Source organism: Euphorbia lathyris, chromosome 9, assembly GCF_963576675.1.
Source record: "Euphorbia lathyris chromosome 9, ddEupLath1.1, whole genome shotgun sequence".
NCBI classification, from domain to species: Eukaryota; Viridiplantae; Streptophyta; class Magnoliopsida; order Malpighiales; family Euphorbiaceae; genus Euphorbia; species Euphorbia lathyris.
Genome location: NC_088918.1, coordinates 46963763 through 47035851, shown reverse-complemented (window position 1 = coordinate 47035851; position 72089 = coordinate 46963763). Strand labels below are relative to the sequence as shown.

At 38.3% G+C, this 72089-nt stretch overlaps 1 protein-coding gene across 1 annotated transcript; it reads right to left on the bottom strand.

Annotated features, from left to right (window-relative positions):
* Window positions 1–49310: 49310 nt before the first annotated feature.
* On the bottom strand, window positions 49311–51933 carry LOC136205134 (uncharacterized). The gene is made up of 2 exons (XM_065995619.1): window positions 51788–51933; window positions 49311–51290 (listed from the first exon to the last, which is right to left on the bottom strand). The coding sequence occupies exon 2, from the start codon at window positions 51076–51078 to the stop codon at window positions 49444–49446; it is 1635 nt and encodes a 544-aa protein (XP_065851691.1). The 5' UTR covers window positions 51079–51290; window positions 51788–51933; the 3' UTR covers window positions 49311–49443.
* Window positions 51934–72089: the final 20156 nt, after the last annotated feature.

The window sequence follows — 72089 nt, the reverse complement described above, 5'->3', positions numbered from 1 at the left end:
GAAATCTCCATACTTAAAGCTGTATGGCAAGGAACCGGTGTATGACAGGTTCAAAGTTTTTGGCAGTGAGTGTCATATAGCCAATACTAATCCTCATAAGGATAAATTTGAAGTTAGAGCATATAAGTCTGTGTATGTGGGTAACTCGTTAGGCCAGAAGGGTTATAAGGTATATAATCTTGAAACTAAGAAAATTTGTGTATCTAGGGATATTGTGTTTCATGAGGACAAATTCCTTTTTAAACATGTTGTTTCAAGTACAGATGTTATCGTCGTAATTTATAGCATTTTTAGTATTTAATTACTCCCTCCATTCTTTTTTATATGTCGTTTAAGGTTTTTCATCAAGACCAATGCAATATTAATGAGACTATTAAAATGACTAATGTACCCTTAATACTTTTCTCCTGGATCTCTACTTTCTATGCAAAATTTCTCTCTCTTATTAATTTTTATGACTTAATTAAGATAATTTGCATTAATAACTATATCTCTCTCCTACAATAAATAGGGGCAAATTAGAGAAAGTATTGTAAAAAGTGCATTGGTAATACAAAACGACATATAAAAATGAACAAATTCAAAAGTCCAAAACGTCATATAATAAAAAACGGAGGGAGTACTAGTTATTTTGTACCATTTTAATAAATTTTAATAATAGTTTTGTATATTTTCTTCATTTTATGTATCTAAGCCACTTTGTGTGTTTTTTAGGCACTTTCGCAAGGTTTTCGACACAAATAACCAAGTCAGGACTTAAGGCAACAACTTGAGATTAAAAGGGACCATAAAAAAGGAGTTGTAGTGACATCAACATACACTTCATTGCGGATGTGTGCTGTAAGATAAAAGTCCAATTGTTCACACTAGGACAGATTTGGCACATTTTCGTATTTTCAACGTATCTCCCTCATACAGACTCGGATGGAGGCGATTCAAAATGTGTTAGAAAGCTAAGAGAAAGATGAAAAAGTGAATAATAACAACTTCTCCAAATTCAAAGTGTATCAAGCCCAAAAAATTATCCAAAATTGATGAACATGTTGAAGCCTATGATTCCTTTCCCACCTTTACACATTTCAACTCCTAAATTGTCAAAGTCTTCCACCATCCTTTCTTAAATGCAAAATTCAGAAGATTAGGGAGTGGAAGGCCATAAGGAGACTTGGTCTTTGAAAGTATGTGTGCCATTTTACTATAAAAGGAGACTTTGGGTGCTATTTGAGGACACACCAAACTTAGGCTTAATTCCTCCTTCTATAATGTTATTTTGCTGATTTTTCTCCTTAAAAATCCATTGTTTGTGTTGTTGTCATTGTTGTTAAAGTGTTGTTTGTGCAAAAGTTCATCTAATAAAAGTAAGTTTCAAGTTATCGAAGAAGTTCGTTCAGCAATCGTCATCACGATTTTTTCTAAACTTTAATCTCTTTTATTAATATGAATTCTATTATCTATATTTCTAAGGCGTGTTTTAATCTAATCATGGGCTAAAACCACCTTAACTAAGGCTAAAACCGGATCTTAACCTTAATTATGTGGTAATTACGTTTAACCTATTTAAGTTATCTTTATCTTTTTTAAGAACTAACTTATGATTCTTAATGCTTGTAGGAGATGAGCCAACTCTCTACTTGAATATAATTAATCATTTATATTGACCGTAATTAAATTGATTAATCGAAATTCATAAGTTGGAGCTAATGACCATTTAGTGTGGCTTATTGGTTTTCCAAGGTTTTTCATGAATCTTATTACAAATCTTAGATTTATTACTTGAGTCGGACCAAGGGAAAGTAATAAATCGAAGGTTTGGAAATAAGAAAACTTAATGCTTCTTTGGATTAATTACTTAAGCCGGACCAAGGAAAAGTAATTAATCGAAAGTTTAGAACTAATTACTCGAGCGGTTTTTCTTGAATCTTAAGTAATCACTTTAGCCGGACCAAGGTAAAGTAGGTTGAAAAGGTTTAGATTAAATCTTATTACAAATCTTAGATTTATTACTTGAGCCGGACCAAGGGAAAGTAATAAATCGAAGGTTTGGAACTAAGAAAACATCATGCTTCTCTTGATTAATTACTTGAGTCGGACCAAGGGAAAGTAATTAGTTGAGAGTTTAGAACCAATCTCAAGAACTATTGGTTGCTTGGGATCATTGGAGCCTGAACAACGATGCTTCATGGATAATTTGACAAAGCAACTCATATACCACATGGGTTATGTTCCAGAATCTATGAATATTTTGAGGACAAAGCATGCTTCTCAAATGGAGGCAGTACGATTGGAGTTGTTGGAGGCAAGAAGGGGAGGTAGGAATGAGGACGGAGGAAGTTATTTGTATGTCCTACATAACATCACACTGTGAAAACATGTCCTAGAAAGAAGGATCGTTCAACAGAGCCTCAGTCAGAAAAGAGAAGAGGAAGATCGAGGGAAAGATCCGATAGTCCTCAATATAATAGATATTCACCTTCTCCTGACAAACCTCGACCTTCGGTTAGGAGGAGAAATCCAAGATCCCCCAAGAGAAGAAGATATGATCGGAGACCTGAAGAATCTAAATCTCCAAAGCCTCATAACTTGGAGCCTTCAAAGCAAAAGGATCTTTCTTTCAAGGAGGAAATGCTAAATCGTATTAAGCGTGAGCTTCGGTAAGTCATGAAAGAAGATGGTTTCCAAGCTAAAGGCTCAGCGGGTATTGAAACTGAAACTTTGTTGAGTGCAGAGATCATGAGCCAAAAGATGCTAAGAGGATTTACGTATCCAGTGTTGAAAGATTACAATGGGATGACAGATCCAACTCTTCATGTTAAGAATTTTCAAAGGGCTTTGCAGACTACTACGGCCACTAATGCGGCCATGTGTAGGTTATTCGCAACAATATTGAGGGATTTCCAGGATCTATTTGGTCATTCAAGCGAATGTCTCAGGAATTTTGTGATCATTTCATAACTTCCATTCTAGAAAGAAAAACGATGCATGATTTGAACTATTTGGTTCAAGATCCAAATGAATCGTTAAAAGAATGGGTAGAAAGATTTTAAAAGGGTGGAAATCCAAATAAAGAATTTGAATGTTGAGGCATCGGTGGAAGCTATGGCAGGCAATTGCCGAAGTAAGGATCTTTCCAAAGAGCTAACAATTAGGAGGCCTCATACATTTCCAGATTTAATAAAGAGAGCTAGAGATTTTGTAAAATGGGATGGCCATCACTTAAATCCTTTGTTGAAAGAAAGCTTGAGTTCGGTGCATCAACCTAAGGAGGGGAAGAGCGACAGGGGCAAGGAAGAGCAGAGAAAGTTCAAAGAAAATGTAGAACGTAATTACATACCTTTAAATGCCCTTAGAAAGGAAGTTCTGCATTGTGAATTTCACAAAAGCGAAGGGCATGACACCGAAAATAGCTGAGCTCAATAAGATGGCCAAAACTGGAAAGTTAGACAAATTTTTGAAGAACACTGTCAAGGTTAAAGAACCAAGAGATAAGCAGCGTGAGGAGAGAGAGCTCCGAAGGGCGTTATTAACATAATTGCTGGTGGGCCAAGAGAGGATCATTTGGCCAAGCGGAGAAGAGTGGAGAAGGGTAGGGAGAGAATTGCTAGCTTTTCGGTAAGTTTTTCCTTCGGAAATTTTAAGCAACAGGCACAAAACGATGCCTTAGTTATTGAAATCAATGTGGAGGATTACAAGGTCCGAATAGTATTCATTGACATTGGGAGTTTGGTAAACATAATAGCCAAGAAGGCTCATGAAGCATTAAAACTGGATTATGATAGGTTGGTCCCTACTATGTCACCACTAGTGGGGATTTCTGGACATTATGTACCTTTGTTAGGCAGTGTTCATTTGCAGGTCACTATTGGAGCCAATTAAGTGGAATTCAAAGGCTGAATTTTTGGTGATAGATTCGGTGCTTCCCTATAATGTCATAATAGGACGACCACTTTTATCTGAGTCTGCTGGTGCTCTATCAATTCATCACTTGGCATGATAAATTCCAACAAAGGAAGGTACGGCCGTGGCTCAAAGAAATCAAGTCATCGCTCAAGAGACCTACTTGGCTTCATTAAAAATGAAGCCAACACAGGACCCTGTTGAAGAGGAGAGGGAGCGAACCCAGCCTATGGGAGATTTAGAAACAGTCTGGTTTCCAGAGGGGAAATCTGTTAAAGTTGCTTCGGACATTCTAGAGCAGTTGAAGGCAGATATTATCTAAACCTTAAAAACAAACGTCCATGCCTTCGCATGGTCTCTAAATGATATTACATGAGTATCACCGAAACTTATGATGCACTCATTAAATGTTCAAATGGATGCTACTAATATTAAACAAAAGTTGAGAAATCAAGGTGAGGACAAACAGAGGGTCATTAGAGACGAAGTTAAGAAGCTACTTGATTGCTGGCATATCAAGGTAGTAGTCTATGCAGATTGGATTGCCAACATTGTGCTCGTTAAAAAGGCTAATGGGAAGTGGAGAATGTGCGTAGAATTTAGTGATTTGCATAGGGCATTGTGAGCACAGACGTTTTCCGACCCTGATAATGAAATTCAGGTTACCCGTGCTTGGTATGTTGCAAGTGGGTCCCATATCGCTCCGAATGGGATCAAAGGCCAAAACCCAAAATTATTTCTCTCAATATTAGAGCTTGAAGTAATATATATCCCATTTTGAGCCTAACGCATTTTTCTAGGCTCAATTCAGAGGTCAAACGAAGAAGTTATGACCATTTGAAGTTTTCCGAACGGAAGCTCTAGACAGTCGTGGAGCCATCCTAATCTTTCACTTATCTTTTGTGCCTAGCAGTTATGGTCGGCACTTATCGGATCCCACACCTTGCTCGTTTTCCATTTCAACGTGTTAGAATGAAATGAATGGAGAGGAAAATAAAAAGGTGTCGCTTAGATAAACATATCATCTAGAATAACGTGGAAGCGATTACACGTCACTTGGAGTCATTGCATACTCAGATGTAAGAGTGCATTTGGGAAGATGGTTTATCTAGAGGGTATGATGAGTATGCCCTATTCATGCGACTCCGCGAATCGTTGTAGTATATGAAACTTAAGACAATCTTAGATGCAACATGGGTAACTCATGAGAACAACTACATAAATGTTGTGCAGTTGCTCATGAACATGCTGGGAGAGAAGGGTGTTAGATTTCCTCGAAACAGTTCGATGATAACTCTGCGATCGGGAAAGATAATACCTACCCGTGCATACTGATAAGGGTCGAAAACCCCTATCTTTAGGTACGATTTTTTAGGATGGTTTTGTCTAGTTTTCATTCAATAAGCGAGCAATTCTCGCATTTTTATGCATGTGTGCGTATTGGTTAGTTTTAGTGTATGTTTTATTTACTTTTGTAGTTTGTAGCCGTTTTCTGATTGTTTTCAAGCAAATATTGCCGAAATAGCACACACGTGAACTGCCACTTATTTGATTTGGATAATTGATCCACCAAAGATCGCACCAAATGGAGTTTTTACTCAAATATGACGACTGGTGGGTCAATTTAACCTTTGGACTAATGTCGTTTGGAGTTTATGTGCATATGCAGGTCAAAACAGGATCAATTTCGAGCGAAAATCGCGTCTCGAGGACACCCGGCAATCGCTCGATGTATTTGGGCATGTTCAGCCCGTCGAACTGGCCTTTGTAGGCCAGCTCGACGATCTGGCCTGCGGGAATTAGTCTTATGACTAATTCCCGATCCCATGACTCCATGTTTCGCTCCCAACTTCTCCACCTGCAACAGGAAACAAATCAGATTCGGTTTAGGCTTTAAACGACAACTATAAATAGAACATTGTAATTGTAAATTAGATATCCTTTTATTTTGTAAAAAAACCCTAGCCTCCATCCTTGAAGAATCCTCTTCTCCCTTCCGTCCACCATTGAAGAACCTTCAAGCTCCACGTTCCCCGAGGATTGTTCAAGGCTCCATCCCTCAAGTCCTAGGAAGATATTTGCATTGGTCGATAGGTTCCCTGAAAGGGATTTCTTCTCTTTTATATTCTGTTTGCCTCTGATCCATTCTATGAATCCTAGGCTAGTTGTATCATCGTGACAAACACTTTCTTCATCTTTAATATTAATTCAAGTTCTTATTTTCTTCAATTGATTGCTTTATTTAATCTTTGTCTTACGCTTTGCCTTTTTGGTTTAACTCATTCATAAGTCCAAACAATTACTCGGCACATATTGCGAGCTGAATCTGACCTAGTGAGAGCCTATAAGATTGACGACCTTATAGAAGATTAAGCCCAAATTTCTGAGTCTTAGAGCCAGTTTCGGCCTTATAAGGGAATCACACGATAGGAACCATAGAAGGATAAGTAGGGTTAATCACCTTAGGCACAAGTGACTCAGATTAGGTTAACAATTGATTGATAAAATAGATTGAATTTGTTATTATCGTATCACCACGCTTCACCTCAGGTTAATTACATTATTTAAGGATCACTTAGGAGTAGAATATTTTAATTAGGAGTAACTTTAATCTAATTAGGAGTAGTTTAACTAAAACAACCTTCAATCTCAAACCCCCCATAGCCTAGATAACATTAGAAACCTAGTAGTTCGGTACTTGTGGAGTAAATCTGAATAGCTGGACTTGTCCAGATTATTACTTGGTAGCAACGGGGTACACTTATCCCTTAGTGAGTCTCGTTGGGTGTTAGCTCCGAGGCGCATCAAGTTTTTGGCGCCGTTGCCGAGGATTTATTTTCCTGTAATATCAAACCAAAGGTCGAATTTGTTAGTTTAGGCATTGTATTTGTGCATAATTATTCATACCTTTTTTCTCATTTTTTTATAGTTGTTTACATTTTATCCCTGATACTTGTTTATATGTTTGATACTTTTGTTTATACCTTTTTACATTGTAAAAATCTATATTGTTTGTTTCTGTACTATTGCAAATAGTTGTAGATATCAGTAATAACTCTTTGTAATTGTATAAAGTGTATATCATATACCATCCTTGTAAATTAGATGACAATTATACATGTAACCATTGATTGTTGTAGTTATATTATTTTTCTGAAATTCTGTTTCTTCATCCTTTTTCAGCTTATGCATACTCGATCAGCTGGTTTCCTTATGTCCCTCTTAACCTTGAACTTGAACGTACTCTTCGCAGGAGCAGGCAGATTGAGAATATGTAGCCAATCACGATGTCAAACACCGAATCCGAAGTTAGGACTGGGCCTGATACCCGCACAATGAGTGAGATTCTGGCACCACACCAACACCAGCACCTGTCTGGAATCGCGACCCCTAACATTCCAGCCAACTCCTATTAGATCAAGTCAAGGATAATACACTTGATCCAACAGATGGGACTGTTCGGGAGTGAGGTGTAGGAAAGCTCAAATGATCATCTGGACCGTTTCTTGATGTGTGCAGACACTGCAAGAATGAATAGAGTTCCTCAGGATGCTATCCGGCTGAAGATGTTCCCATTTTCATTAACTGGACAAGCTTTGGAATGGCTAAGGTCACTAGAGCCCGGGTCGATTACTACGTGGGCGGGATTAGAAAAGGAGTTCCTCTCTTACTACCTCCCTCCTTAAAAAACGGTGATGCTGAGGAGTGAGATCACTTCATTCCACCAACCCGAGCACGAGGCCCTCCATGCATCCTGGACCAGATTTAAAAAATGTTGCGCATGTGTCCTCATCATGATATTCCTAGACACCAGTTGGTAAGCATCTTCTATCATGGTTTGACACCTGCTAACCGAGCTACTGTAGACTCTGCTGCAGGTGGAGATTTGTTTAGGAAAATAGCGACTGAGGCATATGAGATGATCAATGAGCTGGCCAGAAAGAGTGTGCGATGGTAGGAGGAGAAACTTGCTGATCCCTCAAGACAGCGGGTGTTTGCTGTGGAAGATCAGGAGCAGAACCTGGTTGTAACGGAGCTGAGCAAGAATATGGACGATCTGTTGGCTAAGTTTAGCCAACCTCCCACTTGTGTGCATTGTGGCAGCGACCACCATGGTAAGGACTGTCAAGCTAGCAACCCTTTTTTTAGAGATGGGATGGAGAATGTCAATTATATTGGGGGACAGCAGAGGTATAATAAAAACTCAAACAACTACAATCCCAACAACTACAACTCCTACAACAACAACAACTAGAGGAGACCTCAACACCCGAACCTATCATACGGGAGCTCGAATCAAAATGTGTTGAGGCCTCCCAACGTGTTCGTCATGAGCACAAAGAGCAGGGGCTTAACATGCCCCCATATCAACAGCAACCTCAAGGTCCTATGCCACCTTCCAAGGAACCTGACCCTCCTAAAAGAAATTTCAGCCAGGCTTGCCAACAACGAAGCCTTTTGCAAGGACTTGAGCAATCAGGTGGCTCAGATAAACAGGGATAGGCAGGAAAGGACGCAGGGTTCTCTCCCAAGCACAACGGAGAAGAACCCAAAGATCTAGAGAAAGGAATATGCGGCATGGAAGGAAGTCGGGTTATTCTAGCTTTTTGATTCAATAATGAACAATTTATTTTCAGTTTTTTTTTTTGTTTGTTTTATTATTTTATTGTTTTGATTTTTGTTTCAATTGAACTTCTCGTTAGTTTTCCCATTTCTCTCTTAAAAAAAATATTTTTTCTTCGAAGTTTGGTGGCAACCGAGCGAGGGGGGGAAGAATTCCACCCCCTGGTGCCCAGCTTGACAAGCTGGGCTCTGCCACCCAGCTCACCGAGCTGCTCGGCCGAGCAAGTTCGAGAATTATTTCCCGAACCGAAAAAAATATAAAAGGAAAATAGAAAGTGGGGGATGAAATTCATCCCCCTTGTCCTTCTTCTTCATTCTTTTCTCTTTTCGTCTTCTCTCTTTCCTTCCTTCTCTCTTTCTCTCTCTAACAACCCAAACCCCTAAATCCTTATTTCTCACCCGAAATCAACAAACGAGGTATGGATTCTTACCTATTTTCGATTTTGAGCATGATTTTCTAACCTTAGTTTTCTAGTTTAGGAGCTTTAAATTCGTTTTTAGCTAACCCTAGGTTTTTAGGTTTTATAATTTAGAGTTTATTTGCATGTTTTTCTTGCTTCTTTGGTGAAGTAACTACTTATTGGTGATTTTTACATGCTTTGGTTGTGATTTGAACTTCTAATTTTGGATATTTGGGAAAATTCTTCAATTTGGGTGTTTTCTCCATTTTGGCTTCAAAGATCGACTATGTTAGTTATAGCCGAAAACTTGTCAATAGGCTTTCATTTTGCTCCCATAACATGTTTCGGTCACTAGGGCTCGTTAATTTTACGCTAATTAGGGTCTAGGAGCTAATTATGTCAACATTTAGGGACCAAACCTTGGAATTCAGTCCCTAATTGTCTAAACCTTAGGATTAATCATGCTTTGTGAGTTAATGGTTTGGGCAATTTAACATTACTAACTAGTTCTGTATATATGTTTGGGTTCTAACTTGTCCAATTTGGTTACTCTTCTTAATTTCAGGAACCAAGGGACAAAAAGGAAAGGATAAGGTCATTGTACAAGAGGAGGAAGAAGAATCTGAGGTCGAGTTCATCGACGCCCTCCAAGTTAAGTATGGTTCCCCTTTTTGTTTAACTTGTAAGGCGGAGGGGGATAAATATGCTTATTTTGAAGAACAATACCACTCCCCCCGAGTCATTCTTGATATGCGTCACTTAGCAACTCTAGGATTAGACAAGGATTTTCGAAAAATCCTTGCAGGTCCAAGGCTGGCTCGATCTAGCCACTAAGAAAACTGTCGCTTATGACAGTCTTACACTGGAGTTTTGTGTACGCTGACAAGAGAGTGACCGCTAAATAGCGACCTCTATTCTTTCCGGCTCCGGGGACACCCCTTTCGCCTAAGAGAGTCAGCCATAACATCCTTTATGGGTGTGGAGAACCAGAGTGGGGCTCTTTTGGGTTTTGAAAAACCCATGGATTCCGAAAAGGCTTGGCTTGAAATTACTAGGTTAAATTATTACGACTATAGTACTGCTACCCCTAATCGTTACGAGACCCGATTCTCAATCTTGTCCACAAGTTTATTGCCCATAACTTGTTGGGCAAGAGATAGAGCAACAAGGTGGCTAGCACCGAGGTCTTTATGCTTTGGTGTGTGCCCAAAGGCAAACCAGTTAATAATGTGAATGCTATTTTTTCTTGCTTTCGGAGTATGCTTAGCCGTAAATGTGGGTCTATTGGGTTAGGATATTTGGTGACTAACTTTGTCAAGGATTACTAGAAAGGTGTATCCTTTGATGAGGTTGGTCACCCACCATCTGTTATTGGATCAGATTTTCTTGGCAGGTTCACTTTTCAAGAGGTACTAACCCGGGACCAAAATCCCAAAGTAGGTCCAAGTAGACAGCCAAGAAAACGAGCAAGGAGACCACCATGCCAGAGGGATGTAGAGGAAGAGCGAGAGGAAGAAGAAGCTGGAGATGCAGCTGCAGCAGAAGAGTACCAAGAGGACTATCAAGAGCCCGGGGTTCAGGCTCAACTGCAATCGATGAGCAATATGATGAATGAGATGCGAAATCTCAATCTCTAGACCTATGCTACTGTTCAACAGATGGACCAGCGCTTCACGGCATTCGAGCATAGCATGGATTGTAGATTATCTAGACTTGAGTATGTGGAGGAGGATTACTACACCCGCTATGGCATGACGTGGCCATACCCCCCCAGCCGATCAGTATGTTGTCTTCTCCACCCTAACTCCTTACACATGAACTTTACTATTTGATATGCAATGTTGGAACTTATTGCATGATTTAAGTGTGAGGTGCAGGGGTAAACAAACTTACAAAAATTGTACAAATTTTTAAATTTTTGTTGCGTCGTATCTAGTTTAGTTTTTGGTGTTTTAAGTTTTATTTCTGTGTGTTTTGCATGTTTTAGGACCTAAAAACCAACTTCCTTCAAAGCTAAACTTCGTTATTTGTCTCTAGGGATTGAGAACCGAATCTAAAATTGCATGCTAACTAGTTTAGGTGTAGGACACAATCCTTGTATCTGTAAACGCATGAGCTAAGATTGCATCTAGACCCTACTTTTGAAGAAATGCTAAAATTAGGTAGATAACTTAAGGCTTGAAGGCATGTGATATTGAGCTTGAGCTTGGGGAGAACTAATAAACACAAAAATAAAACCCAATGAATTGTGAGCTGAATTTGAGCCCAAGAGCGAACATCAAAAAGCTCATTTTCTTGATATTTTGTGTGTATGGTTTGACTTGTGAGGGATTACAGATTTTGCACCTAATACTGAGTTAAGCCTGCACACACTGATTTGAGACAGTAGACGATGAATTAGCCTCATTAGAATTAACCCTTTTCCTTTACCTATTTTATCTTTTTCATTAACTTTAGGAAGCCCCTTTGAGCCTTAATTTTTGTAGTTTATAGTTTTTCTTTCTTTCCTAACTATTATTTTTGCAAACTATCACTTAGTTTGTTCCCTAACCCAAATTTTTGCAAAACACTACTCGAGTTTTTGTTTCATTTCAACACTTTTTCTTTGTTTATGGCATTATAAGAGCAAGCCGAAAGGGGTAAGAGGTGAACGAGCACAATTGCTTGAAAAGGACTAATCAAACGGTCCACAACAGAAAAAACAAGAAAAGAGACGAACAAAATGGAAAAACATCATTCCCCGGTTCTTAAAATCAAACGTCTCAAAAAAAGGGAGAAATAAAAAGCTCGTTCCCTTCATATTTACTAAAAGCCATATAGCCTTTTTTTTTCTAGTGCTGAAATTCCTAACCTTTGTTGTACCTATAACCTTTCTAACCACATTACAACCCCATTTCAAGAGTATTTTTGATATTGTCGGAGTCATGTAGCAAATCAGAGGCACTTGGATGAACGTGCAAATTCACCGTAATCCCAAGTAAGAACATAAGCCGAGAGTAAACACTTAAGCCACTAAATATTGTGTGAATGAGTGAACTACCAATGGTGAGGTGTTTTACTTAGCTATCCCCTAAAGCTCGTTTAATTGAGAATGTATCCTTTTCTTAAGCATATAACCTGTGATAATTGAAATGCGGCTTTTGGATATCGTACCTCTATTTTGTACTTCCAAATACATGTAATTACAGATGCTCGAAATTGTGTCAGGCACCTAGTAAAACCAGGAGGTTTTTCTAGCTTGGCTAGTGATTGCGGGTTTAGTTTTTAGTTTACTTGGGGACAAGTAAAGTTTTAAGTGTGAGGAGGTTTGATAAGGGTCGAAAACCCCTATCTTTAGGTACGGTTTTTAGGATGGTTTTGTCTAGTTTTCATTCAATAAGTGAGCAATTCTCGCATTTTTATGCAAGTGTGTATTAGTTAGTTTTAGTGTATGTTTTATTTACTTTCGTAGTTTGTATCCGTTTTCTTATTGTTTTCAGGCAAATATGCGTCTGAATGCAAAGTCTTTAAGGTACACGTTTCTAAAATGCTTGTCAGTCAAGTTTATATATCGTCTACTGTTCTTTTGACTGAATTAGATCCTTTGTGGATAATTGATTCAAGTGCCACATACCACGTAATGAAGAATCGTGAAGCCTTCGTAGATTTCTGGCGTTTGCCAGAGGGATCGAAGTGGTTGTATGTAGGAAACAACTCGAAAGTTCAAGTATGATGGATTGGTACTTGTAGGTTGGTTCTACGAGAAGGTCGAACTCTCTTCCTACATGATGTTCTTTATGCCCTTGAGATTCATCGAAATCTCATTTATGTTTCTCAGTTGATGAACATGGGTTTTAATTTGTATTTTAACAATAACAGGTTGAAGTTGTGTCTGCTAGATACCTTTTATGGATCTGGTTATTTTACGAATGGTTTAATAGCAATAGAGGTTGAGTTGAGTACTTATAATAATTCTATTTCCTTTAATATTGTTTTTTCTTCTTCTGTTGATAAAGATACACTATTATGGCATACTCGTTTGAATCACATAGGCCAAGATCGAATGAATCGATTAGCTAAACAAGGCCTATTAGGTAGTTTGAACAAAGTCGAATTACCACCATGTGAGACTTGCCTCATAGGAAAGATGTCTAGAAAATCATTCGGAAAGGCTATTAGAGTCGACTACCCTTTACAGTTAATCCATTCAGATGTTTGTCGTCCAATGAATGTGAGGGCAAGGCTCGGGGCCTACTATTTCATCACTTTTATTGACGAATATACTAGATATGGTCATGTCTATCTCATGTCTCATAAATCTAAGGCATTAAGCCGTTTAAAAAAGTTCATGAGCTTAGCTGAGAATCAGTTAGATAGAAAAGTCAAAGCTTTGAGAAGCAACCGAGGTTAGGAATATCTTTCAGATGAATTCAATGCTTTATGTGATGAAAAAAGAATTGAACATCAGTTGACAATTTGATACATTGTGTAACAAAATGGTGTTGCCGATAGGAGGAATAGAACTCTTCTCGATATGGTTAGGTCGATGATGGTTGAGGCCAACTTGCCCATTTCATTTTGGGGAGATGCGTTGCTCATGGCAACCTATGTCCTAAACAGAGTGCTCTCCAAATCTGTAACTTCCACTCTATATGAGCTATGGCCGGTCGTAAGCCCATTTTAAACTATTTAAAAACCTTAGGGTTGCACCGCCTTCGCCCACAACACCTCGAGCAAGTTTGGGAAACTAGGCCCGAGGGGTAAGAAATGTATCTTTATAAGGTCCTTAGTAAGAGCAACAACTCTAGTGTTAATCTTATTAACAATGTCAGATACCACGTCTAGGTCATTAATGAACTTCCATTCCAAAATTCCTTTTAGCTGCTTTCGAAGCTGCTATATACTCTAATTTGATCTTGGCTCGGCTACGTTTTCCTGCTTAGAACTTTTCCAACTAACCGTACCTCTTTCAGAATAAACTTGTATTCTGTGAAATCGTCTTTATCTATTTGATGACTTGTATCTAAAACTCTCCAACTTTCAAAATATCATCTCAATATACTTGAAACATACCTATAGTCATTTTAAGTACTTAAGAATGTTCTTGACAACAATCCAATGACCATCACTCGGATTGACCTATAATCGACTTTGTCATGCTTAAAGCAAAAGTGATGTTAGGTCAACACGCTTTGAGCACTTTGTCAATGTATGTAGATCTTAATCTATCTTCATAGATCTTAATCCTTAAGATATAAGCTGCTTCTCCTATGTCTATTATAGAGAATTTTATCTGATAACCAAAATTTTCACCTATTGCAGCATAGCTACGTCGTTTGCATTATTATAATATCATCGATATATAATACTAAGTAAACAACTGAGCTCCCACTAGTTCTCATGCACATGCTTATACGAGCTCCCACTAGTTTACATGTGCAGACTTACAAGAGCCCCCTCATAAGTTGTAGGTTCATCATCTAACACGGGACAGGAGGTGGCTCGGCGAGACGAGTGGACGTCTCCACAAGATAGTTGGTGTCTCGGTGAGACGAGTGGACGTCTCCACGAGACAGTTGGTGTCTCGTCAAGATGCCATGCGATGGTTCCCTTTGGAAACCATCGACACTGCATCGTCTCATCGAGACAGGGGGTGTCTCGACGAGACGAGGGCCTGTCTCGACGAGACAGGTCCCATATGGGGCAATATTACTCCGACTTTTGTTTGTTTAGGTCCCTAGGCTTTCGAAATATGCTCTAATGGTCCCTGACAAATCCCGAGAGTGCTCCAAAGGTCCTTTATAGTCCGAAAATGCTCCAATTGGCTCGGGTCTGGTTCGGAAATGCTTGAATAGCAACTGGAAATCCCTTAAAACACCGAAACTACTAGAATTAAAGAAAAATACGCAATTTAAGTAAAAAGGTAAGAAAATTGTACTAGATTCGAATGGAAACAAAGCGAAAACAATCTAAAACAATCCTAAAAACTCTATAAAATAGGGAGCTATCAAGTACTTGAAATTATTAGGGGTAGAAAATATTCAACAAGAACCCTCACTTACCTGATAAAATGAGAGAGAGAGAGAAACTTAGAGAGAGAGAGAGCTGTTAGATAGAGAAATATGAGAGAGAGATGAGTTACAAGGAGAGAGGATTTAAAGAGAGAAAGGAAAAGAGTGAGAGAAAGGAGTTACAAAGGAAGTTGACAATGCTATTTTAGTAATTTCATAATGGGTGTCAACTTTTGACTTTTAGAATGATCAAATTGCTGATGTGGCAGCATTGACCTGCGTTGACCGGTCACAAAAACCGATTGTGCACTTTAGTGGGAGGTCATCTGAAGGTTGTACACTTTAGTGTGCAAAATTGAAGGTTGTACACCAAAGTGTGAAAATGGGCAAAGGTTGTACACCACGTATGTAGTTTACCCCAATAATCAATTATGAGTATCAAATCAAGTAATAAATATTGAAACACCTTTCCACATGATTTTGATTTGACAAAATTATTTAAGTGATGATAAAAATATCCTAACACATTAAATTTAAATGCTTTGATTTATTACACTAATGTGTTTGTTCAATGTTGAGTTTAATTGTTTATAAGACATTGAGATTAAAAAGCCCAAAGTCCCATAAAGTGGAAGTCAAGCCCAAATCAACACATCAAGACCATTCGGCTCAAAAGTTCAAAACGAAGCCGTATCAAGTAAAACGACGACTCAGCAAGAGAAGGATCGAGAAGCCTTCGAGGCAAAAGCTTCAAGTGGAAGCTGCTGAGTTGGACGACAATGCAGTCTGGACAGCGATAGATAATGTTCAACTTCTAGACAAAGTATTTCTACTTTGGGAAAAGTTCAGAAGGCGCAGGAAGCTGTCTCGTGGACTTTTCCTTAAATTTCGAAACATTCTATCGAAGACTGACGAAGACAGAAGATGCAAGAATCCAATTGGCCAACGACGCTGAGCACGCCCAGAGTGACAACGATAGGAAGCCGTTTCCCTCCAACGGTTATTTCGAAATTCGAAATAACCAGGTGCCTCTAGTGTCACTATATAAAGGCCATCCATTTGCTTCAATCCATGCAGATCTTCAATTAGTCGAAACGCTGACCAAATTCATACTTGAAGTTTCTGTGAGAAAAGCAAAGCAAATACCTTACACTAATTCTTAATCTTTGTGTAAAAGTCTAGAGTGATTTTCAATCATCTAAAGTGTCTTAGCAATCGTTGTTTAGGACAAACACTTTATCATTTCTAGAAGAATAGAAAGGAGAGGCTGAGTACTCGGTTATAGTACTCAGCGTAGATATAGGAGTGAGTAGAGGTATAGAGGAAGGTACTCTTGTTATACTCAGCTTCTATCTATAAAAGGTTTCGTGCTCTACCTTTAAAGAGCTCAGTAGAGAATTCAAAAAGCTCGGAACGAGTTCCGGGGACTGGACGTAGGCAGAGAGGCCGAACCAGGATAAGTCTGCTGAGTAACATCCTTCTAACCCTTAAACTCCTTTAATATATATTGCTTGCTATAAAACTGACTAAGTAAAGAACTCATGCTGAGTTAAGTTTACTAAGAAGCTGAGTTCAGGAATAGACTCTAAGTGCTATTTCCTGACTCAAGTAAAGAAGCAGACTTAGTCACAAGTTGACTAAGCTTGTGTCTTGAATCTACTTAGTGACGCTGTGTAAACCTTTTCATAAGAAAAGAAGTCAGCCTCAACGGACAAATTTTTAAATAGTTCCTATCCCCCCCTTTGGAACTAACTTGTCACGTTATAAGGGACCAACAATAAACATCAATACGTATAGTGAAATTGAAATTGTAAATCATATATTATAAATGTGGAATGAGTAAATATGGAATACAACTAAGCCTAGTACATAGGAAGAGTACAAGCTAATTAACAAGTAGGAAGGGAAGAAGAATCGACCCTTAGAACTAGCTAACTGGACTCAAAGCCATCTCGTAGGACTTGGAGGTGGAACTCTCGGGCTTAGGGAATGAGGATGGAACAAAACTTCGACGGAGTAACGGAATGAATACACGAGCTCTCAAGGTGATAGAGTTTTATCACACAAAATCTGAATGTTTAAATGAGTGCCAAGCACTCATATTTATACAAATCAAGCTCGGGGGTGCAATCGTAATTATAGGGATCTTTGGGATAGTTCACATTTTCCAGTTGATTTTCAGGCCACGCTCCGCGTGAGAGAGGTCTTTCTTATTCGTTGCAGATTTCACACCTTTGAAGATTGGATCCCAAAGTGTTGACCGGTCCATGCTCTATGTAGATGAGGGTACGCTCCGCGTGAATGGAGTCCTAGAACTTATCAACTGATCCACACTGCCTCAAACTCTGCATGATGAAGGTTACGCTCCGCGTGAATGGAGTCCTGGAACTTATCAACTGATTCACACTGCCTTAAGCTCCACATGGTGAAGGTTACGCTCCGAGTGGACTGAGTTGACTTGGGATGAAGATAAGGTTGACTGTCGTAATTGAGTGGGCACTGTATGATGACGTGGCATGCTCCGATTTAGGCGAAGCACGCTCCGTGTGGACTGATGTAGATTTCGGCCATTTTCCTTTGTCCTTTCGTCTCGTGTGTTTATCCCGAACCTGCAAAACACGACTATAAACACCGATATTACTTGATGCTTTATTTCTTTAAAATTTATCAAAAAGTAATGAAAATTATCAAAAGTACAATTTTTACTATTATTTTATTATTTATTCGAAACACGCTTATTTTTGTAATTAAACTTTAATTATTAGCTCAAAATAAACCGTAAATCACGCTAAAAAGATAGGGACAAAACATCCCTATCACGTTCCTTGCTCATATGGTATAGGTGACATTACCACAAGTAAGTTGAATTATCTATCCTTCTTGACCCTTCTTCTCAAGAGAGTCTAAGTACTTCTTACAGTTCCTCTTCCAATTCCCTTCTTTACCATATTGGTGGCATTCCCTGTCAGCTTCTTGCGTTTATTGACTTGGCATAATGCTTTTGTTCTTCTTGAAATCTTTAGAATTGGGAAACTTCCCTTTTCTTTTATGAGATCCCTCTATAAACAAGTGCAAACATCACTTTCTCTTTCTTTAGATTGGGCTCAACTGACTTGAGCATATTCAAGAGCTTTTCTAGAGAGGACTCTAAGTTATTCATCTTACAGATCATGATGAACTATGAATAACTTTTTAGGAGGGACTGTAGAACTAAGTCGACACTTAATTCATTGTCCATCATAAATCCAATACTAGAAAGTTTGGTGATGTAACCAATCATCTTGACACAACGTGCCACAACAGAAGAATCTTCTTCCATCTTGGAGCGAAACAACAACTTCGCCTATCTCACACCTTTTGCATTGAGTATGTTTCTCAAACACCTCCTTCAAGCGCATCACTACAGAATACACATCCATGTTCTCATGTTGCCTTTGTAGCTCTAGTGCCTAGAGCTGTAAGTATGATGCATCCTGCATGTTCATCATCTGATTGGTGCTTCCGGTAAAAATCAATCTTCTTAACATGAGAATCATCAACAGGGACATTGGGTATCAGTGTATCTTAATACAGACCCAATTTTGAACTTCAAAATAATATTGATGGTGGGCATCGGTGTACCTAATACATACCCAATCATTTCGAAACTTCAAAACAGTTTTGAGGTTGCCAAGATAGTCGGTGAACTTTAAACTATTTAATTTGTTATCGGTTAAAATATTGTGTAGATCTATTTTAGATATGATGATTCAGAGTATTTACTTTAACTTGAGAGTGAGATAGATTGGCAGATGTTATTCATGTGTTTTAAGTATACAATTTAAACATAGGACTTTAGGTTTTTTAAGTGCTCCACTATTTTTGCCAGATTAATAACCCTCTATATTAATTCGAAGAATTTCACAAACTCCTTAGTGAGCTAGGATCCTATTCAGTGAAGTTTCCCCCATAATGACTCAAAACAGAATAACTCCATCCAATAGGTAGATTCATATAATCGATCACATTTACCATGTGATTCCTAGGTTATTGGGTTACTAACCACATTAGTAACTAATATGTTTTAATATTAATCACAACCATTTTGCCCACCAGTTTCAAATAATTTGGATGATTGTCAATTATTTTAGACTAGTTTAAGTCGTTTTACCTTATATTCGTGAAAACATTTTTTGAATAATTCAGGTGTTATCCATTAAACCCCGAGCCCTGAGACTCTCAGTCACCCAAAGGCCCCCAGATAAGTCGTGCTGAATTATAATATTAAGAGGGGCAGTGATTTATAATTTATTTATAGACTTAACGTTTGTTTAGTGAAGGATTTATTTTAAGTCTCATAATGTAACTTAGTGATAACATCCAGATATTATCAAGGGACTGAATGAGCAATTAACCAAATAGCTACGGCCAAGGGATACGCCAGAAGTGTGGCGTACGAGGCAAGTTGTATGCCACGACGGATCCTTAGATTCATCGATACGCCACAGATGATCAGACGTCATAAAGAGGCTCGTAACCGCTATGTCTCGGGAGACCCGCATTCAAGCATCGATACACCCAAAGGATGTCAATGTCGTCTTCCTATGAGAAAACCGACATCATTAAAGGCAAGTAATAGCCTCATAAATGAGCTAACAGTCATACTTGAATGAACTCATTAATGATACATTAATGGAGACTTTCTAGTTACAAAATCGAGGGTTACAGCTAACCTAGTATAAATAGTCTTGCACCCCCAAGCTATTAAGGTACACATTCCAATACCATTCTTCGTGCTTTTGTTTTATCATTCTATACACTTTACTAACTTTAGCATCAGAGTCCCCCTGGCCGAACCCAACGGTGCCCTCCCAAGGTGGAGCTCCGACGAGATTTTAACCGGGTAATATCATTTGGTGCGGTGAAGGTGGAGGCTATAATCACAAAAGAGCTTACACCACGAACATAAGATGGGAAACGAAGGGCAGAATCCTTCATCCTGAATGTTCTTGACTACGTTGAAGGGATCCGTGTATGACTGGTTTCAATCCCTCCCACCGGGATCCATAGATAGTTGGGATCAATTAAGCAGAGAGTTCTGCGCCAAATTTGCATGCAGTATCCCCCCAGTCGTATCATCTCGTAAGATTTTTTAGCTCAAGCAGAAAGAGGGCGAACCCCTCAGAGATTACATCACCAAGTTTAATAAACTGTGCATTCAAGTAATCGATGTGGACGTTCCCACGGCTGTTGAAGCAGTGATAAAAAATACCATATGTAAAAGCTTACAAGAAAAGTTGGTGAGGCACAAACCTAGAAGTATTGTTGAGCGTATGGAAAAAAGCAAGGGGTTCATGGAGATTGATGACATTCGGAGGGAATCTATATCTCCTCCTAAACGCGAGAAAGGCGAATACATGACAAAAGACAAAGAAAAGAAGCAAGATAAAGCTTTTGAACCATCCGCTAGAGGTAGACGCAGGAGTTCGAGGAATAGGCCGACGTAGACTCCGTTGAACGCCCCTAAAAGTGAGGTATTGATGTGGCTGGAGAATAGACAACACAAGCAGCACATTACATATCTCGAACCAAAGGGGGGGGAGTACACCAATGTTGGAAAAAACCCCAAGAATTATTACAGATACCATAAAAGGAATGGTCACAATACAGATGCATGTTGGGAGCTAGCTAAAGAAATTGAAAGGTTAATCGAAAAGGGCAAGTTGGATAGATTCATCCAAGATGATAAAAAGCAAAGTGATGACAAACAGAAAAATGATCCAAAGAAGAAGGCGAAAGGCATTATAAACGTCATCGTTGGCGGACAAGGCTATTAACCACCTGCTAAAAAATCAAAGACATCCGCCCTTGACCGGTCATCGCTCAATCGTCCGTTTGCTGAGATAGGCCTAGTGATCCCCCCCACATGCAGATGCCCTAGTTATTACTATGGTGGTAGAAAGTTGGGAAATGAAGCGAGTAATGGTAGATATAGGCAGTTCTTGCAACGTCATTGCCAGAGGTGCATTCGCCAAACTAAAAGTTGATCCGATCCAAATAGAAACAACTATAGTTGACATCCTCGGAGTGATGGGTCACACTACCCAGACCAAAGGCCAGGTGACTTTGGAATGTGAGCTAGCGGATGATGATCAAACATGGATTGGTGATCTAGAGTTCTCTACTATGGATGGACAATTAGCTTACAACATCATTCTTGGGCGGCCGTTCATCTCAGAGGTAGCAGCCCTAATTTCCATCCGCCATCTGGCAATGTACATTCCCACCAGTAAAGGAGGGGTAATGATTAGTGAAAACCAAAAGGTGGCTCAAGAAACCTATTCGGCATCCTAATCCATTCGCCCACAGTCCAAAGATGATGAAGGTGAGGAAGATGAACTTGTCACTACACCTTTGGGCGACACAGAAATGTTCCTTATAGCTGATGGAAAGTGAGTACAGATCGCCAAAAGAGGATGAGATCCTAACAGGAGTAAGCCCGGATGTGAACAAATTAAACATTACTGAAGATGCCATTCCAGTGGCTCAGAAATGACAGAACCATGGGCCAGAGAGACAAATGTACTTTCGGACCAACGTACGAAAAATTTCTCGGTTATATAATCAGTCGGAGGGGAGTAGGCGCCAGTCCAGATAAAATCAAAGTTGTATTAGACATGAAAGCTCCCTAGAATATTAGAGAAGTACAATGCCTCAACGGGCGGATCATTGCCCTCATGAGATTCATTTCATACTCCACTCGAAGATGCCTTCTGTTCTATGAAGTGATAAAAAAGCAGAAGGCGTTTGAATGGAATGAAAATTGTAAGCTTGCCTTCGAAGGAATCAAACATTTCCTTACGGAACTGCCTCTAATGAGCATACCTCTCAAAGGGGAAGATTTGTACATGTATGTTTCTGTTACCGATAAAGCTATATATACAGTGATGATCAGAGAAGAAGAAGGTCAGCAATATCCAATTACTATATCAGTAAAGTTCTGAAAGATGCCGAAACTCGTTATTCAAGATTGGATAAGATGGCATTGGCTGTCGTTACTACTTCCATCTGCCTCAGTCCCTACTTCTAGGCGCACACGATCATTGTCAGAACCAACATACCAATGAGAAAAGTATTGCAGAAGCCTGAGAGTTCCGATCGGTTGATGGAATGGTATATCCGCCTTGGCGAGTTCGATGTCCTTTATGAAGGCAGATCCACTCTTAAGAGCCAAGTATTGGCGGATTTTATAAACGAATTCACTGAGGAAGACATTAACCCCCTCTAAGGCGAAGCAAGAAGAATGGACTATGTACACTGATGGGGCATCATCAGCTAAAGGTGCTAGGATTAGAGTTGTGATCAAGGTCCCTAAGTATATCAAGATACATTATGCGGCCAAACAAGATTTCCCAGTAACTAATAACGCCGCCGAGTATGAAGCTCTGATTCTTGGGCTTCGCTTGTTGAAAGAAATTATACCAGAACGAGTTGTGATTTATAGTGATTCCAAGCTGATGGTCAACCAGATGATCAAAAACTTCAGTGTCAAAGATGAAACTCTGGTCAAGTACGTAGAGGAAGCCAAGCGGATCCTAAATCACTTGGAAAGCAAGGAAGTGAAGTGGGAGATGATCCATATGCTCAAGGGATCCAATACAGAAGCGGACCATCTAGCCAAATTGGCTTCGACCATGGACCAGTGGACGGATCTTGAGTTTCCCTTCGAAGTAAAAGCTAAACCAGTTATGACGCTTGCTCCCGACGATTGTTGAATCCCAATTCGCTACTACCTTACTGATGGATCCTTGCCTCAAGACAAGGAGGAAGCTAGAAGGATGGTGAGAAAGGCAGCATATTTTTCGCTAATTAATGATCACTTGTACCGCAGGTCTTTTAGTCAACCTTGGCTAAAATGTGTCACGTTGGAAGAAGGTCAGGAGGTTCTAAGAGAATTACATGAAGGCGCATGCGGAGCCCATGAAGCATCCACCACCATTCTAAAAAATACTAGGCTATCGGGGTTCTATTGGCCTATCGAAGAACAAAATGCTCAGAAACTTATAGGATCCTGCCATAACTGCTAGGTCCATGCCAATGAAAGTCACACAGCAAAAGCTCTGGAAAAGCCCATCATTGAAGGTTGGCTGTTTTCCACATGGGGCATCGACATAGTTAGTCCCTTTCCGCCAACCAGGAAACAAAGAAAGTATGTGGTAGCAGCTGTAGATCACCTTACAAAATGGGTAGAAGCGGAAGCTGTCTCAACCATCACTACCAAACGAATGGTAGATTTTGTAAGAGAGAACATCATTGGAAGATTTAGGATCCCTCACACAATCATCATAGATAACGGAACACAATTTAATTGCAAAGAATTCATGTTTTTCTGCAAAGATTGGGGAATCCAGAACAAATTCGTTTCGGTGTATTATCCGCAATTTAATGGCATAACAGAAATCACCAATAGAACCATTGTGAAGGGAATAAAAAAGAGGTTATGTGAATATGACAAGAAATGGGTGGATCAACTGATGAATGTCTTATGGGCGTACATAACCACTCCTCGAACCGCCACTGGCGAAACACCATTCGCTCTTACTTACGAGGTGGAGGCTGCGATCCTAGTAGAAATTCAAACCCCAAGTGACCGTGTTTCCTTTTACTGTGAAGATCAAAATGAAAGGAAACTCAGAGAAAGTTTGGATCGCTTAGAGGAGAGAAGAGAAAGGGCATATGTTCGGATCGCCGCTTATAAGCAGCAGATCACTGCATATCATGATAGAAGTGCCAAGCTAGTGGAGCTAAATGAAGGAGATTTGGTACTAAGAAAGGCTGATAAGATCCAATCCGCTAATGGAAAAGGCAAGCTCGGGATTACATGGATAGGGCCGTATAAAATAAGTACCAAAATCGGACCTGCCACTTTCAAAATCCAAGACATGGACAGAAACACTCTACCGCGGACATGGAATATTCAGAATCTCCATAAATACTTCCTTAAAGAGTAGAATGTAATAAGGTCTTGAGTACTCTTTTTAATTTAGTAAGGTTTTTTCCACTGGGTTGTTTTTATTAAAGGTTTTAATGAGTCTCACATAAAATACCATTATCCGTTGTAATAAGGTGAATTACCATTAATAAAGAGTTATTTTGATCTTGAATTTTTTCTAAGTGTCTTTTGTGGAACATAAATATTTTCAATACAAAAATCGGGGGGGAGGGGGGGGACAAACGCCACCCGCCAAAATTCGCAAACCCCCATCGTGGCGCATCTGCTCTCTCCTCAAAGATAGGAGACTGAAAAATCCCACCGGCAGACCAATTTACCTCAAAGATAGGAAAAAGATTGGTCGCCACTAAGGGCGGGTTAAAATTATCTCAAACATGAAGATAATTACACCCTAAAGCACTCCTCAAAGATAGGAGAAAGAAAAGCCTCAGCGAGGGATCAATTTACCTCAAAGATAGGAAAAAGATTGATCGCCATCAAGAGCAGTCTTATTTCCCTTTAGGACTTAAAACTAAAAAAACCTCTCAAGGTTTATTCGTTGGGGTATGGCTGGCCACCTACCCCAAATCTCTAAGCTTCTATAAAAAAAATCTGTGATATAAAGCATGAAATTTTATAAAAGATTGTACGGAATGAAGTATGAATGTAATTAGTTAATTACAAATAAAAACTAAACTACGGTGGTTGTCTCCTCAGCTTGGGCAGAAGGCGCATCTTTTTCATGAAGATCACTCACCTTCCCAACACTCCACCATGGAACCATCGGCATCCGCCCCCTCAGGACCCGTCTGTGCATACTTCTCCCCCGACATCTCATCTGGGCGGTCAGCCTCTTCCTCCAGATTGATGGACTTAACATCTTCACCAGCATTCCTCTTCATTTCGGTCAGGACCTACCCATAGATGAATTCGCGAGGATTCTCCATCGCATCATATCTTTTAGCCTCATTCGCACTAGGGACGCGCAGCTCCGGGTCAACAAAGCCCAATTCCGGATGGCAGATCTTGACGACGGCCATTATCCGCTCGCCATAATAAAATGCACGACTACCGCATACGGTGTCCGAGTTCTTCAGTTCAGCTTAAGAGGCTTTTAGATCATTTGAGGCCACCATCAACTTATCTTCCAGCTCCTTTATCTTAGCATCTTTGTTCTTGTTGAGAGCCGTCACTGCAGCAATGTTAGAGTTGGCCTTGGAAACTTCAGCCTCAAGACTCTTTATTGTTGCCTAGTCGGCAACGCTCTGGACGGCATCCGCCTCCAAGGCACAGATTTGACTATACGCCTGCCAAGTAAAAGAAACTAAGTGTTAAAAGGATGAAGTGAAAAAGAATTAAAGTCAAAACATAAAAGCTTACCGCGAGGAGCTTCCTCTTCCCCATTTTAGCGTAACTGGTCCCTAGGTACTTTGCCTTCATCTCTTGGACGGTGCAGAGCTTCCCAAAGGCCTCATCGAGGTCATTCATGATGGCCTCACTCTCAACAACGGCTCTGTCCCTGTGCTTGGCGAGCCAATACCCGTCAAGATCCGGCATCTCCCACCCCTCTAGAAGTAGGCGAAAACCAGTCCACCTTTGGCTTCCCAGCATTGGCGGCAACCGCCATTAACTTAACTCCATCGGCGGGAGCAGTTTTTGCCTTCTTATCGGCTTTAAGGGCACACTCCTCATGAGGGCGTTTCCCCTCCTTCTTCTCAGCAGCCGCCATTTCAGCTTTTTTCTTGGCTTCCAATTCACTCATTCGCCTACGACGCTCTGCAATAGCAATTTCAGCGTCAGACATCTCCCAGCCAAGAGAACAAAAAGAAAGTCAAAATTACAAAAAAGTCAAAATTAAGTACCTTAAATAAACTTAGCATAAGTCTTGTACACGATCAAAGCCCCTAGAAGACGGACCAATGGAACACCATCCGCCACGAATTCGAGGGCTTGGCCATACGACCAAGAGTCCGTCTTAACAGCCCTCAGAATTCCGGCAACCCTCTCCTTAGTGGACGTAAGAGTAATAGATTCGCCAGCCATATGGCGATGGTTATAGAACCAGGCGGAAAGAAAGCTTCAAGATACGCCCTCCGGCAGCTTTACAAAAAATATTTGTAGCTCCAGTTGTGGACATTTGACATTTTTTCACAAAAGGCGAATAGCCTTTCAGCTTGGAAACGTCAAATGGTCCTCAATCTTTCACTTAGTGGGCGTATGAAGGGACCTAAAGACGCGAGGAGTCAGGACCACTCCTAGATTCGCTGCTAGATAGGCATCGAGCATCAAATATAGCCAGCCATTGGGGTGGACTTGGCAGATAGGAATGTCAAAGTAATCAAGAACTTCCCCGATTACCTTGGGGACAAGAAAGACAAATCCCCTTTCTACATGACTTTTATATACGGTAAAATATCCCTTAGGTCGCTGACTAGGACGGTGTGTCTCATCTGCCAGCAACAGTTCTACCTTCTTCATCCAGGGATAAAGACCCGTCAGGATGGTCAAATCCCCAAAACTCATTCGGGATGGAGTGATTTCCATCCGGGGACCCTTCCTCTTCCTCTTGTAAGGAATCGAGGAAGAGACCTCCTTGCCAGAGGCCGACCTGAGTGATGTCGCCATCGCAACCGGGGCAACAATAGCGATAGGACCCTAAGTTTCCAAAAACCTAGGTTGACAGACTTCTCGATTCTCCCCAAAAATTCCCCAAATTCGAAAATTCACAGCTCAAAGTCCTCCCAAAGGAGCTTGCGCTGGAAGAATTCTCCATCAAGGAACTCTCACTCGAATTCAGTCTAAGAACTCGAGCCTAAGAGTTCAGAACTCGAACCCATGGAAATAAGGAAGAAAGGGAAAATGAGAAGAGTTAGACGAACTTACACGGAAAATGGAGCGAAAGACAAGGATGAACGACGGACAAATCAACGGTGGGATTGGAGGATTCCGGAAAAGAAAAAACTCCAAAGCTTGAAGAGTAAGATGAGTTCGAGAAGATGAACCAAGAAGAACAAGTGAAAAGCCGAAGAGAGAGAAAAAAAAAGGTTTAAAAAGGGGACCCTGACGTCATCTTTCTCGGTACCATAGCCTTCAAGTGATACCTGACAACCTACCTATGGCATGGGACAGAGTACCCATCAATAGGCCGCCTATTGACAGCATGCGAAGAAGCTTAAAAGCCCTAAAGGGCTTTATTGTCACTTTTCGGGGGGCTTTTGATAACATCCAGATATTATCAAGGGACTGAAGGAGCAATTAACCAAATAGCTACGGATAAGGGATACACCACAAGTGTGGCGTACGAGGCAAGTTGTATGCCATGACGGGTCATTAGATTCATCGATACACCACAGATGATCAGACGTCATAAAGAGGATCGTAATCGCTATGTCTCGGGAGACCCGCCATCAGGCATCGATACGCCCAAAGGATGTCGGTGTCATCTTCCTATGAGAAAACCGACATCATTAAAGGCAAGTAATAACCTCATAAATGAGCTAACAGTCATACTTGAATGAACTCAGTAACCACCATTAATGAGACATTAATGGAGACTTTCTAATTACAAAATCGGGGTTACAACTAACCTAGTATAAATAGCCTTGCACCCCAAGCTATTGAGGTACACATTCCAATACCATTCTTTGTGCTTTTGTTTTATCATTCTATACACTTTACTGACTTTAGCATCGGAGTCCCCCCGGCTGAACCCAATGGTGCCCCCCCCCCACAGGTGGAGCTCCGACGAGAATTCAACCTGGTAATATCACCTAGTCTTGATTTGTTTTAGCATACATCAGACCATACATTCAACATTGACGGTTATGGACATATTATCTAAATTATTCCGTTGAGTAAAATACGGAATAAAAGGTCAACCCTAGGATAAATACTAACTATTACATATTTATCCTTCATGTCCTCCGTCTTTTCCTTGGTGTCTTGAATTTACAACAATATTAATTTCTATACTACTTAGAATAATTTCAACTAATTTGAAGGGATTTAGGTGTGAAGAGAAATACAATAGAGAGTAGATAAGACAGGACACGCATGACCTATTTTCCAAAAAAATACCAAAAGGCAACATAACAATTATAAATGGGTCTAATAATATCCATAACACCAACCATACCAAGACTCAATTAAATAAATTTAATTGTTGATTATATAAACTATTTATGTAATATTTTAGTTAATCAAAGTAACCCTTAAATTGATTTTACTATCAATTTAGTCCTTTAATTAACTTTAGTATCAAATTAACCCTTTAATTAATTTTGTATCTCTTATACTTTATTCTAATTAAAATATATCAAATATAAACTTAATTATAGACACTCAAAATATTAATTATTTGTGTTCAATTATTTTACCAAAATTATTTAACGTGTTTAGTTCAACCGTATCACATACAATCATTTAAACATCAAATAACTTTGCAAAATCAATTCCAAAACACAAAACTTTATAAATTGTTGTGTTTAATTATTTTACCAAAACTGTTTAACGTGATTAACTAGTATATCGAATATAATTATTAAGCACAAAAACAGTTTGCAAAATCAAATTAAAACACACATAATTACCATATCCCTTTTGGAACCCGAGTTGATGCCAGTACGTGCGAATCTGTTTCTGCAAAACTGGCGAAGTGCACATCAACTTCTGAACCGCGACAATATCACAACAACGGTGGATGTGCAAACGAACTAGATGCCTCTTGAAATGGGGGTGAAACTAAATTTTGATGCTGCAGTAAGTCCGAGACAGAATAAAGCTGGATTCGGGGCGGTAATCAGAGACGTACATGAACACGCTTCATTGCAGCTCATTATGAATCATTCCAAGGCGAATTTTCACCAATACTGGCGGAGGCTATATCCTGACACGAAGCCCTCAGCTGGCTAAAGGAAAGGGGAGAAAAAAAGGTGTGTGTGGAGGGGGATGCTCAATTGATAATAAATGCTATAAGTCTAGATGAGGATGAGGACCTATCAAGCTTCAGTATGGTAATTGCTGATTGTCGATCGATGAAAGAGTCAATCAACAGTTGTTAGTTTCATTTTTATAGGAGAAGTGCAAATCGGGTAGCTGATGAATTAGCAAAACTAGGATTGGTTTCTCCCTCTTTAAGTGTAACTATATTTATCCATCCATCTATTGTAAGTCTATTGGCAAATGAGTGATTTGATATATAAATTTTTCAGTAAAATAAAAACCATATCCCTTTTATTAATAATTACAATTATAATTTTAAATCTAATATGGGCTGATTCATTGTTCCAAAATTTTAATTTTGTATCAATGAAATAGTTCGCCTAATTAACTGTATCAAATATCTTTAATTAGACAACTCAATTCAATCTATACAATTTAAAATAGACAACGATAAAAAAACATATGGATCAATTAATTTTATATATATTAATTTTAATTTTCAGAAACCAAAATATTTAGGAAAAATTAAAATCGCCAAATAAATATTACGGGACGAAAACCGGGTTCGATCCGCGACGCTGGGTAGTAGGGGTGCACATGATCGGTTAACTAGTCCATTAAGGTTAATGCGGTCTGTTAACCATTTAATCGGTTTTTAAAAAAATACTAACCATATACTAGTCCACTAAATTCAGTTAACCACTAATCGATTAACCAATTATTTCGGTCGGTTAACCTTTTATTTCGGTTTCTAACTATTAGTAAATAAAAATAAAAATAATAAGAGAATTCTAATTTTTATTGTGAGTAGAATGATGGGTCAATGACGAATTGAAGATATTAACAGGTAGACCTGTTCTAAAGTCCGCTGACCCGCTGTTAGACGAGGTGCCGCGGCCTAATCTCCCGGGCGGACCGGGGGGTGGACAACCTCATGGCGACATAAGCGGTGATTGGCGCCGAAAGCAACCAATCGCGGAATCAAGCTGCTCGGCAGGACCGGAGCTCGGAGATATGGAAGAGTCGCCACCCACGAATGGGAAAATGAACACCGATCCCTTGCGGGAGACCGGTGTGGGTTCGGGAAACTTAGGTATGAGCCGAGAAGGCTAGCTCCTTTCCGGAGAAAGGCTACTAGGCACCCCGACATCGCCCGGTTATGAACCACCGGCCTCCTACTCAGCATGTTAGGCGATAACGGACTAATCGTATACTTCTTTAAGTTTAAAATTCATTTGAAACCCTTTTCTTTCTCTTTTTGGAAACCATTTTGAGCATATGATATTGAAAAGCCACATCAGTAAAGAATCACCCATTTATGTTTATACATACACAGAGAGGGGGAAGAAAGAAGTGATTTATTTACAACCGTATTTAAATGTTATGTTGTGTGTCTATTCTACATTAACTTATTTCCCCAAAACGATGTTTATTACATGGTTCGCACCTTAATCGCCGTTGGAACGATTTAGGTGCGTTTTAAAACCCCGTTTGATGAAGCTTACCCGAATCGCCGTTGGAACGACTCGAGTAATTGAAAACGTTAAAGTAAAAGCCTTTTAATAAGAAAACGTGGTTAAACATACAAGTCAATTTTATTTTGTACAATTCATTAAGAAAGCGATTCAAAATCTCCATTATTAACAAAGAAAACGATTTTGATTACAATGTTCGTTTAATCCGTCGTTGGAACGGACTAAGGTTTTAAAACGTGGTGTTTTGAAGACGATTTGAAATATCAACCAAAATGACTCTATTTATCTACATTAGAGATTTAAGAAAGCTCATTAGCTTAAATAATTTAATTGAAAACTCTCTTTTTGTGACTTATTTTCCCCACTTATTTAATGGACTCTCTAACTATTATAATTACATCAATAAACACATTTAGGCCCAAAAATTAATTTTTCCAAGTGAAGCCCATTTGAAACATGGACTTATAAATGACCAAAAGAAATAAAGAAAATAGTATAGATATATATTTACACATTTTAGCCCAAAAGACATAAAATAAGAGTAAAAGAAAATATACTATCTAATACATATATAAGAAAGAATAATGAAAATAATATATTTATACTTTAAACATAAGAAAATAGTGAATGAAATTCATAAATAGGAAAATAGCATTTATCACTCAAAATAATTTTATTTAACAATAATTAAGATAACCCAAATATACCCCAAAACTATATATATACATAACTAATATAATCCTTATATAAGAAAGAATAATAAAAATAATATATTTATACTTTAAACATAAGAAAATAGTGAATGAAATTCATAAATAGGAAAATAGCATTTATCACTCAAAATAATTTTATTTAACAATAATTAAGATAACCCAAATATACCCCAAAACTATATATATACATAACTAATATAATCCTAATGTCAAAAAGACTATATGTTCATCCCCCAATATCTACTAATTATCTCCCAAAATGCCCAAGTAAATAACATTTAAAATAGAATTTAATGTAATTTAAATGAATAATAATAAAAAAGAAAGTAATATGTACATATACAAAAAATTAGAATAAAAATGGAATACCAATCTCCTAAAATAATTATATATGTTAAAGTTTTAAAACAATTTGAAAAGAATATATTACATAATTATATATATATATACTAAGGATTAAAAGTCTAAAAGTTAAGAAAAAGGGACTGAAATGACATTTTTTACATTTTGGCAGATTTACCGACGGAAAATCCGTCGGTAAACAGCATTTAGTGACAGAATTGGCAAATTACAGCAGCACTCCAATATTTTCCAGATTTATTCAAAAGCTTTAAATTAAATCTAATTCAATCGTTTTGGACTTCCGAACTACCAAAGATGGATCATAGTCGAACACGGAAGTTCCTAAAACGATGTTTTTATTTTAAAACGTTATTTGGAAACCTCTTTTAAATAAAAAAACTTATAATTACAACATTTTCGATACCCGAACTACCTTTTTATCGGATCACGGTTCGTATTGGGATATCCAAAACGAGGTTTTTATTTTAAAACAAAACCGAATTTTATTTAACACGAAACGAAAATTAAATAAATACGTTAATTAAATAAAACGTGACAAAATAAATAAATAACTAAAGGAATAAAAACTATAGCATAAAAAAAATAAATAAATAGAAGGAGAGAATAAATTAAATAAAATAAAGAGTCTAGTCCTCGGATAATACCTTTAATTCGGTACTAACAGTCGAAGCCGATTGATTCCACAAACCGCGAGCTCCCGTTTTTTATGAAAAATTTAGTAAAAATTGAACTTAGGAAATTTAGAGATTTTCAATTTTAGGAAAAAAAAATGTTTTTTTCCCAAAAAATCCACTTCCTCTCTCTAGAAAAATATCTAGTGTGAGAAAGCTCTCCAAAAAAATCCTCCCTTTTCACCTTGGGATCCGTGCCCTTATATAGGGAAACGGATCCCGGAACAATGGGCGACGCCCAAAAAAAATTGGGCGTCGCCCATTTTGGTTGGGCGGCCACCCAACCTAGTGTTGGACGGCGGCCCAACATGAGTTGGGCGGCCGCCCAACAATGTTGGGCGATCGCCCAACTTTCGTTGGGCGAGCGCCCAACGTGAGGTTGGGCGCCCGCGCCCAACCCTCGTCGGGCGTCCGCCCGACGCGTTGGGCGTTCGCCCGACGTGGTTGGGTGCCCGCCCGGCGACCCTCGCGGCGTGCCCCGCGCCGTCGGACGCGTGCACTCCGTGGCCGCCGAGCGCGCGTTCCGTGCAGCTAGACGCTCGCACGTCGCGGCCGCCGAACGCGCGCCTCGCGCTGCCAGGCACGTGTGCTCAACGGCCCACGAGGGCGCGCACCGCCAGCGGTCCCAGGCATTGCTCGGACGTCGAGAGCGTGCCACTCGCGGTGCGTCCGACAGACGCCGCGCGCACGTCTCGAGCCGTCAAGCGGGCGTTCGACCATCGTCGTCCGCGTGCGGGATGCCGCTGTGTGCCCGCGCCGTGCCGTTAATTTTCCTCAGCTTATTATTCTTTATATATTTTTCAAAACTTCCGGAATCAATCGCTTCGACCGTGTTGTTTCAGGTTTTCGTCACAGGTCCTCCGACTCGGTGTCTACACCCGCCCAACCCGTATAGGCATACTGTTTAAAGGTTGGACTTGGACATATATATTCCATAATAAGCCCCGCTTAGGCCTTAACACATAGTGGGTTATACTTGGTATTTATCTCAAAATCCAGGTCCAGCCCGATCCGGTCCAGATTTTTAATAATAATTTTAGATTAGTAAATTTTATAGTTTAATAAACTTTATATTCAAATTAAAAAAACTTTATATTCTAGAAATAAATTTTTTAAATTTCTTAAACATACAAATATCTAAACCATTCAAATTCAAAATGAAGTTATAAAACTTTAGACCTGTACATTTCTTTTCTATTATTAGTATTGTTTGCATTTTTAAAAGAAAACCAGTACCATTTGTTAAGTGTAATTTGTAATTAGCTTGTGTTATGTGTTGGTTTTTTTATTGTTTTTTTTATAGATTTTATGAGTTGAGTCTTAGTCACCGAAAATAATTAGTGTCTCTTATTAATTTTTTTGTTATTAACCGTGTTTGTATTCTAAGTGGGATAGTATACAATCATATATATATATAATATAAATGCATATATTTTGTATATGTTTTTAATATTTAATTGACATTCGGTCGGTCTTTTAGATTTGTTTTCTCTCTCCCAGATCTGTTTTCTTTCTTTCAGATCTATCTTCTCTCTCCCAGATATTTCTTTCTTTCAGATTTATTATTTTCTTTTTGACGCTCTCTCTCTGTTAGCGAAGGAAGTGATGGAGAATGAAAGTGTTCGAGATCGGGAGGAGGCGACGGATCGGTGGTGACGACCGTGAGACTGGCCTCTCTAGTTAAGAACAGTGATGTAATTTTGGCTAAAGGGATGGGCAACGATCCAGTTAACGATGCCCATCCCGTAATTAACTTCTGTGCATTCTACATGTATTAATAATAATTCTTAAAGAGATATGGTGATGGGAGTGATAGAGGAGACGACGTCGATGAACGAGGGTCCGGAGGTGGGATATTTGGATGATATTTTGTCTGATTATGATATTGAGGATGAGGAGCAGGAAGATCCGTTGTGCCCTGTGATTCGCATGTCCTCTACTGATAAATGTTCCCTGCGTTCAAAATGGAAATTGTCTTTAATTGTGACAGTTCTGGGTAAAAGAATTGGTTTTAAATACTTTGCACAAAGGATTCAGGCTCAGTTGACTAAAAAAGGAAGAGTCAGTATCACTTATTTGGAGAATAAATATTATGTGATTAAATTCACAAAGACCGAGGACTATGATGTCGTTATTAATGGGGGCCCCTATATTATTTCAAATCACATTTTGGCTTTAAGACCATGGATTCCTAACTTTAATCCAAGAGATTGTTCTGTAAATAGGATCCTAACTTGGGTGAGGTTTCCGGGACTTCCGATTTAATATTATAATGAAATTTTCTTGAAGAAAATTGGTGGCCTTGTGGGTAAATTTCACCATGTGGATAAGACAACTATTGGGGAAGAAAGGGGGCAGTTTGCTAGAGTTTGTATTGATATTGACCTATCTAAACCTCTATTATCGAAATTTTTCTTACAACATACCATTTACTATATTGAGTATGAGGGAATCCATAATATATGCTATGAGTTTGGTATGTTTGAGCATACTTATGATGGTTGTCCTAATAAGAAAAAGGTGTTCGAGGAATCGCAGGAACCTGATGAGGTTAGGAGTGATGGTATCCAGAGGGATGGTACTAATTTTGGTCCTTGGATGGTTGCTAGGAGATCTGGAAGACAGAGGACGCGTGCCTCTGTGACCCAAAATGTTCCGCCTGACATCAATAAAGAACAGATTCCGATTCAAACTGGTAATAGTAGAAAGGATTCTTCTGGCCTGAAGGCAAAAGAGACTTCCGTCAGGCCTATAATTCAGTTCAGGATTGAGATTTGGGGTTCTCCCTGTAGATGAAGGAAATGAATGCTTGGTTGATGATCTTGATCCACCTCATGAGCAGTTAAGTTTGGGTATGCCAGACTTGGAACCTGTAGAACTTTTGGTGAAAAACGTGGATGCAGTAAACCCCCTATTTGAGTCTAAAGAAGAGGTCCAAGGATGTCCTCAGATTCAAATTCTACAAGAGACTGTAAGGAATAGGGTTGGTGTTATCCCTAAAGTCATTAATGAGTCTAGGAATGTTAAGGCCATGGGAATTAACAAGATGAGTATGAAAAAACTCAAAGGTAGTCATAAGAATAACCAAAATTCTTTTGGAATCTTAGAGAAACGGGGGTCGACAGGGACCTCTTCTAGGCTCATAGGAGCCCCTAATAAATATCTGGCCTAATGGGGTGGGTTTGTGGTTTGGTTGTCCTCCTGTTTGATGGATTTTTTTATGTGGAATGTTAGAGGAGCGGCAAGCAAGGCTATCCGTCTCCTTGTTTCTTTGCTTTACTGGAGACTAACATCACTAGAGCTAAAGCAGATGATGTGGTTAAGAAATTTAGAAAGTGGAAGTGTGTTCGGTCTGAGGCTATTGTCCGTGCTAGTGGGATTTGGCTTTTCTAGAAGCTTGGTCTAATTCTTTTTTATATCGTGCAGATGGATAAGCAATTTATTCACGGTAAAGTCATATGTCTTGGTAAAGACACTTTCTTTATCACCATTGTGTATGCTGATCCTATCCTCGGCAATCGTAAACGTCTTTGGGAGGTTTTATATAGTATTAGTGCTAGTATGGTGGATGCTTGGTTTGTTGTTGGTGATTTTAATGATATTGCTCTTATGACCGATCAAAGAGGTGGAGGGAATCATTATATTAATCGATGTCTGAACCATAAACAAAATATGGATTTGTGTGGATTGTCGAATCTTGGTGCAACAGGTCATAAGTTTACGTGGAAACGTAATAGCACGTTTTTTCACCTGGATAAAGTTTATGCTAATATCACGGCTCGTAGTCGGTTTTCGGAGGCGGCTGTGCTGAATCTTCCCTTCCGTCATTCTGATCACTGTCCTATTTTATTCAGACTGGTTAGAGCTCCTCATCCTAAAGGGGTGAGACCTTTTCGGTATTTGGTGGCATGGGAGTCTCACCCTGAGTTTAAAAAATTTGTTCAGGACAATTGGAAGCCTCATTCTAATGTGTTACAAGCGGTGGATGGTTTTAGAAGTAACGTGGTGGGCTGGAATAAGAACTTTTTTGCCATATTATCAGAAGGAAGCATAAAATTCTGAGCAGGATTGCCGGGATTCATCGCGCCTTGGAGATCAGGTATGACTATAGTTTGAATTGTCTACTCAGGTCTCTTCAGAATGAGTTGGAAGCTGTGTTGCGGTAGGAAGAGTTGCTTTGGTTTCAAAAATTAAGGAAAGCTTGGATTAAGGACGGAGATCGAAATACTAGGTATTTCCATCTCTCTAGGGTTATCAGAAGGCAAAGAAATTGGATTGAAGCTATAAAAAATCCAAATGGAGATTGGGTTTATGAGGATGAGGAGATTCGTGATTTGGCCCTGAATTGTCATAAAGAGTTATTTCAGGAGGATCAAGTGGATTTGGATAGAGCTCAGACTAGCGCTAATTTTCCTATGGTTAGTAAGAGAAGATTCTTGAAGCCTTTCACCCTATTGATTATAAAGAGGTTAGCCAGGCTATCTTTAGTATCAGGGCTACCAAAGCTCCGGGTATTGATGGGCTCCCGGCTAGTTTTTATCATAAACATCGGGGAACGGTTAAGGATGAGATCTGCAGTTTTGTCGAGGGGGTTTTTAGAGGTTCTGAGGATATTAGGCTGGTTAATAAAACTCTACTGATTCTGATTCCTAAGGTGGAGAAGCCTTCTTCTTTCTTACAAATGAGGCCGATTAGTCTGTGCAATGTTCTCTATAAGGTTGTTGCCAAAATTGTGGCTAATAGACTCCGTTGTATTCTCTCTGATATTATCAGCCAGAATCAAGGTAGTTTTGTGCCTAGTAGATAGATGATGGATGTTGAGCGATTTCCGCAAGTGCACTGTATACGCTTGTAGTAATAAAAGATATGGAACCCACAGGGAACGCTTTTTAACGAAAACTTATTTTGAATCAGTTAGATTTACTTTAAGGTTTATAATATGTAAAATCGTTTAATTGAATTTGGTTTTCAAATTGCTAGAGTAAGAATTAGATTAAAGTATAACGAATGTTTAGAAATCACTTCTGATTTAAGGATAAATTTACAAAACAGAAACGTTTAGTTCTTTAGAAAAGTAAACAAATGTATTCGTTTGCATTAAGCAAAGAAAACAACTTTAAACTTTGTATAAATTATAACAATGAAATAAACGTCGATTCCTCTAATTTAAAGGCTTTGAACTGCAGTCAATCCTCCTACGGTCGGGTTAGATTGCTACCTTAACCAAATTGATACTCTACTGATGATATCAATTTGCCTAAGTGTTCAACAAAGTTTCCTTGTAAAGATTTTGAATTCAACTACGTTTTAATGAAAACACCAGAACTAACTTCGGATCATTTACCAAAGTGCTACATAAAAATCTATCGAATAGAATGAACTTTATTAGATGAAATATGAATTTGATACAAGTTTACAGAGAACAAGAAGCATGGAAACTTTCGACGGCTTGCAAGTGAACGGGTTGTCAATCCTTTCCTTGGGTTTAGTTAGAGTTTGTCAGACTCCGGGACGGATCCTCTACTAAATCTTCTCGCTGTAACTTCGTAATAGAGATACGATCGGCTACTACCAAAATGTAAACTAATATGAACAAATCTAAATGCTACTGTGTTTGTAATTATTTAATAAACAATGTGTGTACATCATATTGCTTTTTACAGAATCGAACTTCTAATCTCTGACTCATTTCTGAGTCAGAGTTTCTGCATAACTCCTGCACTAATCTTAAAATCTAACTCTCTCATTATTATTCAACTCTAAAATCAATACTTTATTTATATATGTTGAAGAGTCGTGATTGAAGTGTCGTGTCCGTTGTCAATGGTCGTATCCGTTGCGAAAAGACGTTTCTATCCACCCGAACGAACGCGTTTCTTGGAATTTAAACATGTGTATGTTGTGCTACAAAGGCTGCTGATCTTACCGAGAATGGAAATTCTCGGCCGAGAATGAGGAACTAATTTTTGGTATTCGGAACACAAAGGAGAGTTGCTGGACTTTAGCGTGTCGCGACCGAGAATTTGGGATTCTCGGTCGCGGCCCCAAATTCTCTACCGAGAATTTTGGATTCTCTACCGAGAATTTTGGATTCTCTACCGAGAATAGGAAATTTTCTCCTGTTTCTGACTTCGTTCTCGTCTTCCTCGTATCGGTGTGCTGACTTCTTCGTCTTTTGGCTCCTAACTTAGGGTTTTTCCTTCGTTTTTGACCTCTTTTTGTTCCTATTTGGATTTTACCAAATATTTAGGTACCTTGCAAGAAAGAAACATATTCGAAAGTAAAAGTGTCCTAAATAGATATAAACAGCACGAATTCATAGCAAAACTGATGTAAATATTAATGATATTTTATATATATTTTGGGCTTAACAAATCTCCACACTTAATCTTTTGCTAATCCCGAGCAAAATTTCACTGAATTTATTCTTTAACTAATCTCTTTATGAAAATAAAACATATATCTCTGTATTACTTTTTAAATTAGTTAAGCCGAAAAGATTAACTTCGCATGGCAAATTTATACGCAAAATATCAAACTAACTTAGTATAAATACGATATATCATTCGTCTTGTATCTTTATTTTTAAAATTGAAGTATTCGGGACGATATAAGCACGCATGTTATTGAGTCTTTTGTCTCAAGGCATTTTCAAAGCACAAAATTTCCTTTCCCAAACATAAACTAATATATGAAATATATTAAATAAATAAGTACTTGGGTTAATCTTATTTGCTTAGTTACGCCCGAGATAAGGGTGGTCTTGATCGTAACCTTATACGTATTTTATTGCTTAGTGTTCGCTTAAGAGGTACCAACCATGCCATGGGTGGACGCAATCGTTACTTTATACTTAAACACGCTTATTTTTTTTTGTTTTTAAACGCTCCTTTCGTACCTCGATTGTGATAAGGGTGGTCGCAACCGCGGCCAAAAGTAAACGGTACTTAATTTTCTTCCCTTCATACCTCGATTGTGATAAGGTTGGTCTCAATCGTGGCCAAAAGTTAAGAATTCAACTAATTGATGAATTAATATGAAATTAAAATTGTAACTTGGGAAAAAGAAAGATAGCACATTCATCCTATATTGACTTAAAATTCAACATGTATTATGGCTAAAGTTTCCTTAAAAACTTCAATTGGTGTTAATGTAAGACGAAATCAAACCGAGCTAAAATTGTTAGTTCAATTTAATGCCTATAAACCTAATTGAAAATTTAAAATAAGATTTATTGTATAATGAATTGCATGATATAAAATAGAGATTGAAAATAAAGAATTTATTACTTAAATACATTTACTCGAGACAATTCTTACTTAAAATCGTATCGAAGATTTGTGAAAAATTTGAAAAATAATGTTGCCCGTATAGAAATATCATTTCTATCGATAATGATAACCTAAAAATAATCATAAGTTATATATTCTTTAAACATATGAAAATGTAAAGTTATGAAAAATAATGTTAAATAAATTGTGTTGCAATATATATTGCATTTGCATAAAACAAGTGTTGCATAAAAGTTTATTGCTATGTATTTATGTTTATATATATGTTATTCATTCTTATTCGTTGCATTTATTCGTACTAAAAATAAAATGATTCCCACACTTAAATTGGACTATGTCCTCATTGGTGCAAAAATTGATAAAACACGAAAAATTGGACGAAATAAATCATACGAAAAGAAAATAGATAAATATGAAATGGATTTTATCCAACATAAATAGAATTTGAAATTTTACCAAACGTAAGCAAAAATAACATAAGAGATAAATGAGTTGAGAAAGGATAAGATAAAACCTATTCTTGTGAAGGTGAACCCGGTGGAGACGGTGTGGTCATAACATTGTGACGATGGAAAAATGATAATAGCCGGTGTCGGGTTGACGTGTGTGCTCCCCTCAAAGTATGGATATAAGCATCCACCTTGTCGAATCGTGAACTCATCTCTTGGTTGCTTTCAACAATATCATCTAACCGCAGATTCATGTGACGGTTGTGTGCATTCATTGGGTTCAAAATTTGTTGCAATTTAACTTGATTATCAAGATTGTGCTCATCACCAACATGCCCTTGTGCATGTGTTTGGGCTTCAACATGCTCCTCCTCCTCACCATTATCAGCATCATGATCATCATGCATATCGTCATCCTCACCAAAATGTGTCTGCTCATTACCATCCTCTTGAATACTAGTATAATGTGAAATTGAAGTACCAACATCGAACGTGCAAAACTAACCAACATTGGCTAACCACTAAAGGAATGTGTAAAAGTTGTGGCAGAATCCAACATCGGAAAATAATTAGGAGTAAGTGATTGAAAACCAGTCCAAAATACTCGTAGCATCCAAAACAAGACCCGTAATCAAAGTACGCATAGCAACGTGCTTATTGGTTGAAATGGAAGCATGGTTAAAAATTATCAAAAAGTAGTCCAATCCTATCTACTACGAAATCCTTGAAGATGTAATCCAAAATTAACAAACAAAGCCGGACTTCGAATCCTGATCTTATAAATTTATCTAATCTAGGAAAAAAATATGTCCAAACCGGATTGGTTTGAAAATTGATGGCTTAACAATAAATTATTTTGTATGATATCCAAACCAAATACTCATCTCGTCATCCCCAACTTCATAAATTGGAACCTAATTCCTAAATGTAATCCTCTCATTCCTTTTTAGCATGGGAAAGAGTAACCAATACAATAATGTCTGTTTCACTATGCACTATGTCCATAATAGTGCTTGTACCGCTTGCCCGACCCCATCTGAAATAATGTTGAATGGATCCATATTCAACATGCAAACAATTATTAGATTTAGAGGAAACCTTGTGAGTAACCTATGATGTTTAGGCGAGATATAAAAATAGAGGAGTAGGTTATGGAGTGTGTAAGGGACTGAAGTATGTGGGTAGGTAAAAAATGTGGTAAAAAGTAAAAAGGAAAGGTGATATGTGGTAAGTGATAGAGTTACATAGGGTTATAGATATGTTAGGAAGTAGTGTAGGGATAGGAAAAAGTTGAAAATTTTTATAAATTTGTGCCTATACTGAGAATCTGCACCTGGTAGCGACAAAATGTACGCAAAAACTCCGTTTGTGCAATTTTTGGGTAAATATGTCCTATAATTAAGTAAATGTATACCTGAAACTTAAAAACACAAATTAAAACATTAAATACAAGGTAAACCAAAGGTTTATCCTTATTAAATTTGAGTAATGAAACAAGAAATACCTTAAACAGAGTTAATGTCGAATCAATGTTCATTAATTCATATAAGTTAAATAAATAAGCATTTGAATGGAAATTAATCTTCTAAGAGGCAAAAATAAATGTACATTAAAGGAAGTTCAATTAGTCACCAATTCATGGTAAACTTAAACATTAAAACTTAAGCAGATGAATTAAATTTCATACAGATTCATATGAAAAGATATATGTACTGGTACATGTTAATAATTAGCAATGTTAACATAAATGAATCAAAAACTAAAAAGTAAACTTGATGATTTAATTTAAAATGAAAATTCACTATCATGTTCAATAGTTAATAATGATTATAACTTATTAGCATTTAAGATATATATGTACAGATTCATTTGCTAATAGTGTATAAATTTTAATAGACATAAACCAAAACATAAGATTAAAGTATGAAATGAATTTGAATTCTTATTGCAGGAACACATATTTACATAAATCAACAAGAACATATATACAAGGAAAAAAATACAAACCTATATACAGAAACAAACAAATAGATTAAAAGTAATCAATACAAATTATTAATCACTTATTCATATTAAATCTGAAGCATTGAAACTTATGTAGATTAATGAAATGATATACACAGTCATTTTAACATCATATACACATTCATGTTTGAAGGTTATACTGATTCATTTTAATATTATATACAGATTCATTCTAATAACTTGCATGGTTAACATATATTAATCAAAGAATCAAAGTTGATTTTTATTAAAAATGAAAAACACATATACATAATAACATAAAGAACATACATATATAAAAATGAAAACAAACCTATGTACAAACTATATACACAGAAAGTAAAATTAAACAGAACAAAACAAAGTAAACTAATTTCTCATCCCGTTGCATTGGGATTCATATAGCCCGATAACGAGCAATCTTCGCTTGCACGAAGATCGGTCTTTCTTCCGCAGAAAGAACTCGTGGGCCAACCCTAAAAATACTCTTCAGAAGGCCTTCATCTTGGTTGTAAATGGGAAATAGTGCACTGTAGCATTCTGATAAATCAGGACGCATACGACGTGCAACAGTAATTTTCTTTGAAGATTGATGCTTGGTAGTCATGTTTATGTTTAAAGGAAAAAGTCTCTGTAACAGAAAATTTAAAAGGTTTGAATAATTGGATAAGAATATCAGATTTTGTCTGAAAAAGATGAAAAGTATTGAAATCTGATCTTCTCTAATTATTTATAATGATGTTAGGATGAATTAAAGTGTCTGTTGGTGGCGAAAATGTGCAAATTCACACCATTTGAACATGAAGAATCTTAATTTTTTTGAAATATTCAGCAATGGTGCATGAACTGAAGGAGAAAAGAAAGAATACATGTTTGATACCGCCCGTGCCGCGACCGTGAATGGCGATTCTCGGTCGCGACAAGTTATTTTTAGAGAGAAAATCTCTCTAAAAATTTCATGATTTTGCTGAAGTTACCGAGAATTATCAATTCTCGGCCGAGAATTTCGATTCTCGGTAAGTTCAGAAATTTTTAGAAGGCTAAAAAAACAAAAATCTCAGTTGAGAATTACAATTCTCAGTAAGTTCAGAAATTTTCAAAACATCACTGTAGAGATTGTAATAATCTCTATACAAACAGAAACTTAAATTTTGTGTGATTTTAATTCAATTGAGATTTTTTTTTAAATCTATAGACTCTTTCCTCATTAATTACAAATATTTAAGATACATAGCATATTTTTCAATATCGTTCAATGATCACAAAAAAAATTTATTTCTAATCTCACCATTATTACTAAACTTAAGACTAATGTATAAACTAAACTAAAATGAAATGTAAGAATCTAAAATATGAAAAACTAAAAACTAAAAATGTGATAACCCTTAAGAATTCTCAAGGAGAATCAAAATCATGGACATAATCAATTACCTAGACCGGTTTTAAATAATGGTCCTGTCCATTTAACTTACCTGGAACAAGATGTTTTTTTTTTTGTTTTCTCAATTTAAGGATCTACTGATTGCGGTTGAATGCCCGAACTTCTAGTTTTGTGCACGAACTGGAACTGCGCACATGAATCGAAACTTTCAAAACTATATTAAAAGTATACAATCCCTTCTTGGCGGATAAAGTAATTTCATCCTACTTCTGATATATCTTTCTTTGATCAACTGTTTCTTAGATAGATAAATGTAGGTGTTTTAAGGAAATGATAAAAAGGAAATTATTTGGGTTTAGTGTAGGAATTGATATCTTCTTAACAAAGAGATATGATGTTTTGGTGAAGGACTAAGTGTATAGAAAAGAGGTAAATGTGTTTGGAAAGAGGTAAATTTTTTGGAAAAATCATCTGTCACGTCTGACATCCTGTTTCATAAAATTTTCTTTTCCTTCTGATGTAACTGCATGCTTAATTTCTTTTCTGTAGACTCCTTCTGTGAATTTCATTGATAATCAAATCTCCAGGTTATCTTTGAAAAAAAACTTGGATTTTTTTATCTGCAAACATCTAATTGCAAACGTTAAATAACAACGAGGATTTAGTCCTAGTGACCATCCTCAATAAATAATAAAAACTATAAAATAAATAAATACATATATTATAAACCAAGATTCGAAATAAAACACGAAAAAAACATAAATTTTTGTTAAAAATTTGGCGTTCCCCGGCAACGGCGTCAAAAAACTTGTTGAGCGATTTCCACAAGTGCACGATATACGCTTGTAGTAATAAAAGATATCGAACCCACAGGGAACGCTTTTTAATGAAAACTTATTTTGAATCAGTTAGATTTACTTTAAGGTTTATAATATGTAAAATCGTTTAATTGAATTTGGTTTTGAAATTGCTAGAGTAAGAATTAGATTAGAGTATAACGAATGTTTAGAAATCACTTCTGATTTAAGGATAAATTTACAAAACAGAAACGTTTAGTTCTTTAGAAAAGTAAACAAATGTATTCGTTTGCATTAAGCAAAAAAAACAACTTTAAACTTTGTATAAATTATAACAATGAAATAAACGTCGATTCCTCTAATTTAAAGGCTTTGAACTGCAGTCAATCCTCCTACGGTCAGGTTAGATTGCTACCTTAACCAAATTGATACTCTACTGATGATATCAATTTGCCTAAGTGTTCAACAAAGTTTCCTTGTAAAGATTTTGAATTCAACTACGTTTTAATGAAAACACCAGAACTAACTTCGGATCATTTACCAAAGTGCTACATAAAAATCTATCGAATAGAATGAACTTTATTAGATGAAATATGAATTTGATACAAGTTTATAGAGAACAAGAAGCATGGAAACTTTCGATGGCTTGCAAGTGAACGGGTTGTCAATCCTTTCCTTGGGTTTCGTTAGAGTTTGTCAGACTCCGGGGCGGATCCTCTACTAAATCTTCTCGCTGTAACTTCGTAATAGAGATACGGTCGGCTACTACCAAAATATAAACTAATATGAACAAATCTAAACGCTACTATGTTTGTAATTATTTAATAAACAATGTGTGTACATCATATTGCTTTTTACAGAATCGAACTTCTAATCTCTGACTCATTTCTGAGTCAGAGTTTTTGCATAACTCCTGCACTAATCTTAAAATCTAACTCTCTCATTATTATTCAACTCTAAAATCAATACTTTATTTATATATGTTGAAGAGTCGTGATTGAAGTGTCGTGTCCGTTGTGAAGGGTCGTATCCGTTGCGAAGAGACGTTTCTATCCACCTGAACGAACGCGTTTCTTGGAATTTAAACATGTGTATGTTGTGCTACAAAGGCTGCTGATCTTACCGACAATGGAAATTCTCGGCCGAGAATGAGGAACTAATTTTTGGTATTCGGAACACAAAAGAGAGTTGCTGGACTTTAGCGTGTCGCGACCGAGAATTTGGGATTCTCGGTCGCGGCCCCAAATTCTCTACCGAGAATAGGAAATTTTCTCCTGTTTCTGACTTCGTTCTCATCTTCCTCGTATCGGTGTGCTGACTTCTTCGTCTTTTGGCTCCTAACTTAGGGTTTTTCCTTCGCTTTTGACCTCTTTTTGTTCCTATTTGGATTTTACCAAATATTTAGGTACCTTACAAGAAAGAAACATATTCGAAAGTAAAAGTGTCCTAAATAGATATAAACAGCACGAATTCATAGCAAAACTGATGTAAATATTAATGATATTTTATGTATATTTTGGGCTTAACAATGGACAATGTCGTTATTGCACAGGAAATGGTCCATTCGATGAAAGTTAAAAAGGTAAGGGCGGCATTGTGGCTTTAAAACTTGATCTAGAGAAAGCTTATGATCGGCTTAACTGAAGTTTTCTTTTTTAGAGTCTGAAGAGAGCTGGGATCCTATAGAATTAGAGGAGGTTAATTGAGGTTTGTATTACTTCTCTAGTGTTTCAAGTTATGATAAATGGGGATATATCCAAGGAATTTACTCCTACCCGGGGTATTCGTCAGGGTGACCCTCTAAGCCCTTTCTTATTCGTTATTGCTATGGAGAGGTTGACTCACCTTATACAGGAGGTTGTGGTAACTGGGAGTTTTCATCCTATTTCCATTAACAAGTTTTGCCCCCCGGTGACGCATTTATTTTTTTGCGGATGATGTGATGATGTTTGTCGAGGGAAGTGAGGAGCAAATTGGGGTGATTATTGATATCCTCAATTGCTTTTGCGCTGCCTCTAGACAAAAACTTAATATCCAAAAATCGCGGATGCTGTGTTCTAATAATATGGATCAGGGTGTTTGTAAACGGCTGAGTGAGTTGTCTGGCATTCCTCTTACCAAATCTTTGGGCAACTACCTAGGGATTCCTCTCCATAGTGATAGAGTATCTAAGGCATCTTTCAAGGATGTTTTTGACAAAATTAATTGTAAGAGTGCTAATTGGAAGGCAAAATCACTTTCTCTTGCGGACCGTCTTACTTTGATTCAGTCAGTGAATTGTGCGGCGCCCAATCATATTATGTAAGCTTGTCGTCTTCCTGAACCAGTTCTCAACAGTTTAGATAAAATCAATCGATGCTTCCTGTGGGGGGACTCAGTGGAGGGAAGGAAAATCCATCTTGTTCCTTGGAAGGAGGTTTGCCAACCTAATGGTATGGGTGGCCTTGGGATTAGACAGGCTAGGGATAATAACAAAGTGTTGTTAATGAAACTCCTTTAGAGGATGTGGCAATCTCCGTCTGCTCTGTGGGTTCGGCTCTTGTGCGGGAAATATAGGAATGATAGGATTTTTGGGGGGTAAAAAGAAAAAGTCCAGGTCTGTTCCTTTTATGGAAAGGGGTTAATGTAGTTTTTTCTGAATTTTGTACTGGTATTGGTTGGTCGGTTGGCAATGGTAGATCGATTAGTTTTTGGAATGATTTCTGGCTTGGAAAGCGGCCTTTATTAGAGATTTGTACTTTTCCTCCGCCTCTTGAGGTCCAAAATTGGAGAATTGCAAATGTTGTGACTGAGGAGGGAGAGTGGGATTGGTCTAAATTTGCTCGGTTTTTCAGTCTCGAAATGCTCCTGAGAATCCAAGGAGTTAAAGTTAGCAGTATGGAGGAAGATGGTGATACTTGCTGTTGGTCGTTTACTAATAATGGTGCTTATTATTGTAAATCTGCTTTTGAGGCCTTTAATCACAATTTGGGTGTTCCTCCTTCAAACCTTTGGAAAGGTATTTGGTCATTGAAGGTTCCTTATCGTATTAGGAGTTTTCTTTGGCTTTGTGCTAAGAATAGGCTTCTAACGAATGTTGAAAGGAAAAGACGACATTTGGTGGACTCTGATGCTTGTAGTAGATGTAAAGCTCATGCGGAAACGAGTTGCCCTGTTCTTAGAGATTGTGTTGGAAGTAAGGCCGTGTGGAGAAAAGTTCTACTTGAGCAGTGTCTTTCTGCCTTCTTTTCCTATTTAGAACAAGACTGGTTTAGGGAGGGTATTGAAGGGAAGTTGTTAGCTGAGCTCGAACATGGAGTAATTTTGTTTGCTGTGGTCTGTCACCAAATTTGGCATTGGAGGAATGTTGAGGTATTTGGAGAAGGAGCGGTTGTCATTCCTAATTTGTTGGCTTTCTTCTTCAGAAAAGTTAATTCAATAATTGAGAGTTTCAAGGTTGATAGTTTAGCAAGTTCTATCTAAAAGACGACTGTTCATCTGATAGGCTGTGATAGACCAGGTGAAGGGATGGTGAAGTTGAACACCGATGGGTCGCGTAAAGAGGACGAAAGAATTGCTGCCGGCGGTGTATTGAGAGATGTAGGAGGTGCTTGGTTGTCAGGTTTTGCTCAGAATCTGGGTTTGGGCTCCTCTTTTATTGCTGAGCTCTGGGGTATCTTTTCTGGGCTTAGGGTGGCAGAGGATCTGAGGATTAGGAGGCTGCTAGTGGAGTCAGACAATCTCGAAGCAATCAAGATGATTTCTGATAAAAGGGCTCTGTGTTTAGGGAGCCATGATTTAGTTAAAGCAATTAGAAGGATTTGCTCCTCTTTCAATTCTATCAACTTTTGCCATATTCTCAGGGAGCGGAATCGGGTGGCAAATCGGCTTGCTGCTGAGGGCCATGAGAGGGCTTTGGGCGTCTCTATTTTCTCTTCTCCTCCTGATTTCCTATTATCTTTGCTTTCTGAAGATACTGTGGGGGTTAGCTTTCCTAGGCTAATCCCGGGTTAATTTGTTGTGGTGTTTGTTTTGTCTTTACTTTCTTTTCCCTACAAAAAAAAAATTGATATTCGATCGGTTTCGGTTAACCGCGGTTTTTGGAATTAAAAACCGTAACCGTAACCATTAACCACTATTTTAAAAATTAAAAACCGTACACTAGTCCATCGGTTTCGGTTAACTTTATTTTCGGTCCAGTTTCGATTTAATTTTTCGGTTTTATTGATTTCTGTACGCATCCCTAAGTTGCGTGGGTTGGTTGTCTGCTAGCCTTGTCTCCATTCAAAATGATCAGATGAGTGAGATACGTTTTATTCTCTGGTAGTTTTCATTGCATAGGAATAGGAATGTTTGGGATCTTAAGTGTGATATTCCTGTTGTGGCAGTCTGGTTCTTGAATGGCAGGCAGCCGAAGCTCTTAAGCTTCAGTGTTTCTCTCCTGGCAAAAACCGAATGAAGGCGTCCTGGCTTGTAGTGTAGATGTTTGGGTCTTTAAGGAGGAAGAGTATTGTTGCTTTCGGTTCTTGCTTCGAGATCACCTAGGCTCCTTTGTCTTTGGTCGTTCTGCTGCTTTTCAAGGGTTTCTACAATCATGTTGTTGCTGAAGTCATGGCTGTCAAGAAAGCCTTAAATCAGGATACAATCTAAAGGGTTGCAAAATGATAACATTCAATCTGATTGTCAATTAGTTGTTAATGCCATTTGTCTGCCCAAGACTGACCTTTCTTATTTAGAGAATATCATTGATGATTGTATTTTTTTTTTTTCCAATGAGTTAGAGCATCTCTGGTGCTTACCATTTCTTTGTTACTTTTCATGAATTGGACACAACCAATCACTGTAGAGGTTGTGTCTAATTTTGATTCGTTATCTTCTGTGGTAACAACCAATAAGTTTACATATAAAATAAAAAAAATTGCTTTTGATAGAGAGTGCACCATACCCATTCAATTTCAAAAGCTTTTAATGGAGAGTAGATCACACGGACTCAAAAAGAAGAAGAGTAGGCTTCACATGGTGGGCCCAAATTTCTATCTGTTATTTCTTAATTATGTTTTTTTTTTTTACTTTTGAGTCCTTCTTCATTAATTAGATTTTAATTTTTTAACCTTTTAAAATAAAAATGTTAGAAGAACTCTAATGGCATGTCATTTGAAGTTGTAACTTTATTTAGGTGGTACGTATAGTTTGTTACCACCCACCAAGGATGCTCTTAGTAGGTTGTGCTATCTCTTTTATTCGAATATGGCTATCAATTCTATGTTGATGGAAAGTGGGTTTATCCACCTCTTTTTTTTAATTGATGTAATTGCTGCTAAAAAAAAGAAATTGTCATGTCCAGATTACAGTCGAACGAACACACATGAGAATATTTTGTAGATTGGGAAGTTTAATTTGTGTTTACATCATTTGGGATTTATAACATAAGAATAACAGCTAAGGGCAGATATATTTCGATTCAATTGACACAAGTGAAAAAACAGCATATGCCTAACACTAATGTAGCTGACCTCCTCCTGTGTTTTGTTTGGGAATTTCCTTCATTGATGCTAAAACTGGAGGCTTCATAATATTCTCAAATCTGCTTGGACTCGGAGATGTTGCCTTATATCTATACTCAACAACTCCATCGTGGGCTAATGGTAAAGGGGGAAGACTCGCCTCTTTCTTCTCATATTTCTCTTTCCTGCAAAACTTGTCCTCCACAATATCATACAAGTCAGCTGTTCGAAATTCTTGTGCGAGCGAGCACCAGCAACAACAAAGCCATTGCACACAATCTGCAACACCCGGTTTTCCACAGCATGCTTTGTTTTCCGGCAAATTGAATCTTTTCCTCATCTGAATCCTCCAAAATCCACCATACAGCAGACCAAACAAACAGAGGACTATACCGGTTAATCCTAGGGCCTGTCGGATAACCTCATTATCAATATTGAGTGCAGCCAAGTTGAAGATCCAAAAGGGAGCAGTGCACAACAGTAGGAAAGTGGCAATATGAACATACATGTTTCCAAACCCAAGCCTTTCCATGTTCCAACCGAACGTACAAAAACCGCAAAAGAGAGAAAGATATGCTATAGCTATGTTATCCCAAATGTCAAATAATCCCCCTCTCCAAACCGGTGAAAGCTCAACAATCCGCTGGTCATTTCTTAACGCGGATGAAAATCTCTTCTCCAGTGACATCTGGCTGGTAGAATTACCGGTCAGAGTTTTATTCTGTGCTTCTTCATCCAATTCGGAGTCATAATTCTTGCCAAGAGGGCTAACAATAGAATAGACTCCTGCAATTGCTGGAGCAGCAATTGCAACCGAAAGGCAGATACCGACACCTATGGCAGGTCTTGCAGATCTTTTGTATCCCAAATTGAGGCTGCATAAAGCATATTGAGCAAAGCAATTTATATGAAGTAAAACAACAATAGCCATCATATGAGCCCATTCATGCGGTTTGTAAGAGCCATTTCTGCAGTAGATTTTTCGGAGTGTTGTTATGTCCTTTGGTCTCCATCTACACAAAAGCACAAGGTGGTAGAACCTCTTCGGGTGCTGATACAGGCACATAAGAGTAAAGAGTGCATTCAGTATTTGATTGTTAACCTCAAACCATGCTTCTCTTTGTGTTTTCTTCCGCAAAGCACCATTTAACATTCCTGTCATTACTAGAAAAAGGATTGCTCCTGAGACTGCAACACAACTTATCCATAAAAGTAGTGCCATGTTAAACGGTTTCTTTACCCAGCTTCTAAAGATGTTCCAAACCGATTCCCAATCAATTCTATGAGCCACAATTAAATTGATGCGTTTCCGAAAACCTTGACTCGTTGAAGAAGGCACAGAACGGGATATTTCATCTCTTCTCTCCGCCATCTGCCTGAATTTAGCAGACGGAGAAGGGAAATTGCCATCAGGATTGAATTTCAGTATAGTAAGTCTTGCAGGAATCACTTTCAATCTTTCTTGCTTCCCTAAATTAGGATACTCAGTGTCTAGCAGTGCCTTTCTAGAAGTTGAATTGTCAAGAGCAGTATTCTTGTCATTACCATTATTAAAACCATCTTCAGTCAGATTTACAAGGTATTCTTCCTTGATGTCTGCTAAGCCTTCTCCATTACTGTTTCCTACCATTTTACCATAAAGTGGTGTTTCGTTTAGCTATTGGGACGGCTGGTAGCTATTTTTCCCAAATGATTGGCTAACTTCAAGATAGCTGTTCCATCTGCTATTTTGAAAAACTCCAAACTGGCTACTGGTTTTAAAATGTATAGTGCTAAACCAGACTGAATCCTATCATGCTCAGAATTTTCATCACCGATTTTGCAAAACCATGCAATTAAGTACTGCAAGTAACAGTCTAAGGAAATTAGTAAGATTACAGGGTAATAACGAGGAACAATGAATAGTAAAGGAATGCTAGAATTTGCCAACTAAAAAATCAGTAATATAGAAATCCAAGTTTTCATAAAATTGAGTCCTCCCTCTCGGCTTCTAATTGCAGTATCACATAAGGGAAAATTAAAACCATAGAAATGAAACAGAAACTGTCCAGACCCAAAACAACCACAGAACAGAAGCCAAACAATTTCTTAAGTTCCTTAATTGGTTTCAAAATCACAAAAAAAAAGAAAAAGAAAAAAAAAAGATAACAACTTGACAGCATACACTAATTGCAAAAAGTAAAACCGAAAGAAGGAAGATTACAATAAAGTTAACAACCGAACCCAAAAATAAGAGTTGTTGAGAAGAGGAAATATCAATCTGACTAAAACTGAAAAGAAAACGCAGGAGATAACGGAATCTCTTGAAATTGAAAAGCAACAAAACCAAAAGTTCTTACCGGAGAGAGCAGATGCGTTGTTGCTGGCTAGCCACAATGCTTAATGCTTAGGAAGAAAGAAAGAAAGAAAGTCTGACCAAATCCTGCCTGATCAAATACAATTTCAAATCAACGAAAAGTTCCAAAATTGAAATGAAAATACAGAATTTTCAAAATCGTTGCCGCGTCCATAGCCTTCGTAGATAAATGTGTCCCGATTTGACAGCTATGGTCACGTGAAAGGACGAAAAAACCCTTAGAGCTTTTGGGGCGGGAAATGGAGGCTTTTTTCCTTTCCCGACACGCGGACGTGAGGTAATTACGCCTCGCTATGTGGTGAGGCGTGTATATCACGCCTCACCACAAAGGTGAAGCCTGAGATAATCACGCCTCACCTCCACATGGTGAAGCGTGAGGCTATCACGCCTTACCATGTGGTGTGGCGTGATTACCTCACGCCCGCGTGTCTGGGAGGGGAAAAAACAATTTACGGATTATACGGCTTATTGCGGAATGAACGATTTAATGCGGATTACTCGAATTAACCTTTTACAAATAAAAAATAACCTTTTACAAATAAGCTTTTACTCGGATTAACCTTTTAGAAATAAAAATTAGCAACATAAACACTAAAATTAATTAATAAATATAAAATAGTACATATAATCTCAAAAGTGTTAAAATGTGAAGTTATACAGTAAGTTATTGTAAATAAAAACAGATATCAGTTCGTCCGGCGCCACGAGTCCATAAACTCATCCATCTCTCTCCTAATAAGTGGAGCCTCCTCTGCGTCCATATCTAGACGACGAACTGATGACGGGATAGATTTCCCCGCGACAGTCTCCCGCTGCGTCTACACGTAAAAAATTAAACAAAATTAAATTAAAAACAAATATAATTTACAACAACTAAATTTACCTATAATTAACATTATACAATTTACAACATAAAAACTTAACTAAAATTAAATTAAAAATATATAATTTACAACATAAATTTAACTAAAATTAAATTAAACAAAAATATAATTTACAACAACTAAATTTACATATAATTAACATTATACAATTTACAACATAAAAATTTCAACAAAATAAAATTTACAACAACTAAATTTAATTATAATTAAACAAAATAAAATTTACAACATACAAATTAAATTAATTTAATTTAAACAATTAACAATTATAACATAAAAATTATAATCAAATTAATTTAAACAAATAACAAAAAATTAACTTAAATAAAATTTATTTTAAAAAAATAAAAAAAGCCCCAAATAGGGACGGGCGTGAGCCCATCACGCCGGACCACAAGTGCGGTCGTGATAGCCTCATGCCCGCACCTATGGTGAAGCGCATGAACATCACGCCGCACTATAGGTGCGGGCATGAGGCTATCTCGCCCGCACATGTGGTGCGGCGTAATGTTCATGCGTCGCACCTATGGTGCGGGCGTGATTGGCTCACGCCCCACCTCCGATTCCGCAAAAAAAAAATTTATCGAACAGATTGACAAACGTACCAAAAATCGACAAAAAAACCGTAAATCATACCATTAATGCTTTGCCTTACCGCCCCTCTCACGATCCATACTTTGGTTGAGAAATTAGTCCGGATTTGATCGAATAGAGTTTAGGGTGTTTGAGAGGTTTTGAGATTTTTGAAACTTTAGCCAAAGGGTATTTCGGTCTATTCCCGAGACTATGTGTGGCTAGGTATAGTAATTCACTTAATTAATCTTAAGATTAACGATTCAAAGGGTGAAGGTGTAAAATTACCCCTAACGTTTTGCGTCGGGAGTAATTTTAACTCTAATGTCTAAAATTGTACAATTTTACCCCTAACGTTGGAAGTCAAGAATAATTTTACCATAACGTTGATCAATTGAATCAATTTGAGAAATAATTCATCAAACTGTCTTTTCTGTCATGAATCTTGTCATTTATACTTCGCACGTGCGTCATTTTATCACAAACAAATCACAAACATATGATTAGATGTGAAAAAAAATTAAAAAAATATATCGTCTTTTATACGAATTAGACAAAAAAAATTCAAAATTTTTATCGAATTTATAAATATTAATTTCAAATTCTATTATTAAATTATAAAAAACATGAAATTCTTTTTTTAGAACAAATTATGGTTATAGATGAAATTCTCACTTTTATTAGTAAAAACCTAAGGATAGTTTCATTGTTTAAATATATTTTTATGTATTATAAAGACCTAAGTTATAGCACGTGTATATGCCATTGTTTTAGAATGTAATTAAGAATATGAATTATTAAAAAAAAATAATAGTCATAAAATATCAATGTCTTTATTTGTCATTTTATACAAACATGTATTAGCAATCAACTAAGCTTTACTAAACAAGTTTACAAAAATAGGTAGTCAAATCAATTAACCAAAAAGACAATCAACTAACAACTAATGTAATGAGCTAACAGCTAACAACTATTTACCAAACAGGGTCAACATTCAATTAATTATTGACTGAATTAAGAAAAACCAAATAAAGATTAATTTTTTAGAATAATCTGATATGAGAATGCCACATGGTAATAGTGCTATAAGTGTTTCTCATTTAATACTTATAATTGAGTCCTTAGACCCAAAATCACTCTAGGGCCTAATGAGATACATTATACTTAGATCATTGGCCTAACATGTCATACCCATGACTAGATGCCGAGTATGGGTTTAGTTGGATGCTTTAAATCATGCTTAAAATCATTAATGAAGTGTGGGGATTGCTACTCTCCTACGATAGAGTAGATATCATCGACCACTTGATTAGTGAAGCTGAGAAGTGTGTGGCCACACTGAATGAGGCAATAGAGTTATTGCTCATTCAATCTTGTGAGTCCAGTGATGCTCGTAGAATATATAGCAGTTAATAGGACAAGTGTATCCTATCGCAACAAGTAATAATGTGCTAAGCACGAGATCGAACCACAAAGACTATTATCCTAATTAGCAAATTCGAAGGGTAAATCTATCTATTTAACGGAGTTGATAATGATTTGGTTTTGAAACAAATAAAATAAACAACTATCTAAGGAAAGCAATAAACAGAACAAGTCGCAGGGTGGATTGTGATTCAGTGGAGGTTACAACCTAGGATAGGGAATTCATTAGTTAACTCCTAAGTATGGGTTTTAGGACTTCAGGTTTATGTTCTACTAGTGATTGTTGGTAATTGTCCTAGCAAGAAAGACAAATGTGATCAAGATCCATCTAACCTATTCACATGCATTCGGGTGACGGCTTGATTAGGCATATACCCTAGGTCATGCAAAGCATTAGTTTCTTTGACAATTAAGACTAAAGTCGTAGCCCAGTCACATAGCCAAACTCCTAGTGGTCTCTAGCGATGTCAGATTAACATAGATTCAGTATAGACAATTTCGTGGTCGGGTTCTCAACTATCTATAATCCTATCTATGTTAGGTTTATAGGCATTAGGCACAAATATATATACAAAACAGGCTAGTTGATCGTCATCGAGTCTCATTCTAGCAATAATCCTATTCCTGGCATTATCTAGGCATTAAGCATGCATAATCTGATCAATCAAGAATGAATACAATAAACCCTAAGCCCTAATCATACATATTCATTTAACCAATTTCATCCCCATCCTAGATTGGATAGGGATTAGCTCATAGACAAACTAATCATATTACAGATGTAAATAAGAATAATGGAAGACATTCTTGATTAAATGTAAATAAAGATAAAAGGGAAGGAGAAAGAAATTCCAAAACCCGTTTGTCTGATTACAATGTAAACAAGGTAGATCCTCCACCCGTTGAGCTTGTTCTTCAATTAAAAATAAGCTAAGCTAAACTGAACTGAATTTAAAGCTGGAAAATAATGTACTGAAAGCTAATAGAAATCTAAATGTCTAATCTCTTGAAGAACTGAGATTAGCTCCCTATTTATAGAGATAGGGCGAAACCCTAGGTCTCTCGGGGGTACAATAGGCATTTCCTACAATTAAAAAGGGGTTTTCATGCTAATGATTCGAGATTTCAGCAAGGGAAAGGCATTTTTGCGCCTTTCCCCACCTCGTCTCGTCGAGATAGGTTGTGTCTCGTCGAGACGAGGCCCTATCTCGACGAGACACATAAGTGTTTCGACGAGACAGGCGCCAGAATGGGGCAAAACTTCCGGTTTTTGTCTTTTTTGGTCCCTAAGCTTTCAAAATATGCTCTAATGGTCCCTGATGAATCCCAAAAGTGCTCCAACGATTCCTGAATAGCCCGGAAATGCTCCAAAAGGCTTGGGTTTGGTTCGAAAATGCTCAAATAGTCTTGAAAATCCCTGAAAATACCGAAAATGCCATAAATAACAGAAAATGCTGAATTTAACTAAAAACTAACAAAATGATACTGAAATCAAATGGAAACAAAGCGAAAACAATCTAAAACAATCCTAAAAACACTATAAAATAGGGAGCTATCAACCTCCCCACACTTGGATCTTGCTTGTCCTCAAGCAAGACAGAATCCAAAACAGCGAAAAATCAACAAATAGCTCCCGTACAGAGATAAGGATCCATTGAACTTTTATAATCTTTACAATTTTGGACTACTCAAGTTGCAATTAAAAACAAAGTGAACCTCAAACGAGTCTCCAAAACTGATTAATTAGCTTTTTATCGACCAACACTTCATGAAAACGAAAGACGAGGACTAAGATTGCTAGCTCATAGGCGGTCGCTCTAACACTCAAGTGTTTGGGTGTGAATGATGTATCTGGTAAACACTCTACAATTTATTGCACAAAATGGTCATGTTGGGATTGCATCATCCATCCGGTCGAAATTACGCATTACAATTAAACGAGATCATAGATCTTTAAGGGTTGTAACATAGGCTAAACGTTGGGGTAGGAAAAAGGGAATTTTAGGCAAAAGGTTAATGACTCAACTAGTTAGAATTTTTGCAAAAAGGACACTTTTTCCGCTATGTGTAAGATAGTTCAAGCTCAAGGTTGTTTGGTGTTTCAATGAAGCGTTCGGGAAGCAATTAAAGCACGTCTTTTATCCGTTCCTCTATAATTTATTTTTTTTATTTGGTTTTTAACCATATTTTTTTTCTTTTGAATAGAGGGGACAACGAGTCAAATTCAAATGTGTTGCTTCTTCTATTAGAATTACAACCTTTCAATGATTGCTAACGGAAATTTTAAGGATAGATGTGTGTCTAAGGATTCATCAAAACTAAATTGAGTCAATTAACTTGGGTGAGAAAGGGTATTTAAGAAGGCTAAGGGCTTGTAGCAAGGCTAATCAAAGAAAAAGGGTATATGTAGGCTCAAAAGGGGCTTATCTAGTGGATTTATCAAGGGTTTTTGGCTAAACAAGAAATAGGCTCAAGTTCACAAAGGGCTATACCTAGGTTGCCTAATCACTTCAAGTTCAATTATAACACAACATTCAACCAGTATTGGATGCAATTCCTATGAGCATAATGATAATAAATGTAATCCCACACCTAAGAGATCGATTGTTCCTAAAAATGAGTCTAAAATATAACTAACGTGTCGTTCCATGTCAATCTTAGGCAAATAATACTCTTTGGAGACTCAAATGTTGTTCAAAAGTTTTTCCATGCATCAATTTCATTTGAGTGTTCAGATTTTTCAAGCACAATTTCAATTGTAATGTCAGGTTTGCTAGTTGCATCAAATTCAACTGCCTAGGATTCTTTTTATTCCTAAAAACTAAAAGCAAAAACCTGAAATCCTAAGAATTGAAAACACACAGGCAAAGACTCTAAAAATAAACGCAGACACAGCCATGCAAAGTACACTAAAAGTAAAAACATGCAAACTCACACAAAACGGCAGAAATCCACAGTTTTCTATCCTATTGCACTCCTCCCCACACTTACAATATGCATTTATTCCAGAAAGGCAAAAGGCGAAGCATAAAGTAAAGTGCAAGAAAGAAAATAGGATAGAAATACTCCCTAGGGGTGGCGATCCATCCAACCCCGAATATCACTCGCCAAGCTGTTGAAATCCAACCGTTCCTCTAAATCACTAGTATAACCTGGTTGGTAATCCTCGTCTTCCTCCTCAGAACTCGTCTGCATCAGATTTATTGAACCTGCACCAGAAGAACTAGCTCCAGCTGTACCTGCACCTGCCTTAAAATCTCTAGTCCACACACCAGAGTTGTGAATAATACCAGCTCTATGCAGATAAGATGGACTAAGTAATGAGAATGGAATGTTGGGCTTTTGGGCCAACTCCTCTGTAAGCCTTTCACAAAATGCCATGCGTGTAATGATAGCACCGAATGGGAATGCAGTCCGCTTAGTGAAGCGGAAATTAGCCATTTGGCTACAAAGGATGTGGGCCATCCTGGAAGGACGACCCTTTTTCATACACCACAAAAGAAGGAGGTCCATTTCAGTGACCTTGTCAGCGTCCCTCTGACCACACAGATTAAATGATATCCATTTGTGCGTTAGACGGTCCATTGGGTCTGTCAGACTCTTATTCGTGGCAGTGGAATTACTGTAACGAGCCTCTCTAGATATTTCAGTGAAGTACTCTTTGTGGGATAAATCCTTTTCCCATTTAGTAACATCGGCCTCCTTAAATTCGAAGGTCGTGTTAAATGTTTCCTCATCCCAAGCATACTGAGTATTATTAAAACGGAAATGTAAAATTTTATCCCCGTCATCGTTTGTCTCATATCTAAGAGTTGTGTAGAACTCTAAGATATAGAAAGGAGACAAGGGACGACGACGTCTATCAATCACATGCCACCCCATATTTCGTAAAAGAGCGTTAACACGCTCGTGTAACCCACATGTTTCTAACCAGTCCCAATCAAAAAAGCGAGGGATCGAACATTGTTAATTTTTTATTTTCTTATACAGTTTACCCTCGTCTACAGAAAGTAATAGGAAAGGACATTTATACCTTTGTGAAAGCACACATAGGTGATGTAGGTTGGCGTTTCGTGTTGGGACAGTAGGAGGGCGGGGTGGATCCTCAACAACTCGGGCACGAACCGATCTTGGGATTGGTTCCAACTCCTCGGGGAGTGTATCAATTCGGCGGCGGAGGCGTCTTCCGGTTGGATCTGCCATTAGTATCTACAAAAAAATGAAAATACAAGCACACAAAAATAGCAAAAACAACTAAAGTCACTTTCTATAATTAAACAAAAACTCCTAAAAGATGAAATTAGTGAAATTGTTCAATAAAAGCTATTAATCAACAAAAAAAACTTAATTGAAACAATAAGCAAGCAAAAATTAACCCCTAACACAATTAGCACAAAACAAAAACAAAACGAGTTAGAAGAATTAGCAAGGTAATCCCTAAAACATGCAAATCCATAATTTTCTCAAAATCAAATTAATAGACCAACAATCAAACCCAAGCCAAAATCATAATAAAATTAAACCAAATTAAAACTTACATACCAAAAGACCTTGAAGGAGATGGGTGGAAATGAAGAAATGGAAGAGTGATGTAAGGGAAGAAGTGGTGAAGGTTTGAATGGTTTAAAGAGTTTAAATATGTGAAAGGTTAGGGATGTGGGAAGTATTAATTGTTGGAAGATGAGAAGATGGGAGTTAGGAAGTTATATGGGTAGGTGGGAGATGAAGAGATGGAAGAGGGAAGGTTAGGGTTTAGAGAGAGAGAGAGAGAGCAATTAATTGGAGGAGATGGAGAGAAGGTGAGTTATGGTAGTGGTAGGGGAGAAGGTGGGTTATTAAAAAGGGTAAATGGGTTAAAAACGTGGGTTTTTGGGGTTTTTGGAGGGGTTGGTTCGGCCAACCCCTCATTGAGCCACCCAAGAATAGTCTTGGGCGGCTCATCTCGTCGAGACACCTATGTGTCTCGACGAGACATAGTGGTATAATAAAATGCCACTGTGGCCCCCCGGGGACGTCTCGACGAGACGCCCCCTGTCTCGGTGAGACAAGTTATTGTCTCGCCGAGACAAGGCCGAAAGGGCTTGAATTTTTTTTTTTAAGAATAAAAATTCTGCAAATCTAAACTAAACCTAATAAAAGGCTAAAAATAAGAAAAAAACTAATGATACGGACCTAATAAAGAAAAATTAATGAATAAAATAGTTTGATAACTGAATTAAAAGAAAGTAAAAATAATATTCAAAATTGTACTCATATTTGGGGTGCCTCCCAACAGCGCTCGATTTTTTAGTCTTTAGAGCTTAAGATTGTCCTTCCCCCTCAGGGTGCTGTTGGTGTTCTTTCTCTCAGATTTGGCTCGTTGTTCGGCGGTAATTTCCCTGTTGCACGCTCATAATTCATCTTCGCTAGTTGGCTGATCTGAGTCTCTAGGCCCTTGCAGAAGGCCTCGTTGTTGGCTAACCTGCCTTTCATAGTTTCGAGAATTTTCACCATTGCATCAATCTTTTCCTCCATACCACTCTTGGGTCCCGGCCCTTGATTTTGGTTCTGGTTCTATTGAGGTGGTGGAGCTGCAAATCCTGGTGGTCCTAAAGCTGCTTGATTTTTGTGTTGGTCCCGTGTCATTAGTTCCAAGGCGGGGGTTAAGAACTAATGTAACTTTTTCTCTTTAATTACGCTGACTTAATTTAATTCTTTGAGTTTCACAACTCAGCTTTGGTCAGCACGGCCGAGTGAAGCGTAAGACGGCTTTAGTCAGATACTGACTAGAACTGTTTTACTTGTGAGTTGGGAAATGACACTTTTGTGGTCAGATTCCAACTCAGCACTCTGATTTACTCAGTGTCAGCTTAAGCAATTTATATACTGAGTAAATATAGCAAGCAACACATACAGATATATATTGAAAGAGAGTTAGAAATTACTCAGCACGACTTATCCTGGTTCGGCCTCTCCGCCTACGTCCAATCCCCAGAATCCCTCCGGGCTTTTTAAATCCAATACTGAGCTCTTTAAAGGTAGAGCACAAACCGTTTACAAGACAGTTGAATATGCAAGAGTACCGTCCTCTATTCGTCTACTCAACTCCACTAAGCGCTACAACCCAGCACTTAGATTTTCTCTACCACTGAGTACCAAACCGAGTACTCAGCACCACTCTCTCAACTATTACAATTGATACAGATTTGTTCTTTTTAGATGAAGAACACTTTAGATGATTACAAAATCAATCTAGCTTTTACACAGGAATAGAAATTTGGTGTAAGATATCTTTCTTGTATTGATGTGCTTTTTGTATGTATGCTTTTGTTCTCTTTTTGTTTTCACAATCGGCAAAGGATCCAGGAATGAACTTGTCCTTTTATAGTTGTAGTCTGAAGCCTAATGATTTGAATCTAGAGTTATCCGTTGGATTCAAACGGCTCCTTCCGGCGACATGTTCTGGTCAGCTTCGGATTTGTAGGCCAATCCTGTCGTCTGAATTCCACAGTCGTTAGGTTTGTCTTTTTCTCGCAGGTTTCATCTTCTTGCGCTAGTTCGTCTTTTAGCTAACGAACAGTTGACCCATGCATCTCGAAATTGGCTTTTGCATAATTCCAAGGTTTCTATTATTGGTGCAGACAGTTGTCGGATCTTGTCTTTTAGCAAACGGGTCATTTGTGTTGTCCTGAAGATCACTCATTTTGACTTTGATAACCGCTGTCTTTGATTGTTGCCAATTCAGATACTGAGTTCTCTTTTACTCAGCTTCCATGGTCAGCTTCGTTCTGCAAGATATAGTTCTCAAGAAGGCTTCACTACTTTTGATACTGAGTTCTGTTTTACTCAGCTTTGTTGATTAGCTTGATCTTTAAGCTTCTGTTCTGAAGATGACTTATCTTCTGTCACACTGAGTTACATTCCACTCAGCTTGTGCTGTGTTCTCATGCTGACTTCGTCCTGTCTTACTTTTTATTTCCATTTGCATTTATATTTATACTCAACATTGAACAAACATATTAGTACAATTAAATCAAAGCACTTAAATTTAATTGTCCCTTAATCATGGATTAACTTAAATAATTTTGTCAAATCAAAATCATGTGGAAAGGTGTTTCAACAAACTCCCCCATTTTGATGTTGGCAAAATATTTAATTGATGGAACTCAGTATTGAGATTCCCCATGATTGAAATTTTATGCTTCTGAAATTACTCCCCCGTAAGGGTTGCATCTATTGACTTAACTTAACTCTAAACCTTCTAAGATTTAATTGAGTAAAATTAAGGCATGCTTATACTGACTTAGTTCAGTTCTAGACCTTCCAAGATCTAATTCAGATGAGCCTAGGTCAGCTTTCAGAAGAGGTCAATGTGTGGAATACATTTTTACTCAGTTTTGTTACAAGGTTAGTTTGATATCAGAGTTATGGGAAAACATTATCAAAGCAGATGTATCAAGTCTAATGTGTACTGAGTATATTCCTTTCTTTTGTTTGTTTGTTTAATTAAGACAGATCAGCATAAAGCACAATATGTAAGTAAGCATCACATAAGATTAGTCAATTTTGAATAAGAGATGCATAAGTTTATAGATAGTCAGCAAGACAAAATATATGCCAGATAAGAGAAAATTACAAGTCAAGAATAAAAACTAGCAAATCTAGCCAAACAATTTCTTCCTGTTGACTTGGGCAGTATTAACTTTTCCTTTTCCCTTTGGTTGTTGTTGACTACCAGATGCTCCTTTTGTTTCCGTTGAGTTGTGCTGAGTTCTATCAGCTTGTTCTTTCTCCCCCGTTTTGCCAGCATCGGGCGGAGGAGGAATGAAAGTGTCGTTGAGAGCAGCACGAGTTAACCTCACGGAATACGCCTTAAGCTTTTTCGTGTTTTCCCTTAGGCCATCAAAAACGGGAACACCATCGTCCAAGACAGAGCCGGGAATCCTGACATAGGCACTAAGCATACTCAAAATATATTCTTGGGATTTGCCTACCCAGGTAATAGTGTCAGTCAGCATGGCATAAGCTTGATGAAACATCTTGAGCAAAGCCGAGTCATAGAACTGACGTTGAGCATTCGTGTGGCGCATATGCTTGAAGGTGGCTTGGGAGTATTGCAAAAGTTCATTCGTCTTGACTTGGTCAGTTTCCATTTCTTCCTTACTCAAGTTGAGTAGGCGGACTGCCTCATTTATTTGCTCAATGGAACACTGGGAAGAAAAGGAGATTAACTCACGCGTTCTGATCTGCTCAGCGTTTAGCTGGGTAAAAAGTTGTTGAACCTCATCAGAGGTTGCATACATTGAGTTCACAGTTGACAAGTTGTTGAGTTGACCCTTGAGAGAGTTCATATGGTTTACCATTGTCAGCTGGAGTTCAGCCAGCTTTACTATAGATTCCTGCTTGGGTTGTTGAGATTGGAGAGATGTCATGACACTCAGAAGATCCTTGAGACCTTTGATTTCAGTCAAGAGCTGAGTGACAGAGGAAAGTTGAGTTGGCTCAACATGATCAGCCCCAGCGGCGTCGGTATTGGATTGATGAATATCCTGAAGTAGGGCTTGAGCTGAGTAGATGATTCGGTGTCCAGACTCAGCAGCATGCAAGTACGCGTAGGATTCATCATTTTGTGGCCCAGATGCCGGAATATGAGAAGCACCGGATGGAGGAGGTGTTTGGTGCTGTCCAGAAGCAGATGTGCCAGCGAGGTCAGCGACTGGACTTTTGCTTAGATTACCAGCAGGAACTGACTGGTTTGTGTTCTGCGTTAGAGGATTTGGAAGAGGTTGATCTTCAGAGTTATTTACTTGCTCAGTGTCAGCTGGAATTAGAGTTGGAGATTGAGGAATTTCAAAGCTGACTCGAGCAGACTTGTCCTGCGCTGACTTAGTGGTTTGACCAGCAGGAACTTCAAGCACTTGCTTGGTAAAGATTAGATTTTCTAGAGTCTTGGGATCGGCTTGTCCCTCAGCTTGAGAAACAGAGGCTTGCTTTTTCTAGAGTTGCCTTGGAGAAAGCTTAGTGGCATTGGAGAAGAATTTGAATTGCATTGTAGTTGATAGGGGTCAAAAACCTCAGGGGCCTGCTCGGGCGAGCTAGAGGCCAGCTTGCCGAGCTGGCTTGCCCAGCTCGGCGAGCTGACCTGCGGGAATCAGTCAAAAAGACTGATTCCCGGCCCCACGAAGACACGTTGACTCCACGACTTCCCACCTGTAAAAGGACACGACTTAGGTCAGAAAGAGGGCCCGAACCGCGTCTATAAATAAGATTTTCCAATTGTAAATTAGATATCTTTCATTATTGTAATTTACTTTAGCCTTCACCCTTGAAGATTCCTATCCACCTCCTCCATCTCCTTCAACCTCCATTGAAGCACCTTCGAAGCTCCGCTCACCGAGGAATATTCAAGGTCCGTCCTTAAGACCTAGAAAGCCAGCTATAGAGTAGAGAGGTTCCCTAAAAGGGATTTTCGTATCTCCTTTTATCTTTCCTTGTTTATACATATACCTGTTTATACATACACTTGTTTATATACGATTCTTTTTGTGAATATCCTTGTTTATATTATTTATACTTGTTTATATTTATGCTTATACTTGTTCATATTTTGACTCATACTTGTACATACTTGTTTATCTTTACTTGTTTGTACCATGTACTTGCTTACACCAGTCTATATCTGTCAATATAAACCGATAAGAATACTTGTGTAAAATTGTGTGATCTTGTATGATAGCGCTGTAAAATGTACTAGATGTTTATACTTTCCTTCCATAGGGAAAATTTCTGCTTTCATTTATTTCTTGTATTTATTTCTTCTCAGCATATGCCTACGCGATCAGCGGGAAATGTACTAGATGTTTATACTTTCCTTCCATAGGGAAAATTTCTGCTTTCATTTATTTCTTGTATTTATTTCTTCTCAGCATATGCCTACGCGATCAGCGGGAATACCGTGTGTCCCTCTTAACCTTGAACTTGAACGTACTCTTCGCAGGAGCAAACAGATTGGAACTATCAAGCCAGACGAGATCATTAAACCTATCAAGATGGCCGAGACCAACAACAACCGAAATACCGAGAACACCGGACCGGAAACTGACACTCGTTTGATGAGTGAGATTTTATCACCACACCGACACTAGCACCTGTCCGGCATTGCTGCCCCGAATATCTCAGCCAACACATACGAAATCAAGTTAGGCATAATTCACTTGATTCAACAAACCAGACTGTTTGGAGGGGAAGCACATGAGAGCCCAAATGATCATCTGGATCGCTTCCTAATGTGCGCAGACACTGCGAGAACAAATGGGGTTCTCCAAGATACCGCTAGGCTGAAGTTGTTCCCATTTTCTCTAACTGGGCAAGCTTTGGAATGGCTAAGAACACTGGAGCCCGGGTCAATCACCACTTTGGCAGGATTGGAGAAGGAGTTCTTGTCCTACTACTTTCCTCCCTCGAAGACAGCGATGCTCAAGGGTGAGATTACCTCATTCCACCAACCCGAGCACGAAGCGCTCCACACATCTTGGACCCAATTCAGAAAAATGCTGCGCATGTGCCCTCATCATGACATACCTAAACATCAATTGGTAAGCGTCTTCTATCACGGTTTGACACCCACTAACAGAGCTACTGTAGACTCCGTAGTGGGTGGAGATTTGTTTAGGAAGACAGCAACAGAGGCATATGACATGATTAATGAGCTGGCTAGGAAGAGTGTGCAGTGGCAAGAGGAAAAACTCGTTGGCCCGACAAGGTAGCGGGTGTTTGCTGTGGAAGAACAAGAACAAAATCCGGTTGTTGCGGATCTGAGTAGGAAGATGGACGTCCTGTTGGCTAAATTCAGCCAACCTCCCACCTGTGTGCACTGTGGCGGCGACCACCATGGAAAGGACTGTCAGGCAGGTAGCCCTTTCGCTGGAGATGGGGTGGAGATGGTCAATTATGTTGGGGGGCAACCGAGATACAACCAGAACTATAACAACTACAACCCCAACAACTACAACAACAACAACTATAGGAGGCCTCAGCACCCGAACCTATCATACGAAAATTCAAACCAGAATGTGCTTAGACCTCCTAGTGGTTTTGTTCAGGAACACAGAGAGCAGGGACTTGGCATGTCCCCATATCAACCACAGAACCAAGGGCCAATGCAACCTTCCAAGGAATCTGACGAAGTGGTGACTCTCTTGAAAGAGATTTCGGCTAGGCTTGCTAATAACGAAGCCTTCTGCAAGGATCTGAGCAATCAGGTAGCCCAAATCAATAGGGACAGATAGGAAAGGCCACAGGGTTCTCTCCCAAGCACAACGGAGAAGAATCCGAAGATCCTGAGAAAGGATTGAGTAAGGGGGAGAAATCGGGTTCTCCCCGGTTTAAATTCAAAACTTGAACAATTATTTTTGCAGTTTTCTTTTCCCTTTTTGTTAATTTTGATTGTTGTTTTCATAATTCTCATAGTCATTGTTGAATTGTCAAGTTTTGCGCCCCCATACTTTGTTTAAAAAAAAAACACATATTTTTGGCCCATACTTTTTAGGGGATGACTATTCATCCCCTTCCTCACTTTCTTCTTTCTTTCCTTCTCTTCTTCTTCTCCTTTTCCCTTTTCACAAACCTAACCCCCAAATCCACAAATCTAACCCGAATTCAACAAACAAGGTATGGATTCTTATCTATTTTTTATTTCTAACATGTTTCTAGGATTAGATTTTAGTTTAGGACATTGGTTTTTGAAATTTGAGATAACCCTAGGTTTTGGGGATTTTTATCTTTTTGCTCAAATAATCACTTATTTACTTTTATTTCTTGATCTTCTTACAATCTACGATGTCATATGATCCATATGTGCCTTGGGTATGGTTTGGGTTCTTAATTTGTGAATTTTTGGAGAAATTGCTCAATTTGGGTAAAATCTCCATTTTAGCTCAAAGTTCAACTATTCAGTTTATAGCTGAAAACCTGTCAATAAGACTCTATTTCACGTTCTTGACACACTTTGGTCACTGGGCATCTTTGATTTTTCACGGATTTGGAATTACGGGTAAAATACTTAGGGACTGAAAACTTATACTTTTGGTCCCTAAGTTTCTAAACTACAACTTATGCATATAGGTTGGTTATTTGGGAATTTAGGTTCAACGATGTGAATATGTTCTAACTAGTCCATTTGGTCTACCTCTCAGGTGCTATGGGCAGGAAAGGTAAAGCTAAGGTCGTGGTTGACAATGATGCCGACTCCGATATTGAATTCAGCGAAGCCTTACAAGCTAAGTATAATCCTCCTTTTGGATTAGTTAATGAGCGTGAGGCGTTATTATACGATCGGTTTTCTAGGCAAGACCATGCTACCCGAGTTATTATTGATCAGAAATACCTAGCGTCTCTAGGGTTGGAAAAGGATTTCAAGGAAATCCTAAAATTCCAAGGCTGGTATCACCTAGCCACAAAAAAGACTCTAGCATATGATAACTACACCGTGGAATTTCTGACCACCTTGAAAAAGGAACTGCCTATAGGAACTAATAAATATTCCTTCAGATTGAACGGTAAACCTTTTCGTCTCAGTGAGACTGTGATAGCAGCTTGTATGGGAATCTATAACTCCCCTGAAGCAGTGTCGGGTTTTGAGGAACCCATGACAATGAGCAAAGCCTGGTACCAATTAACGGGGTCATCAGATTATGACTCCCGCACTGCTAGTCTGGTCTCTCTCCTAGACCCAATGTTGAATCTTGTACACAAGTTTGTAGCACACAACTTGCTAGGCAAAAATGAGAGCAACAAGGTCTTGAGCACAGAATTGCTTATATTGTGGTGTGTGGCCAACCATAAACCCATTGATAATGTGAAAGCTATCTTTGAAGGTTTTCAGAGCCAAACGAGTAGAAAACGTGGCTCACTTGGGCTTGGATACTTGGTAACCCACTTCCTTGATGACCCATTCAAAGATTTGGACATCGAGGAAGAGGGTTTCCACCCTCAATTGCTTAACTCCAAATTTTTGGGAAGATCTACTTTTCGTGCAGTTTTAAATAGGGACCCATCTGGAGGAGCAAGCTCAAGCGGAAGGGTGCGGAAACGAGCGTGGAAGCCACCACAACAGAGGGAGGAAGAGCAAGAAGAATCTGAGGAGGACGAAGCTGCAGCTACAGCAGCAGAGGACCACACGGAGTATCAAGAGCCGGGGATGCAGGCCCAATTCCAAGCAGTAAACACAATGATGGCAGAGATGAGGGACCTTAACCTCCAAACCTTTAACACTGTTCAACAAATGGACCAACGATTTACCAATTTTGAACAGAACATGGATCAGAGACTTACAGGCCTTGAGTATATAGCGAAAGACTACTGTGAGCGCTACAACATGCCATGGACATACCCCCCGACCGATCAGTAAGTTGTCTTCTCCACCCTAACTTCTTTCACATGCGTTTTAGTGTTTTATATGAAATGTTGGAACTTATTGCATGAGTTAAGTATGAGGAGGAGGGGTAGACAAACTTACAAAAATTTGTATAATTTTTATATTTTTGTTGCGCCGTGTCTAGTTTAGTTTAGCATTTTCGGGTTTTATTTATGTTTTTGCGTGTTTAGGACCTAAAACCGTGAACCTCCTTCGAATCTAAACTTTGTTATTTTTCCTTAAGGACTGAGAACCGAATCTAAAATTGCATGACAACTAGTTTAGGTGTAGGACACAATCCTTGTATCTGTAAAAGCATGAGCTAAAGTTTGCACTTAGACCCTACTTTTGAAGAAATGCTAAAATCATTACTTAGGTAGATAACTTAAGAATTGAAGGCATGTGATATTAAACTTGAGTTTGGGGAGAACTAGTAAGCACAAAATTGAAACCCAAAGAATTGTGAGTTGAATTTGAGCCTAAGAGCGAACATCAAAAAGCTCTTTTTCTTGACATTTTTGTGTGAATGCTTTGACTTGTGGAAAGATTATAGATTTTGCACCTAATACTGAGTTGAACCTACATGCGATGATTTGAGATGTTAAACGATGAATCAGCCTCATTAGAATTAACCTTTTTCTTTACCTTATTTTCTCTTTTTCATCTACTCTAGGAAGCCCCTTTGAGCCTGTATTTTTGTAGTTTGTAGATTTTTCTTTCGTTCTAACCCAATTTTTGCAAACCATCACTTGGTTTGTTACTTAACCCGAGTTTTTGCAAAACTCACATTGAGCCTTTGATTTTCTTCTAGCGCTTTATCTTTGTTTATGGCATCATAGTAGCAAGCCAAAAGGCTAAGAAGTGACTGAGCGTTACTATCCAAAAAAGAAAAAAAAGAGAAAAAGGAAAAACAGAAAAGAAAAGAGACGAACAAAAGAAGGAGAACCATATCTCCCAAGTCTTAAAACTAGAACGTCTCAGAAAAATATATGTGAATAAAAAGCTCAATCACTTCCCAATTTGCTAAAGTCATTTTAAACTTTGTTTTTCTAGCGCTAGAACTCCTAACCCTTGTTGTACCTTTAACCCTCTAACCACATTACAACCCCAATTCGAGGCTGTTTTTGATATCATCAGAGTCATATAGCATAGTAGAGGAATTCAGATGAATGTGCAAAATCAACGTAATCCTAAGCAAGAACATAAGCCGAGAGTAAACACTTTAGCCACCAAAATTGTGTGAATCGAGTGAACTACCTATGGTGAGGTGTTTTACTTAGCTATCCCCTTAAGCTCGTTTAATTGAACATGTGTCCTTTTTCTTAAACATATGACCTGTGATAATTGAAATGCGGCTTTTGGATATCGTGCCTCTACTTTGTATTTCCGAATGCATGTAATTACAGATGCTCGAAATTGTGTCAAGCACCTAGTCAAACCAGGAGGTTTTCTAGCTTGCTTGTGATTGCGGGTTTAGTTTTTTAGTTTACTTAGGGACAAGTAAATTTTAAGTACGAGGAGGTTTGATAGGGGTCAAAAACCCCTATCTTTGGGTCCGGTTTTAGGACGGTTTTTAGCGTTATTTCGTGAATAAGCGAGCAATTCTCGCATTTATATGCCTTTGTGTGAGTTAGTTAGAAATTGGAAATGTTTTATTAACTTTTGGTTGTTTAGGCTCGTTTTCTGGTAATTTCAGGCAAATATGGCCAAAATAACATGTACGTCAGATTTCCATTATCTTTTATAGCTAATTGATCCGCCAAAAGTCGCACCAAATGGAGTTTTTACTTAAAATGAGCGATCGGCGGGTCAATTTAGCCCTTGGACTAATGTTGTTTGGAGTTTCGTACATATGCAGGAATGAATTCGGATGAAAAACGCGTTTAGGGGAAATTCGACAAATGCGCACGGGCGTTCCGGGCATTGCCGCTCGACGAACTGGCCTTTGCATGCCAGCTCGTGGCGAGCTGACCTGCGGGAATCAGTCAAAAAGACTGATTCCCGGCCCCACGAAGACACGTTGACTCCAACGACTTCCCACCTGCAAAAGGACACGACTTAGGTCAGAAAGAGGGCCCGAACCGCGTCTATAAATAAGATTTTCCAATTGTAAATTAGATATCTTTCATTATTGTAAATTACTTTAGCCTTCACCCTTGAAGATTCCTCTCCACCTCCTCCATCTCCTTCAACCTCCATTGAAGCACCTTCGAAGCTCCGCTCACCGAGGAATATTCAAGGTCCGTCCTTAAGACCTAGGAAGCCGGCTGCATAGTAGACAGGTTCCCTGAAAGGGATTTTCGTATCTCCTTTTATCTTTCCTTGTTTGTACTCTTTGATACAGTCTATGAATCCAGGCTAATTGTATCTCGTGACAATATTCTTCGCCTTTAATAATATCTTAGCTCTTATTTTGTTCTATGATTATTTGTTTAATCTTTGTCTTACACTTTATTCAATTGGTTTAACTCATTCAAAAGCCCCAAAATCTAGTAGGCACATATTGTGAGCTGAATCTGACCTAGTCAGAGCCTAGGAGATTGACGTCCTCTTAGTTGATTAAGCCCAAATTGCTAAGCCTTAGACCTAGTTTCGGCCTTACAAAGGAATCACGCACTAGAGACTTCAGGAGGGTAAGTAGGGTTAATCGCCTTGAATACAAGTGACTTAGATTAGGTTTTTAATCTGTTGACCTAATAATCTATCTTCATTATTATCGTTCATACCATGTCCCTTCGGGTAATTGCATTAGTGAAAGATCACCTAGGAGTAGTTTAACTTAATTAGGAGTAGTTTAACTTAATTAGGAGTAGAATAACTTAATTAGGAGTAGAATAATGTAATTAGAATTAGATAATTTAGCTAGGAGTAGCATAATTCAACTAGGAGTAGATTAACTTAAACAAAACCAACTCAAAACCCACAAAGCCTAGATAACACCTGAGACCAAGTAGCTCGATACTTGTAGTAAATAAATCCTGTGGATTCGATACCTGGACTTTCCAGATTTATTACTTGATAACGACGGGGTACACTTATCCCTTAGTCGGCCTCAGCGGAACCGAATGCCGCTGAGGCCTCGTCAGTAGTAAGGTCAGAGATGGGATCTCGTAGAGGAGAATCATCTAGAAGGTCAATAACTGGAGATTTATGAGCCTTTTTCTTGAGCCGTTTGAATTTCTTAGCCTTTGGAGGAGAGGGATCAGCAGGAATAGAGTCAAGAGACTCAGAGGATGAATTTAGCCCTAGGTCAGCATGGGCGTTCACTGTTGGCTCAGTTTGTTCTTCAACCGGCTCAGCGTTAACTGTCTGTACAGGCTCAGCAACTATTGTCTCCTCAACATCAAACTGACCTCTGAGATTACCTAACCCTTCTTCATCTTGGTCAGTGGGGGTTTTTTTCGAGATCAATGCCTTGACTTCTCACAAAGTGTGAGTCTTCAGAGATGACGACGTCAAGCGGGGGTGCATCAATAGGGTTCAACCCGGAGGAGATCTTCTTCTTCTTTCTCAAAGGCTGCTCGGGAGTGTCCTCTTTTTCTTCCTCGGGCTCAACTTGCCTTTTGAGGTTTTCTGCTGACTTGGGTCCATCCTGACCTTGCTCAGCTTCTGTTTTCTTTCCTTTGGACACAATCCGAATCTTTTTCGGGACATCATCAACGTCTTTGGAAGAGGTTTGGATAGCTTTCCTCTTTTTGTCAGTGCGAGCTTGCTTTACTTTCTTCCCTTCTCTGGTCAGCATGCCTCGAGTTTCCATAACCGTGGCCCCCTTTCCTTTCTTGGGCACGATGGGTTGGTCGTAGGCCAACCGAACAGTATGCCAGCTGAAATCTCCGTTCCCCAGACGTTGATTTCCTCTACCAGACTCACTTGGTAGTCTTTTAGAATTTTCATGATCAGTGAGCCTAACCTAAGAGTGCCAGTGCTTCGTTGGAAAGCACCAATGAGAAAGACCGGCATGTTGAGTGGTTTGTAGGTCAGCATATGCCAGATAAAGCATTGCTCAAAAT

Excerpts from the sequence above, each read along its gene's own strand:
- LOC136205134 (XM_065995619.1), bottom strand. The coding sequence starts at position 51,078 with ATGGTAGGAAACAGTAATGGAGAAGGCTTAGCAGACATCAAGGAAGAA.